A 72,089-nucleotide genomic window follows, 5' to 3' on the forward strand; every position below is an offset into this window, starting at 1 on the left:
TTGCTGCAACATCTCTGTGAGTTGAATCATAAGGTGTCCCCTTCTAAACTCCAATATTGTTGTCAAGAAGTAACCTATCTAGGTCACTTATTGTCAAAGGAGGGAAGGAGGTTGACCCCAGAGAGAATTGCAGCAATTGCGCGAATGGCTGTGCCAACAACCCAAAGAGATGTGCGTGCCTTTCTAGGTATCACGTCGTACTGCAGGCAATGGATTCCTAATTTTTCATTGCTAGCGAAACCATTGGTGGCTCTTACGTGCAAGGATGTTTCAACTCCTTTACCATGGACGGACGAATGTCAGAAAAGTTTTTCTGAACTGCGTGATTCATTGTGTTCGGCTCCTGTGTTAGGTACTCCTGACTACAGTAAGCCGTTTACATTATATGTTCACGAGAGGGAAGGTTGTGCTTTGAGTGTCTTAACGCAACCTTTTGGTGGTAAACAACGTCCATGTGCATATTTTTCCTCGACCTTGGACCCGGTAGCTAGAGCATTGCCGAGTTGTTTGAGAGCAACTGCGGCAGCTGCGGTCTCCATCCGACAATCAGCAGGATTGGTCATGGACAATATGCTTACGGTGATGGTTCCGCATGCAGTTGATACTCTTTTGAATCGAACGAAAACTCAGCACTTGACGAGTGCGAGGTTGTCTGGGTATGAGTTGACGCTCTTGGCAAGCCACATTCAGATAAAACGTTGTAACGTTCTGAACCCGGCAACTTTGTTACCAATTAGCACAGAGTCAGATGAAGTAGCAGAACATGACTGCTACTTGAGGACCGAAGAAGAAACAAAAGGTCGAGTGGACCTTAAAAACACCCCATTGGAAGATCCGGATGGTACCTTGTATGTGGATGGGTCATGTTTTAAGTTGCCGAATGGCGATGTGACTACTGCTTATGCTGTTGTAACGTTGAATACTGTTGTTGAGACTGCAAGGTTGAATCAGAATTCTGCCCAAGCTGCGGAGCTGATTGCTCTTACTAGAGCGTGTGTGTTAGCGAAAGGGAAACGTGTGAATGTGTTTACCGACAGCCAATACGCGTTTGGCGTCGCTCACAGCTTTGGACGATTGTGGAGAGAGAGAGGTTTCTTGACGTCGCACGGTACGAAGATTCAGCATGGCCAGCTTGTGAATGATCTTTTGGATGCATTGACTTTGTCTACGCAAGTTGCGATTGTTAAGTGTAGTGCGCATCGTAAGGTGACGGATGATGTTGGTCGTGGTAATGCGTTTGCGGATGAGACTGCTAAGGAGACTGCCCGGAACCTTAGCACTCGGATGTATGTGACGAGTTCGGTTAGGTGGCCTACAGAATCGAGTATGTGTGAGGACACTATCGAAAGTGTGAAAGCAATTCAGAATGAGGCTACCGACACTGAAAAGACGAAGTGGAAAGAAAGTACGGGAAAGTTGGATGCGAATGGTTGTTGGATTGATTTGTCGGATCAGAAAAGATGGTTGTTGCCTGATGCGTATGTGCTGGCCGTTGTGACAATGGCGCATGGGTTAGCACATATTAGCGCGAAAGGTATTTGCAAGTTGCTATCCCCTGTGTGGAAGAATGATGGCATTACAAAATGTGCTGAACGTCTGGTGAAGAATTGTATGGTGTGTATAATGTACAATCCTGGCAAAGGAACCCCAACTCCTCCTGGCAGTTTTGCTCCCCCTTCGTATCCCTTTGAGGTGATTCAATTGGACTTCATCCATATGGAGCGATGCAATAACCTGAAATACGTTTTAGTTGTGGTTTGCGCATTCTCCCGATGGATCGAGGCCTATCCTCTCAAAGACAATACTGCTTTGTCTACTGCGAAAATCCTACTGAAGGAATACTTTCCTTGGTATGGAATGCCTAGAGTCGTGTGGTCAGATAACGGAAGTGAGTTTGTTGGAAGTGTGATGAAGAGTGTGTGTAAGGGCCTTGGAATTAATCAGAAATTCCACAGCGCCAATCATCCTCAGTCAGCTGGATTGGTTGAAGGGTACAACGGCACCCTTAAACTAAAGTTAGCGAAGATTCAGGCTACGACTGGTCTTTTGTGGCCTGACGCTTTACCTTTAGCATTACTGTCAACTAGGGCGACTGTACACTCCCGAGTAGGGCTTAGTCCCTATGAAATAGTGTTCGGCCGTCCTGCGAATGTGTGGGGGGTTCCTAGGCCAGGAATGTTTTCTGAGCTTGAGTACCCAATGTTGATCGATTATCTACATGACTTGACTGCTAAACTGAGGTTAATTCACCAACAGGTTTACGACGCATTGCCGACGCAGACGGAGGGTCCAGGCCACCAGCTCCAGCCCGGAGACTGGGTGGTGACGAGAAACTTTTCACGCAAAAATAACCTGGACCCGAGGTTTACCGGACCCTATCAAGTGCTCCTGGCCACGAGGACTGCCGTTCGTCTCGAGGGACGTAAGAATTGGGTGCATGCCACGCACACCAAAAGAGTCCCCATCCCTTTGCCAGCAGACCCGTGGGTAAGGAGAGGCATTGCGTCATCTGAAACAGAAACATTGCCGGCGTTTGTGCCTTTTAGCGACGCACAGCTTGTTGGAGAACCCTCAGCGCAGCAGAAAGACACTGTTGAACAATTAGCATCGAAAGACTCAAGACCAGAACACTCAACTGATCAGCAGGACGCTGTCTCTTCAACGGATCCTTTGTTTGACGAGCAGACACGTCCTGGGAGAACCCGATACTTTTTGCGATCTCGCACTAAGGACAAATAAAAGATCCTGCTCTGTTGTATTGACAACTGCATTATCCCGTTTTCCATGATCAGTTTTGAACCTTCGTATTACTGTAATTATTTTTGTACATATATTGAGCTTCATTCCTTATACTTTTGCTTTTACAGCTGAGAGACTTTGTTTTTGCATACATACATATTGTGCATTAAAGGCCGTAGGGCCGCGCGCGTACTTCCTCCTGGATAGTAGGTCTTGACGCTAGGTTAAAGGCCGTCGGTTCCTGGGAACTCCTAGGGATTGACTATTACTGCACAGAACGAAGTGCGTCAAGAAACGTTGCGGACGGTCATAGGGAATGGCATTCTCGAAGCTGAATGATTTGGAGGGAGCTCAAGTCCACAGATTCAAGCTGCAGCAACTCAGTCGTACCAAATGTTTTATATTCCAACTGTTTGTATTGTTTTTGACTGCTTCTGCATTATTGACGGGTGGGGTGTATTACACGATGTCTTACTTCTTGCCTTTTGCTACACCTACTCCTACTCCTGACTCTAAACTTACCTCTACTGTTTCTCCCCATTCCTTTCATATGTTACCGGAACACGAGCAGGCTAGACGTGTAGAATTCCGCAACAATTCCTTTATTCAGCTCCTTCATCAGCATCAGTTAGTGGTTAACACTACTAATTGTTGGGTGTGTGGGTTGATGCCACATACTACGGATAAGGGAATTCCATATCTGGTGTTACCGTATAGTTCCCAAGGGTCTGCTCGAGCATTCCAAACAATGTTTCGAAGCGCACTGGGTTTCCACCCCATTCGAGAACCACGTTCCCCCTACTCTGGTCCTACCTCGTATCAAAAACCTTTGTCGATAGCAATAGAGGATTTAGATAGTGATATCTATGATCCCTCGCTTATTCCCGAAGAAGAGATACAGGCCTATAGGGTCCTAAGTAGAGGTGAATATAGTGCGTTCACTAGCGAAAAGCAGCTTAAAAGCTCGCCTCCGATATGGGTCGTACCCCACACTGGTAATTTTTGTCTCATGGGTCGTGGTCGAAGATCGCAAGCCCGACTTGGAGCAAGTGCTTGCACTGAAAATTACATTCTGCCGATGTTCTCGTCCCCTGTGTTTCTGGCTGCCAAGGGTACATACTTTATCTGCTACGATCGTGCATACACATGGTTGCCCGCTGACTTCATGGGCTCATGCTTCATTGCAAATTTGTTGCCTCCGACGTTCACTGTAGATGCCGATTATCATAAGACTAGAGTTGTGCGAGGCGTAATTAGCGAAGAGGATACTGCCGGTCAAGAGGCAGGAGACTTTTTCAAGGGTTTCCTCCCGTTTTGGGGACCTATGGTCAATAGTAGGAACCTGAGACAGCTGACTCGAGTGGTAGAATCGACAGCTAATATTACTGCCAGTGCCCTTGGTAATATCACCACGGAACTTCAGGCGGAGAGACTTATGACGTTACAAAACCGTATGGTTTTAGATGTCATCTTAGCAGATCGAGGTGGGGTATGTAAGGTGATCCATTCGAGCTGCTGCATTTTCATTCCAGATAATGCTCCTACTGTCTATCAAGCCATCTCGAGGTTGCATAAGATCTCCGAATCCATACACGTGGATGTAGGGGATTGGACGCTACTTGGATGGTTTTGGGGCCTGATGTCGACTTGGGGTTGGAAGATTCTGATGATCATCGGAGTCGTTGTAGTGTTCCTGTTCACGTGTTGCCTTTGTGTGCAGTGTGGTCCTGCCTTATGTGGCCTCTGTGCTACAACGTGTATGAGACAACCATCTGTTACCAAGGGGACTCGGTTGGACAGAGCTATGCTGCAGCAACATCTCGATGGTTTGATGAATATCGAATATGATTCCGACTAGTGCTTGCCTACATGAGGGCAAAAGGAGCGTCTGAGGTTCCGTGACAATCGTAAGTGGTGTTTTCGACTCGTACGAATATGGTCGAGTCTGGTATCTATGAACCGCAAAGGACGAGTTTAGTAAGTGTGCGCAGTTTCGCTGTGCTAACTTAAACCGTTCGTTTGTTATGTGGGTTTTTCATCTGTACCCACGGGTTCCATCTTAGATACGGCATCCATTTTGTCTCTTGCCCTCAAGTAGCCAGCGAACGGACGTTGTCCGCTTCGCGACCCTGGGACTCCCAAGATATTTGCGGAAGACACATGTTCTTTGTGAGTGTCTTTATGACGAGGGGGTTGCTACTGTAAGGCAGATGGCGCCGCTCGAGGCTCATCTTGCCGCACGGACTTATTGTCTCAGCCGTGCATCTCATTAGGCACGTCCCTTTGATGCCTGTATCTCGTGTTTCCCGATACCTCCCCTTTTACACCCTTTCCGATCTCCCCACTGTCTCCGTCTTCCTCTACACCTGTCCTTGTTCCTATTTCGATCTGTTTTACTGCTGATTGGAATTTGCTAATGGTGGGAAGATGGGTTTTTACAGTTGGGAACCGCCAAATGTTTTCCGCACTTATGTTCCGGACCTCATGTGTTTCAAAGTGACCAAAGCGACCCCTCTGGGGGATAATGATGGGAACCGGGTTGTAAACTTTTGTGTGCCATGTTATCCTATGGGTAAAAACTGTATAAAAGGAGCGATCCACAGAACCAATTTGAAGCAGTCTCCCCAAGTTGCACGTGGTGTACTTGTCGTGATCTCTGTGTTCCCTGCAGCAAATAAACCTTGAATCTTTGACGTCGAAGGAAGTGTCCCGTGTCTCTGTGATTCGTACGCCGGAGCAGGTTACCCACGAAGGTTTCAGGTGTTGTGCCCTGGCACCGCTGGGTCTTAAAGAACCCAGTCCTTCAGTATGTGGTCCCTACAATGGTGGGGAGCACACAGTGTTTTTTAAATACCCCTCACACACCAAAAGGACCCTTGGTGTTATGCTTCATCATCGGGGTCTTCGCAACACTCAACGAGATGCGGCGTGCTACTACCTACAACTACGTGGGAGCACTTGGTACACAGACTATGAGTGGTGTGTGTGAGGTTTTCAGTGGTAGTAAGTGAGTGGTGGGGTTCGAAGTGTTATTTAGTGATGGTTAAAAAATACCTGCTCATGTGGTGTACTCAAAAAATGTTTTAATGGGCCCCCTTGCTGGTATTGTTAAAAGGTGTGTTTTGAGGTTCTTATGTATTACAATGTACATCACCTTGTGTGTGCGTCAACATTTTTCGTAGTGGAACTCCTTCTACAGGACAGTGTGCACAAATCCCCACCTTACTGAAATCTTGTTATCGAAAAAAACTGTTTCTTACAGAAAAGTGAAATTTAATAAAGGTTATTATGTACCTAAATCAATCTTTATTGGATGTTTCTGCAATTTGCGAACCTAAGAAAAGAAATGGAAAGAGACAATATATTTCATTCATAATGCTCATAGTTGAATGTATTGCTCCAGGTTCCGTGACCTAAAAAAGTGTGGGCAGCGACTGCTAGACAGGTAATATAATTCTAACAGTGAAGGTGAGCCCTGTAAAAAAGGGTACAAGAACAAGACATACAGGAGTGGGTGTCCTGTCCTGTCATGTATTCACCCTTTGACATACATTGTCCCATCTACACGATTATAACAGTTCTGAATAGGTGACCCTTTACCTAGTAGTATTTCATCATAATCCCTGTACCTGACGTACATAAAAATGTCCTCATGCATTGTATAATTATTCTGCATAAGCGGCACCACTTTTTTCATCCTTGGGCAATAAGCCCGCTGTGCATGATCATATTGAAGAGAAAAACATTTATGATTGTTTTCACACCATTTATGATTGTTTTCAAAACATATTGATTCCAGAAGAAACCCTGGAGTGGCCACGCTAGTATATAAGACCCTTATTTTTCCACTGAAAATCAGAGGAGAATTCCTTTCACACTGACATGGGGTCCTGCATGATGAATCATCGACATGCAGCAGTCTGACATCCCTTGCGGGTGCATCCTCGAAGCAGAGATGGGGTCCTTCATTCTCTACTATCAAGTGAAGGGGTTGGTTCTTTCCTAAGGGATTATTGGCTATATACATATATATCTATTCACAATTACATGCTGCACCTACATATCTAGGCTAGGTATATTTAGGCAAATTATGTAGGGTGCACATAATCGGAGTATGCAAATGCTACTGTATCTTCTCAACTGTATATGTTCATCTTCTTAGCACTATGGTAGAAAAGTATCTACTGTTTACTATATTGGTACTTACAATTTCTTTTGTTGGCTACTGTCTCCTCATTGTCGCAACAAATAGGTGTTACACAAGACTAACCCTGGACCAATTAATACTTATTGGAACATCCTAACTGCCATCCTGTGTATTTTTCTGAGAATAAGCAAGCACGAGTGACTGAGCGAAAAGTATTGTACTGTTTTCCGCGATCCCTGAGGAATCAGGCTTATCATGTTAGTGGTTGTCAGAAACTGTCTACACCACTGAAAGATACAGGGGGGGGGGGTGGTAGTGGGACTGTAGAGCTCACTGGTCTAATGGCTGACATATCATGTGGGGGTGTGTGGAAGCGGTTTGGACACCAAGCCCTCAGTTTAGGTCATCCAAAATGTACAGGTCCATGGGATTCCCAGGAACTACACTACAGTAGATGGGGTCCATGGGGCCTTCTAGAGGCTCGGAGAGTGGCACTATATGTCCCCATCCCCAAAAAAGATTATTTTGTACCACCCCCTGACGGTAGCCAGAGGTCATTGTTCTGCAGATTTGTGGATACTCGGGGGACCATGATGGCCGCATGCCTGTGAGGCTCCAGCCCAGCTGAGCCAGAAACCATACATAAAGTCCATCCTGAATTCATTTAATATACTCTAACCCACACTGCATGGAGCCTACTTCCCTGCTGTTCCCAACGATACCTCATTAGTAAGTCTGACCTGACGGGCGGTGGAGGAAGAGCCCGCTGAAGTTGAGAGCGGGAGGTGCTGGGCTACTCCTGGTTCTGTGCTGCGGATCGCCCGGCAGGAAACGCCGAGGCTGTGTGGGCCTCTGAGCCGAGGGCACGAACAACTGGTGATGGAGGAGTGCTGTCTTCCAGGTATTCTGACGGCGGGCAGCGGACACCAACTACAGCACCTGTGGGGGGTTTCTTTGCTGCCGCAAAGCTGTGTACACTGCCACATCGACCCGAGGAAGTAAAAGGGCTACAACGCGGGAGAGCACAGGAACCTACCAGTATCCATTAGCGTGGCCGCCCAACTACCAGTGACATCAGGGGGCCGCATGCGATCACTATCCTGCATTGTGTGTGCTCCGGAGCGCTACCTGACACACCCCCAACCGGGTGCGCTCTCCAACCTGCACCGTGAGTAAATGCCTGAATTGTATTCTCGCCACTGAACAGAGCTGCCACCATCTTGATAGATCGCGAGGCAGCCTCGGGAGGAGTGAGGAGGTGTGTGGTGCTGCTGATTGTTCCATATGCTGGGAATTATGATACACGAGACTTTAATAGTATTACAGTAGGGTCATGGAACATATGAGGTCTTACCAACCCTAGGAAAAAACTACAGATTCGAGGTTACCTTGATAGGCATCACGTTACAGTGGCTATGCTACAGGAGACACACTTGAGTCCTGGCACCATTCACCAGTTCGCCTCCAGAGGGGCCTCACACCGCAGTTTCGCATCATACTCAACGTACTCCAGAGGAGTAGCTATATTGATCAAGAGGGGGGTGGCATTCGTACCCGGCGGATCAGAAACTGATACAGGGGGCAGGTTCTGTTTGCTTTGGGGTAGATTTCACTCTTATGATGTGACCTTTGGCAATTATTATGAGCCTAATACTGATGATTGGCAGGCTCTCCTTCGCTTACGGAGCAGAATTCAATGGATAGGCCCCACCTACGTCATCTAGAGTGGGGACTTTAATATAGTAATGCACCCCCACATTAACAGGTCCCGAGGCTCCTCAGCGCACCATACGATCACCCAGAGAGTGCTATGAGACATTATTGATGAAAACTACTTACTCGACTCCTGGAGATATAGACACCCACGCAGCGAGAAGGTACGCACTTTTCAGAATTCCACTCATCTTGGGCCAGACTTGACTACCTATTTGTGTCCACAGGTATGGCGCACTGGCTAGGATCGGTGACCCGTACTCAATCTGACCATTCCCCGGTCGTCACTGAGTTGCATGCACCCCTTCACCACTCCCCATACAATAGCTGGTGCCTTAACCCACTGCACCTCCAGGACACGGCATTCAAAGCTGAACTGGAGCAAGACATACAAGACTTCTTTGAACGCAACCTTGACTCTGTTCCCGGCATTACAACTGTTTGGGAGGTGTTCAAGGTCACAACCCGGTGCATATCTAGGGGCGGGGGCATACTCAAATCACTGCGCAATAGCTTATCCACATTGGAAAGGGAACTCAAACAATTGGAAAGCGGGCTGGGCTCGTGCCCCGATGGGAATGACACCAGAGCCACCATACGCAGCAGACGTACGGAATATAAAGATCTTGCTGAAAGGGAGTGCAAGTTTTGGGCGAAACTTCATATAGGGCAGGTTTATGGTGAAGGGGATCGCTCAGGGAAAGGTCTGGCAGCTGCGATTAGGCCACCCAGATTCTCCAATTATGTGATGGAGCTCCAAGATGCCCAAGGTAATATGCATAGGAACCTCCCTGATCAGTTGCACACACTTCAGGACTACTATAGTCATTTATACTCCTCCCAAAGAGGCACCCCTCTTAACTTGCCATACTATTTTGAGGATACGGCCCTCACCTGGTTGGGGGATACTCAACGGAAACTTGGATTTAGAACTGGATGAAATTACTGAGGCTATCATGCAGATAAATTCTGGGCAGGCCCCGGGTTCTGATGGGCTGCCAATAGAGTTTTATAAAACCTACGCCTCAATTCTGGCCCCAATCCTGAAGGAGGTATACTACACAGCACTGGAGGAAGGAAGTCTGCCTATGACTATGCGTGAGGCACTTATAACTTTCTTATTGAAACCAGTGACCCATGACCCTGCTTGCAGGTTAGGCCGCTCCCACACCGCACAGCTCCGCCTGTGTGTGCCTGCCTTTGAGCCAGCTGCTGCCGTCTCCTGAGTTTAGCCGCTCCCCCCTTCTGCTGGTAAACTGTACTGTGCCGTTTTTTCTTGTTCTGCTGTTTTTACTCTAAACTGTACTGTGCCATTTTATTTCTCCTGCCACTGTTAACTGGTTCTGTTGTTCTGCTCTGTTAACTGTATTGTGCCTCTGCCCCGTTCCCTTTTGCCTTCTATATCTCTCCATCCCTTCCTGCCACTGCCTCCCTGAGGCCCTGTCCCCCACTCTCCCATTCGCTGCCGCGCTCCCACCTCCCAGCTGCTCCTCCCTCCCACATGCCATTATATGGCGGCCGTTGCGCAGCCGCGCCGCTGGTGCACCGAAGGCAAGCCCGTCTGGGCCTGTCAGGACATGGGCAACGCCCAGCACCAGAAACCCTATACCCCAAAAAACACCACGACACCCGACTGCACTACGATGCCAGCACCCTCCACGCACTCAACCCCGGACCAGAAAACACCTGCTACCAGGCCACCCCAAAGCACACCCAAGGGCCCTTCATCTGCCGGAACTGCAGCTTCGCCAGTATCCGACCCGCTAAACCACCAATCAACGAACCCAACCACCTCAGGTGCATCCTCCTCAACACTTGCTCTGCCCGCAAACACACCGTCAAAATCTGGGACCTCCTTGACTCAACCTCCCCAGACATCGCCTTCCTGACGGAGACCTGGCTGAACCCCGCCTCAGCACCCGACATCGTCATAGCCATCCTAGAAGGCTACAAGATCGCCCGCAGAGACCGCACCAACGGAACAGGAGGTAGAATTGCCATCGTCCACAAGAACACCCTCAGCGTCTCAACCAGCACCGACGACACCCTCAGCACCTATGAATACCTGCACCTGACCGACCCCAACACCACCCTCAGAGGAACCCCTCGACCCAGACCACAGTTCATCAACTCCATTGCCGACCTCATCAGCATTCACGCCCTCGCCTCCACAGACTACATCCTCCTCGGGGACCTGAACTTCCACCTCGAGAACAACAACGACGTCAACTCCACCACCCTGATCGACAACCTCGGACTCAGCTTGTCCCATGCCGCCGGTCACAGGCTAGACCCCATCTTCTCCGCAAGCCCCCACGTCTCCTTCAACCACACCACCAAACCCCACTGGACTGACCACCGCTGCGTCCATTTCACCTTCTGGAAGCCCATCACACACCGCCGAACCCAACAGATGCCTCGTCGATGCTGGGGCAAAGTCACCGAAGAGCAGCTAGCTACCGCCCTCACCCAGAGCCCACCAGCCGACCCCACCGAACCCGACACCGCCGCCCTCAACCTCCGACAGTGGATCGACGACTGCACCAACACACTCTCACAATGCTCAAGACACCCTCCAACAGCCACACCAGCAAGAAATCCACCTGATTCACTGAAGACCTCCAGGCCTCCAAGCATACATGCCAGAAACTGGAGAAGAACTAGCTCCGCAAATGATCAGCAGACATCTACACGGCCCTCAAGAACGCCACCCGCAGACACCATCAACTCATCAGAAACGCCAAGAGGACTGCATTCAAGGACCGCCTGGATAACAATGCACACAACAGCAAAGAGCTCTTCAGTATCATGAAGGAACTATCCAACACCAGCTCCAACACCAATGACATCCCCCCTCGCAGGACCTGTGCGACTCACTGGCCACCTACTTCAACAGCAAGATCGCAGACATCCACAACAGCTTCAATGCCACAACCACCCCGCCAACCACCGAGACCCCCACCGGCGCGACAACCAGCCGCCTGATCGCATGGTCCAAGGTCAACGTCGATGACACCTTCAAAATCATGAACTCCGTTCACTCTAGATCCCCGTCTGACCCTTCCCCACACCACGTGTTCAACAAAGCCAGCACAATCATCGCCCCCCATCTCCGGTAAACTATCAACATCTCCTTCGAGACAGCAACCTTCCCAGAGAGCTGGAAGCACGCCGAGATCAACGCCTTACTCAAGAAGCCCAAGGCGGACCCCGAGGACCTCAAGAACTTCCGTCCTATCTCCCTGCTCCCGTTCTCGGCAAAGGTCACCGAGAAAATTGTCAACAAGCAACTGACCTGCTACCTCGAGGACAACAACATCCTGGACCTGGTTTCTGGAGCAACCATAGCACCAAAACCGCCCTCATCGCTGCCACCGACGACATCAGGACCCCGCTCGACAACGGAGAGACAGCAGCCCTCATACTCCTGGACCTTCAACACGGTCTGCCACCGCACACTACAAACACGCCTACACGATGCCGGGATCCAATAGAAGGCCCTGGACTGGACCACATGCTTTATCTCCAGCAGAACTCAGAGCGTTCGCCTCCCACCCCTCCGCTCCACCGCCACCAAGATCATCTGCGGCGCATCCCAGGGTTCCTCCCTCAGCCCAAAGCTGTTCAACATCTAGGGGTGGCAGAGTGGGCTAAAGAACGGTGATGGATTAAACCCAGATCTTTTGACTGGGTGTGAGTGTTTGATTGATTCAGATGCTCCGTCCATCACCACCCCCTTTTGTACCGCTTTTGGCCGCCATAAGTGTGGCAGGGTATGCTCAGACGTGAGTCCCTTGCTCACCTTGCCACTAGATTCAAGCAAGCCGGGCTGAAGACGGCTGGAATGCCAGAAACCGGTCCTCGGAAGCTTGTTTCCGGTCCAGGGAAGACATGGCTTGGCAGTTCGGGCTGGACTGTTCCCATGAGGCACAGGGTCAGACTGATTTGCATATAGCCATGTCCGAACTGGGGTGGCAGAGTGGGCTAAAGAACGGTGATGGATTAAACCCAGATCTTTTGACTGGGTGTGAGTGTTTGATTGATTCAGATGCTCCGACCATCACCACCCCCTTTTGTACCGCTTTTGGCCGCCAGAAGTGTGGCAGGGTATGCTCAGACATGGGTCCCTTGCTCACTTTGCCACTGGATTCAAGCAAGCCGGGCTGAAGACGGCTGGAATGCCAGTAACCGGTCCTCGGAAGCTTGTTTCCGGTCCAGGGAAGACATGGCTTGGCAGTTTGGGCTGGACTGTTCCCATGAGGCACAGGGTCAGACTGATTTGCATATAGCCATGTCTGAACTGGGGTGGCAGAGTGGGCTAAAGAACGGTGATGGATTAAACCCAGATCTTTTGACTGGGTGTGAGTGTTTGATTGATTCAGATGCTCTGTCCATCACCACCCCCTTTTGTACTGCGTTCAAAATCTACATGGCACCCCTCGCCTGCGTCGCCCAACAGCACAACCTCAACATCATCTCCTACGCCGAAGACACTCAGCTGATCATCTCCCTTACCAAAGACCCTCACACCACCAAAACCAACCTCCACGAAGGAATTAAGGCCGTCGCCAAATGGATGAGGAACAGCCGACTGAAGCTAAACGGAGGATCTCATTCTCTGCTTCACCCCTTCAGTCTGGGACGACTCCTGGTGGCTGACATCACTTGGAACAGCCCCAACACCCACCGACCACACACGCAACCTGGGGGTCATCCTCGACTCCACCCTCTCCATGACAGGTCAACGCCATCTCCTCATCCTGCTTCAACACCCTATGTATGCTCCGCAGGATCTTCAAGAAGTGGATCCCCACCGAAACGAGAAGAACAGTCACCCAGGCCCTCGTCTGCAGTAGGCTGGACTACGGAAGCGCCCTGTATGCAGGAACATCAAACAAGCTTCTGCCACGGCTGCAACGCATCCAGAACGCCTTGACACGACTGATCCTCGTCATCCCCCACTGCAGCCACATCACACCTCACCTGAGAGACCTACACTGGCTCTCTGTCAACAAGAGGATAACCTTCAAGCTTCTCATCCACGCACACAAGGCCCTCCACAACACCGGCCCAGCGTACCTCAACAGACGACTCAGCTTCTACGCCCCTATCCGCAAGCTCCCCTCCTCCAGCCTCGCCCTCGCCACAGTCCCGTGCATCCAAAGAACAACCGCCGGTGGCCGATCCTTCTCCCACCTCCCGCCAAGACCTGGAACACCCCCACCCCCCACCAACCTACGGCAGATTCAAGACCTCCTGGCCTTCAGAAGACTTCTCAAAACCTGGCTCTTCGATCAGTAGCAGCACCCCCTCCCCACCCCAGTGCCTTGAGACCCTCACTGGTATGTAGCATGCTTAACAAATGTCCTGATTGATTGAAACCAAGGAAGCCCTCGCAATACTATGACTCTTATCGGTCTCTTTCTCTCTTAAACTGCAATACTAAAATATTGGCAAAGGTCCCAACAACCCGGCTCAACCTATTGATGCAGCGCCTGGTCTTGCCTGACCAAGCAGGTGTTATCCCGAGTTGAGCAACATCGCATAATCTCCGAACCCTGGCCGCTGTATTACAAGATATTGACCCTAAATGCTCGGCGGTTGCTGTATTTCTGGACGCTACCAAAGCATTTGATTCCACCAGGGACTACTTACTAGGCACACAGGGATATATGGGAATGCCTTCTACCTTCCTCCAATGGATCCAATTGTTGTAAGATCGCCCGGTGGCCTCTGTGCTTCTAAATGGGACCAAATCTCTCCTTTTACTGTATCCAGTGGCACGCGGCAGGGTTACCCGCTGTCTCCCATCCTATTTGCCCTGGCCATTGAACGTCTGGCAGCTAAACTCCGGCAACACCATAATGACATTAATTTACCCGACTAGACAGCTACTCATCTCCCTATACGCAGATGATATGACGCTCTATGTTAAAAAACCTCACAATAATCTCAACCCCATACTTCGCGAGATAACCAAATTTGGGGCTATTTCTGGGGTGCAAATCAACTGGTCTAAATCTGCAGTCTTTCCCCTTACAGAAAACACCAACTGGACTACCCTCTGGTTTGGGAGGCGGACAAAGTAAATTATCTATGTATACGTGTCACTAGAGACAGAGATGCGCTCATGCGGCTCAATTATGGCACAACTGTATACAAAATCACTGACACCATTAGTAAGTGGATACGCCTTCCCCTCTCTATGGCGGGGAGAATCTCCTTAATTAAGATGGTCTTATTGCCCAAACTTTTGTACCTCTTCATTAACATACCTTATCATCCTGGGGCTTTTTTCTTCAAAACATTAAACTGTCAACTTACAAGGCTCATATGGGGCGGGAAACAGGCACGCCTCAACCTGTCCACTTGGATGCTGCCATACCACCAGGGCGGGTATGAGGTCCCTAATTTCGAGCAATATTACTACTGTACGCAGGCCCACTTTGCTATGTATTGGTTTCAATGCCCCACTTAGCGGTGGAGAATGGCTATATGGCCCGACACCCACGACATGCTATCTCTTCACGGAGGTGAAGGAACAGGACTGAGACCCGTCCTCCGTGGACTGTACAATACTGGCATGGAAACGCATAGCTCGGGTGCTGGGGCATCCAATGCTGTACTCTCCTAAGGTGTCCATAGCGTAAAACCCGTTATTGCGAGTCACTTACGAGGTGATAGGTCGATAGATGCTGGAGAAACTTAAGTATAGCACCTGAGGAGATCTCTATGTGGGGGGGTGGTTCCGCTCCGGGGAGCGGAACCACTTCGTCAGGTCGCAGGTCTCAATTTTGCAATTTCTTAAAAGCAATGTATGTAGCAAAAAAACTTAGCAAAATGCCCTTCTAGTTGGTGGTAAGTTGCGAATTCCTTGAAAAATGCACATTTTTGCATTTTTCAAAGTGCCATGTGACGCACATACATGCCCTTATGGCATGTATGTGCACCACATGCGCACCCATGCATATTTCAGGGTTGCAACAGGGTGTCCTTTGGACACCCCTGCACCCTTGAAATTGTTCTCAATTTGCGATTAGCAAATTGCGAATCGCAAATTGAGAATTACTGCCCATTAATTCCTATGGGCCTCCTGGCCCATAGAAATGAATGGGAAACTATTCCTCAATTGCGATTCGCAATTTGCTAATCGCAATTAAAGAATTCTAAGGAATCGCAAAAAAAATGCGATTTTGTACATACATATCCCTTTGCGATTCTCAAATAGAGATTTCTTAATAACCGCTATTTGAGAATCGCAAATGGGTATCTTGATACATATGGCCCTTAATCATTAACACCAGTGATTTTCATGAGCACCAGTTAAGGACCCAATCATTTATGGTAGGGGAAATTAAGTGATTTGCCCAAAATCACAGGATGTTGAGCCAACGCTGAGACTCAAACCTGGTTCCCCATTAGGCTGCATCCTCTACCCACCTTCATGAGTAGCAACTGGTTCTATAATAGTGCGTGCTAACAGGAGAAATGGGCTGGTGAAAGCTACCTCCTGATGAGAGCCCTAGCACTTATTTTTTTTTACAAATTATCCACCTGCTGAACATATTGAGGATAGCTTGTAAAGGAATTTGTAACAACAGACACAGAGACAAGAACCAAAAAGCTGGTATTATTCAGAGCGTACAAACTTCAAAGACTTGGTGCAGATAAATTCTGCAAACATAGAATAGCTAACAGCAAGGGGAAACAAGAGCGGTAACAGAATGCACCTTCATCAACAGTATCAAGGCACAGAAGTTCACAAAAGGTGCGCAGCTGGTTATAGAGTCCTGTGGGCTTGTAATGACAGAACCTTTGTGGCTCCTGATGGATCCGTAGAACTGTGACATAAGTGTTAGAGCGTAGTGAAATTAATGCAGGTTTAGAGTGATGAGTTTGTGGTTGCACGCAGAAGAATGAAGACGTGGTATGCAAAAATCTGTGTCTTGCATAGTCATTGGTGAGTAAGCGGGCTGGGGAGGACACAACAACTGTCAATGAGGTATGGGATAAGTAGCCTGAAGATCAGCAGTGCTCTCCCAGAGAGTTTGCCGTGGTCCAGCAAACTACTCATACAAAGTGAAGTGCATAATCGATGTTTAGTGTATGTGGCGTCAGAGCTCAGTCCTGTTACGTGTGAGGCATTTGAAGTTAAAGAAAGCTTCACTGAGATGACTACACATTGTTCGCTGAGAACCTGCTGGGAAGGCCTCAAAGAAAGGCACTGCGCTACTATGCCAGTCAAAGCCGTACAGTCATACGGAGTGATAACACTGCTACCAGAAGCGCTACAAGGCAGCTATCAACTAGATTTCAAGGAATACAAAGAAATGCTCACACACAACAAAATTCAAATACAAGCAATGGTCTTATGCTTACCAGACCTGAATAAAGATAGTCATTGTACTACAGTGTTGAGTGGAGTAGCCCCAGAGGAAGCACATGGGGTTGTGCTTATGGTGCTGGCCATACCTGAAGAGGCACACCATCAAAACATCAGGGTGGGGGCTTAGAACAACTCCAGAGGACTTCTAAAAGCATAGGGCTCCCGATGAGACCCATATGGTGGTCCAGGATGACCCAGAGGCCAGTGCAGTACAGGGCCTTGGAGATGGCATAGAGGAAGCAGGTCCTAGCAGACAGAAGACGGTGTCGGAAAGAACTCCACCTTCAGCGTCAGCTAACCTCATAAATGGTCAATCAAGTACCGTAGGAATCTTGCTGGTGAAGGTATAAAAGAATTCATAAAGAAAATGCCGGAAGCTGACAAAATTACATACAGTCAAAACAAAGCAGCCTTGAATCTCAAGTTCAATCCAATGCCACAGGTAGATTACAAAAGGCACCTCTTCACCCAAGAACGATAGAAAGCTGGTGAGACCATCAATGACTTTATTGAGAGACTGGATACTTTCATGACACACTGTAAGTTCAAGTAATTTAACGAGGTGGAAGCTAAACGTCTCAGAGTGATTGACGGATGCTTTTCAGATTTGTTCAGATGACGAATGCTGAGAGATACTCTTAGTTTGGAGTGAGTTCTCATTGCTTCCAAAGCTGAAGAGCCTTCTGATCGACAAGCTGCTGATATGGAACTGGAGGTGCCCAGACTGAGTCAGTCATGAATGTGAAAAGCAAGCCAAAGCATAATGCCAAGGAAAGCATAGTTAAAATTCTCCTCAGAAAAAGAAGTTGTGCTTCAGGTGTGGGTTTTCATTTCCACATGAAGGTAAATTTCCCAACACTGGGAAAATCGGCAAAGATTGTGCAACGGTGTACCATTTTGTAACAGTTTGCAAGGTGAGCATCAGATGAGGCAAATTGACACCAAACAAAGTCGATCTATGTCAAAAAGGTCTTCAGTCTCAATGTCAAGTGAAAGGGAGGATGATGGTTGTGTCATGTCGATGTTTACCTCAGAAAAGAGTGTGCATGTTGGACTGCCTACATGTGAGGAAAAACACTGGCCAAAGAAAAGGCGACATGACAAAGCACCAAAGTAATTCAAACATTGTCTGAAAATTAAGTCAATGGATGTTCATTACCCTTTAGTATCGATAGTGGTGTGCCAATATATATTATGCCTGAGGAGAAATACAATGAACTGTCACCATTGCCCTGAAGTATGCCATTGAAAACTAAAGTGCTTAGGTGGCCTGCATCAACACCACTAAAAAGTCAAAGTTAATTTGTAGCAACAGTGAACATAAGAAAACAAAAGTTCAAGCACCCGTTCATGTACTTCATGGTACGATGTCAATCTTTTACTTACTTAGCTTTAGCACAGCTTCTGATATGGAACTAGTATCTGTGAACTACAACATAAATGCACACCATGAAATAGGAAGTCAATTCCCTTTGTTGTCTCATGGGTTGGTAAAACTCAAGACTATGAAAGTGCAATTACACATTAATGAGGACATCCGTCCTATTGCGCAAAGACACACACAGATTGCCTTTCACTCACAGTAAGCTGTTGAAAAAGAACTTGAATACTTACTAAAACACAATATAATTGAGGAGTCCACTGATACAAATCCAGGGGTTTCTCTCATAGTGGTAGTAGCCAAACAAGACAGCAAAGGGGCTGTATGCATCTGCGTCAATATGTGTCAAGGGAGCAAGGTAAATGAAAGAGAATGACATCCAGGTCGACACATTGCTGACATGATAACTGAATCGAATAGTGTGAATGTATTCTCTCACCTTGATCTGAATAAAGGATATCATCAGTTGGAACTTGAGGAGCATTGCAGGTAATTTAAAACCTCTTCTGCACACGTTGGTCTGTTTTTTTACAAAAGACTACGTTTTGGTGTGTCATTAGCTGCAGAGCTATTTCAAAATGTCATTCGACGTATCACACAGCCTGTCATGAATGCTTTCAATTATAGTGATGACATTCATTTTCGGAGCTACCCAATAGGAGGACAACAAAGCTCTCATGCAAGTGTGTCAGTTCCTCACGGATGCCAGTTTATCTATGAATGCTGAGAAAAGTGAGTTCCAGAAGCCAAAGTTAAAATTCTTTGGCCATATCTTTTCTGATGGGAGCATGATGCCCGATCCAACTAAAGTTCAAGCGCTGTTAACTGCAAATCCCCCATAAGATATTGCTGTGTTATATTCATTCCTTGGCATGGCTAGCTCGTTCTCTAGATACATACAAGACTATTCCACCGTTAGTGTGCCTTTAAGAGCCTTGATGAAAAAAGAATGTTTCTTTTCCTTGACCAGGAATGTGAGCAAAACTTTCAGAAAATTAAACAAGATATTGGGAACGCTACTGAAATAGCATACTTTGATCCTAAGTTTCATACTAAGGTTGTTCTTGACAGTAGCCCGGCTTAGGTGCCATCCTTCCACAACCGGTACAAAAGGGGGTGGTAATGGACGGAGCATCTGAACCAATCAAACACTCAAACCCAGTCAACAGATCTGGGTTTAATCCATCACCGTTCTTTAGCCCACTATGCCACCCCAGTTTAGACATGGCCATATGCAAATCAGTCTGACCCTATGCTTCATGGGAACAGTCCAGCCTGAACTGCCAAGCCATGCATTCCCTGGACCGGAAACAAGCTTCCTAGGACCGGTTTCTGGCATTACAGCCGTCTTCAGCCAGGCTTGCTTGAATCCAGTGGCAAAGTAAGCAAGGGACTCATGTCTGAGCATACCCTGCCAACTTATGGCGAACAAAGCGGTACAAAAGGGGGTGGTGATGGACGGAGCATCTGTACCAATCAAACACTCACACCCAGTCAACAGATCTGGGTTTAATCCATCACCGTTCTTTAGCCCACTCTGCCACCCCAGTTCAGACATGGCCATTTGCAAATCAGTTTTACCCTGTGCCTCATGGGAACAGTCCAGCCCGAACTCCCAAACCATGCCTTCCCTTTCACAACCGGGCGGATACCCAAATGCTTTAAGAAGCAAGTCCGAGTTTGTCGCAAACTGAACGTGCTTATTCACAACCTGAGAAAGAAGTCTCAGCAGTGGTATGGATGTGTGAACGTTTCCAATTATTCTTGTATGGGAAGCCCTTCACGCTTGTGATAGATCATCAACCATTGTTAACTATCTTTGGAAATCCAAAGGCGGAAATGCCTTCTTGCATTGAACGTTGGGGCCTGCAATTCCAGGAATACAATTACACTATTGTGCATTGTCCAGTGAAAGATCAGAACCCTTCCAACTACTTCTCATGAGTGCCTCTACAATGCCCTGGTACCTATTCTAATACTGCTGAAGCTTATATAAAGTTCATGTTGAAATCAAGCACCCAAGCTGCCATTTTGTTGTACAAAATTGTCACTGGCACGAGCCAAGATAGTGACTTGCGAAAACTGGAAGATATTATTGCATAACAGTCTTGGTACCAGCACCCTCAATCTCTCATCAGTCACAGTGAATACCAAAAGTTTAAACATTTCATCATTATTCTATGAGGTTCAAGAATTGTTATTCTTGAGAGTCTATGACACCAGATAATTGAAGTGGACCATGAAGGGTGTAATTGAGTTGCTGCCACTAAACGATCTCTCCGAGACTGAGTCTGGTTTCCAAATCTAGAGAGTTGAAAGAGGATTGAAAGCCTGTCATCCTTGTAACTGCTTATCAACAATTATCACTGAACACACCTTAAATATGTCAAAGTTGCCAAGTCATGCACGGGCATTAATTACCATTGACTCCTTCGGTCTTCTTGACAATGAACATCACCTGATGGTGATTGTTGATGAATACTCCTGATTTTCCTTGATAGAGGATCTCTCGTCTATCACTCAAGAATGAGTCATTGACATGTTAGACTGATTCTTCATGACATGGGGTGTCCCTGTGATTTTAAGTCTGACAGCGACCCACCTTTTAACAGTCAAGACTTTCTCAGTCACCTTAATGTGAAGCATTAGAAGAGTACACCCCTTTGGGCACAGGCCAATGGACTTGTAGAATGTTTCATGAGTACTCTTAAGAAAGCTGCCCACATGCTGTACTAGAAAAGCTCAACCTTAGGACTGTCTTAAATTCAACTCTTTCAGCTTACTGTTCGACCCCTCACTCAAACACAGGTGAAAGCCCTGCAATCTTGATGTTTGGGAGAGCAATGACAACCAGGTTACCTCAGTGGACTAACAGAAGATCAAATATTAAGGAAGAGAACCACATGAAAGACTTGGATCATAAGAGGAAAATGAAGGTCTATGCAGACAAGCGTCGACATACAAGATACATTACATTCACCAAAGGAGGTTGTGTGCTGGTTCCTCTGCACAGAAAATGAAAGTCCAATGCTCCTTTCGATGATGAACCATTTCATGTTGTGACCACCAAAGAAAAAATGGTGACTGCTCAATGTCCTGGGAAGTCCATTACGCGAGATTCCTTGCATTTCCAACGTGTGGCACCTCACTCATCTGGCACTGATGTCACTGCAGAGACTGGATCTGAAAGAACCCTTGACTGCTGCTACTTCTACCTCACCATTTCTGCTCATGAAAACGTTTACTGCCACCACCCAGTTTCCGAAAACACTTGCGGGACATGTGATAGAAGCACCATGAATACTCACTGAAGAGATATGATTATGTTTATATTTGTAAAAAAATGTTTTTTATCTTAACCCCTTCGCTGCGGCGGCTATTCGGCCGCATCGCTAAGGGGGCGGGGCGGCCGCGTGGCGGGTCCATGCTGGTGACGGAACCGCTCCGTCACCAGCCGCGGTTGAGCTGTGCTCATGACGGAGCAGTTCCGTCACCGCCCCGCCCGCTCAATGGAACACTCAGCGCAGGCGCGGAATCTGCGCCGTGCAGGCGTGACGAGCGGGCCTTGACGGAACCGCTCCGTCATCAGCACAGCGCGACCGCGGCTGGTGACGGAGCGGTTCCGTCACCAGCAGGGGAGGGGTTACTTAGGGGGAGATGCAGTGTTGTGTGGGTTTGTAATGGCAGAACCTGATGAACTCTGAAGAACCGTGACATAAGCTTTAGAGAGTAGTAAAATTATTGCAGGTTTAGAATTTGGTTGCACGCAGAAGAATAAAGACATGTTATACTAAGTGTGTGGCATAGTCTTTAATGAGTAGCCAAGCTGGGGAGGATGCAACACTGATGACACTCATCTCAAAAGCATCAGCCTCAACAACACATCTGTACAGCAGTATTGAATGAAAGATTTTTATTGTTTCAGTTAATTAAAACCACAACAATACATTTTAAAGGAATCGACTAATGTGTTTAAAATTTCTTAACATATATGTACAATCTCTGTTAATATATTCTATAACACTCTCCGTCTAAAACCGAGTTTGTTATTTAAAATCGAATGAAGTGTAATAAAAATGCAGTCTGTCTAGCTTAGTTCTGAAGTTCTTGATTTTTTCCTCTTTTATGTTCCGGAGCGCTCTCTGCCCGAGCTACCACAGTTGTGTTATCCTTTTGTTGACAGGGTGCCGTGGTGTGTTTTAGCGCTTGGGAGTGGGCTGCAAGGAACTTTAGTAATAGGCAGTTCAATCGCGTGTCTGCTGGGTTCAAGGTTGCCATAATTGCAGATCTGCACGTTCTTATACCCCGCTCGTTCATAGACTTTTTTAACAGAGAGCTTCGAGCTTGAGCTAGATTCGGGCAGATGCAGACAAGATGAATAAAGTCCTCGTTGCTCCTCCCGCATAGTCTGCAGGTTTTTGGTCCATTATGCACCCAGGTTGGTTGGTCCATAATCGATGGGAATTTCCCCAAACGGAGTCCCATTAATTTCTGTTTTCTGTGAGCTGGAAATGTAATTGTTAAGTATGGGGCTGCCACAAGTGTTTTGTAGTTTGATATTACCATCCATGCGTGTTTTCTGTTGGTAAACGTGGCTTTATCAAGTAAGAGAGAGTGGAATTTTGTTGACTTGTTTATAGCCTGTTTGAACGCCGGGTAAGGCAGGTTTAGTTCCCAGAGTTTTCTTGTTCCAGTCTCAGTTATGGAGTTTTCAAGATACTGGTTGTATGGGGATTTAGTGTCAGATCTAATTTCTTCCCATAGTGCTTGGTGCAATTCCGAGGCTGACGTGTTCTGTTTCAGTGTATACCAGTACTTAATACTTGCATACTTTCTTCCCACTGTTTCATTTACTGTTCCAAATTCTAACCTTGTCTGAGCTGGTGAGGCTCCCTGTTGTATTTGGAAGGTAGATTTGAAGATGGCTGTCTGCATTTTGTTAAGCAGATCCGCATCTTTCCCATGCAATCCTACACTGCCGTATGAGAGGGTTGGTAGAACTTTTGCTTTTATTGTTGCCAGTAAAGGTTTATATGATGGCCCCGTGAGCTTTTTGGCCAAAGATCTAAAAGCAAATGAGAGTGAATTTGATCTCTGAGTGATGTACGACATTTGCTGCTGATGGCTTTGTCGATTATCAAAGTAGAAGCCCAAGTACTTGAAGTTGGACACGGCCTCTAGCTTTGTTCCCTCCAGGTAGATGTTTGTACTGGCTGTCCGCCGCCTGGTGATAAGCATTGTTTTTGTTTTTGTTGTGTTTATCTCCAGGTTGTTATTTGTTATAAATTCTGCCAGCCCTACTAGTAACCTTTGAATGCTAATCTTCGTTAGATTCAACAATACCACGTCGTCTGCATAGGATAGATGTGTTAGAGGAAGAGAGCCAAGTTTAGGTGGATGAGATGGGATCTTATTTAGACTTGATGTTAGGTCTGCCATAAAAAGGTTAAAAAGATGGGGGGCTAGGACACAGCCCTGCTTGAGGCCTTTACTGGTGTTGATTTTTCTTGAGAGCCGTGTTCCACTCCCCAATTTAACTTCCATCCAAGTATTGGAGTAAAGGAGTAAGATTCCTCTCAGGATTTTATCCGGAATGTTCCAGCTGCACAATTTCCTCCATAAGATGTTCCGATCCACACTATCGAATGCTGCCTTTAAGTCAATAAAACATAGATGAAGAGGCTGTTTTCTCCGAAGATATTTGTCGGCTAGCACTGAGAGAGACATAATGTTAGTTAGTGTCCCAGTTCCTTTCCTGAAGCCTGTTTGGTTCAGTGGTATTCTCTTTGTGACGTCGGACCAATTTATTAGATCTTCCAGGACGAGGGAAGGAAAGTACTTTGCCTCCACATCTAGGAGGGCAATCAGTCTGTAATTAGCTGGGGATACAGCAGTACGACATAGACAAGGCCAGTGACCTGAAACTGCTAGAATGCTTCAACCTCATAGAATGTACACCTGTGCGATATCTACGGAAGTAGGTAGAGCACAAAGAAACAGGAGGTTGAGGTTACTGAAAGGGAATTAATTCATGAACAGATTCAGAATCCATTCATGACTGCAAACTGCTTTGTAAGGCCCGATCACACCATAGCAGAACATGCTACATGCCATTAACAAAGAGATAAAACCCATGTGGGCATTGTAATATAATGTCACTGGGTGCCTAGAGAGACCTTTATTACAAGTGGCCCAATAATTTTGACTGGGCCAATAATGCTCAATACTTATCCCATCAGAATTATGCGATTAGTGAGAACATAGCATGTATATTTCTTCAGAATGCTGGTGAGGTCTTACTTTGAAATACCAGGTAAACGGAACAGTAGTCAACATGGAAAGTGTAATTTCCACGTAGTATTCCCCAAAAAGTTATATTACCATTTAACACCCCTTGAATTACAAGGAGCCTTGGTATCAGTAATTCTGGGACAGTCGACAAGGCAAACATGTCACCCTCAAGAAGCTTTAAAGATGCCAGTTTGTTTACTCAGACTGCAAAGGATTCACTACTCAACATTTAATTGCTATGTGATGTTCATTTTTGTACACTGCATATTCTTAAGCAGAGGTGTCCAACAAAGGTCCTTGAGACAGCCAAATCCATAGCAGATTTTCAAGAAATACAAGATACATTTACTTGCAAATTATGTAAATGTAAATCACTTATGCAGTCAGTGCTTCTCTTGCCGAATTATCTGGACCATTAAAAACCTACATTGGACACCCTTGGAGGAAATGCTGCCTGGATTCAAAGCATGATCCTATCACACTGCATACCTGTTGACAAAGATCCACAGGCTAAGATGGAACAGGGCATATATATGACCAGGTTTACATTGCTCTTCTACCACACAAACTGGTGCATAAGCAACACAAACCCAAGTCAGATTTCTGAGGCCACGCAAAGCCACTTTGCGTATCTTGAGTGGTTCCAAAAATCCGTAGTATCGCAATGCAGTGCAAATCACTTTGCTGCGTTACTCTGCCATGGGTGGGCTTTCCATGGGAGTTCCATGGGAGGTCCCATACAACTCCCATGGTTTATGACGCATTCCCAGATGTACAAGACCTTATAAATCTGGGAATGTGCCAAGAAGATACACCTCACCAGGTACGGTGCAATGAGGAGAAATGATTTATCCTTGTAACTTTTGCTTTCTATGTGTGCTGCATTTTGCAGCACACACATAAAGACAAAAAAGCCTCTCAGAATTGTTTCTGTGCCTGAAGGTTCCCATTACTGCACAACACAATTCTGCCTACAACACAGGCAACCTTGCACCATGGTGCAAGGGTGCCTCCGTTTGCGCTAGGCTGCCAAAATGGTGTCACCGCAAGTGAAAACGACAGGAATGTGCTGTATTGGAAAAAATATGGCACATTCCTGCCCTTTACCTGTGCCACAAAATTCATAAAAATGCCCCTAGGCGTTTTACAAGGTGAGCTTGCCACACAAACAAGCACTATGTAGAGCATGCATACTATATACAAGACACTCCTGACTAGAAGCACTCCAATTGTGCAGAAAAGTCATTACAATATGCAGAAGAAAATTCCAAAATATGCTGTAATTTTTGCAAAAATCTGCAGGGAAAATAGGAAAATTGGTGAAATCCTCAACTTTATTGTGAGGAATTGTTGTGTATTCTGTGGTGTGGTGGTTTGACCTCAGTAAACCAACTTGAGTCCAGTCAGGCTTGTTTGTTAAACCATAGCTCAATCTATATATCTGTAGCTTCAAGCAGTCAGGCTTAAACAAAGGAACACGTGGAAAGCATTTAGAAGTACCAAAACAATGATATAAGAAAGTCAATAAACATGAAAGAAACCCAGCACCAATTTGTAAAATTAGATTGTATGTTTATGCTTTTTAGGTACTAAAATTAGCAGAATTTACCAGAAGATTCGGAGATATGGATATTCAAAGACATCATAACTCCGAGATTTGTTACTCAAAAATGTGAACAAGAATTAGTAACTATAAATGTGTTCAGCTACTCCAACCCACTTAGGGCGATCAATTCTGACAGAAGGAAGGTCATGGGGGCTACTGAAGAGTAGTTGAACAGTTACCTTGCCACCATAGCAGTCTAAAGTCCAGTTCTAGGTTCCATGGGCGAACCGCAATGACCTATAATGGAGTGGTCCTGATTCAAGGGATACAGGATGCTGAAGATGCTTTAAGATGCTGAAGGGGATCTTCCTTGGGCTACCCTATGGTCCATGTGGGCCAACTTGGTCCACAGGGCTCGATGTTCCAGAAAGTCCTCTTTGGTCCAGGAAATGTCCAGTTGTCACTGGACTACTGGTCACAGGGAAACCAGTGGTTCTATTTGGTGAAGTCTAGTGTCCATCTTGGGTGACCAAACAGCCTCCTGACTATTCACCCTGGTCCAGATGACTTGGGTGCAACTTTTGAGCATTGGGATTCAGTCGTCGTCAGCAGTGGTCAAAGTATTTTGGCTACTGACTGGTCAGGATGGGCTACTTCAGCTTTTGCTGTCCTGCTGCTGTACCAGGAAGGCAGCCAACTGGTTCTTGGAGTTCATCTCTTCTGTCTGGGACTCAGGAGTGACTTCTTCATGAGCCAAACACCACATGCACAGTCCTCTCTTTGCTAGCCAAGGATCAGAAGGTGCAGTCCAGTGGTTGGTGCAGCCTCTCTTACCAGGTCCAGGGAGCAGCAGGGCAGTCTTTCCTGTCTTTTCACCTGTCCATATGTGATCTGAGGTCTGGGGTGCCAGGGGTACCATATTTATGCCCAGAAAGCGCACTCAGGCAATGCAATAACTTCAGCTGCGTTGTCTCCCACCATATCTACGAGGCCATGAAATGCAATGCAGGGTGACTTTATTGGCCTCATGGATATGGGTAAGCCTAGTGCACTGCCATAACATCATAAAAATGTACGTTCTGGCGGAGCACTGGGGATGTAAATGAGCCTCTCAGTGTAAGTGACCACCTGTAAGTAAACTAATAGTTGGAGATTGAGGGACTTATTTACAAGCCCAGTATGCAGCAGGAACGTCACTTTTTAGGATGTTCCGGTGACGCACTGGGCTTACCCATATGTGCTGGCCACCTAAAGCCACCCTGCTTGGGTTTTCATGGCCTCGTAGATATGACGTGAGGCAATGCATCACAAGCCGCTGCATGTCCCCGCACTGAGATGGGGAAGCTTCCCATGGGCATTATGGTGAGTGTTCCCACATAACACCCGTGGCATTTGACACAGTCCCAGATTAACAACATGCTGTAAACCTGGGAATGCATCAAAAGCCTACTCCTTCCCAGGGGTGGCATAAGGGTTATTTTTGTGACGGGAGGGTGTTTTCTGAAAAAACACCCTGATTTCAATGCAGATACCCTTGCACCATGGTGCAAGGGTGCCTGCGTTGACGCATAGCCCCAAATTGTGCACTAGCGCTGTGAAAGAGGACAGGAATGCACTGTATCTTATAGATACAGTGCATTTCTGCCCTTTCCTTTTGACGTAGGGCAGCACAGCAGGAAGGCTTGTTGTGCTGCGCTACGCCCAACGTTTTAAAATCAAGGCGCAAGGGTCCTCAGTATGCTGGCTGCCTCAGAGTTGTTGTTAGTAAGAGGGGAGATGCCACACCCTTCCTATGGAAAGATCACCTGTAAGAGGAACTAAAAAGGCCAAACACCTTGCCAGGCAGCTTTCTACTTAAATTGTTCCTGCAAAGCACCACAGTTCTGCTGTCATATGTTCCAGATTAAGTAGCATATTGACAAGCCCTGTGTGCTGCCGGAAAGGCACTTTTTGTGATATTCCTGTGGCGCACAGGGCTTAGCCCATATCTACAAGACCACGTAAAGCAACACTGCATGGCTTTTCATGGCCTTGTAGATATGGAGTGAGACAACACAGCGTAAATCACAGCCTTGCTTTACACTGCGTGAAAGGGGCATTGCATGGGAGTTGCTGTGGGTGTTCCGACACCCATGGAATGTGGCACCGCCCCAGATTTACAGCATCTTTAGGGCAGTGGCAAAACCTTGCACCTCTCTAGAACAGGCATAATGAGGAGAAATGTTTACATTTCTCCTAGTTTTTTTTACTCTTTCAGCGTGCTGTCTTCTGCAGCACACATAGAACAAGGAAAGCGGCTATTGCGATTATTTCGGTGCAGATAGCTGCTAGTTGTGCGCCAGCTAAAAGGACAAGAATGAACGGTATCTTGTAAATAAGGTGCCTTTCAGCCCTTTCAAATTAGTGTAGGGCAAAGCTGCGAGAAGCCTTGAGGCGCTTCCCTATGCCAATTTCTTATAAATTTGCCCTTAACACTTTTAAATAAAAAGGCGAGGAATTAATAAAGGAGCGCAGATTCCCCACTGTTCTTAATCTATGAAACAGCAATAAGCCTTTTATGAGTCCCTGTGCGATAATTAAAGTGTCACCTCTCATTATGCCATGAGAGGAGAGATTATTGAGATTGCAGGTGCATGGCGGATGTGCACGAGGACAAGGAGAGGAGTCTGAATCTCGTTGGAAGCATGGGCCAGTGTGGTTGAAGCAAGGTAGCAAGTTGACGGTCTTTCCCAGATAAGCAGAAAGGTAAGACAGAAGTTCGGAAAAGAAAATGTGAAAGAGAGAGAGAGAGAGAGAAGAGAAGAGAGATGAAGAAAAGCAGGCAGGAATGAGAGGGGCAAAAGGTGCAGTACAAAATAGCAAAGCACTGAAGCAACAGAGCAAGTGTGCCATGTCGTAGGCAGAGCAGGAGGACACCGTGACCACGATGTCCCGAACACACCCACACAAGAGATGAGAAGATAAATGCATGGGCAAAGATAAGCTCCCACAGACCGCAGAATTAGCCACTTTGGGGCAGATTTACAAGAACTGACGCAGCACTGCAGAGATGTGTCAGTTAATTTGGTCACGCAAAAAAACCCTTGCACCACCATGGATGCGGCGCATTTACAATGCGGCGCACCACGGCGCAAGGATTGACAGATGCGTGACGCATCTGTTGGCGTAAAGGCAACCATTGCTGGAGACATGCCGCAAGCACGACGCAACTCCAGCAATGCTCAGGGGCGGCCTATACTTATTGTGCGCGTCACTCCTTATGCCAGCTTCAAGCAGGCGTAAGGTTTTTGACGCAGTGGCGTAGTAAAAGTGACTCCGGTAAATTTTGTCGATTTCACTTGTCACTTTCATGAGGCCTTCTTGTGTGGGAACACCCACCCTGCATACATTATACCTGACACAGGTATAATGTAGTACAGGGCTTTACAATGTGATGCATCTCCCAAGATGCTTCACGTTGCAGCATGCGCAACATGGTGCATTGTTTTCGACACCGCTGCATCACAAAATGACGCAAAGGTGGCGTAAAAGTGTTGCAAGCGGCTTGTAAATCTGCCGCCTCGTGTATTAGATAGGACCCATATTGGCCCGCATGATCTGTGTACTACAGGAAGGAGACCCCCAAAAGTGGAAAGGTGTAAAGGGGATAAGGACAGCAAAAAAAGAGGGGGATAAAGAAAGCATTAGAGAAAGAAACAATGAGGCACTTTCGGAGACCAAGCCCACGGAAGTAGTCATGACATCACCTAGCTAAAGATTAAGAAATAGAAACCAGGAAACTTTTTTTGCAGATTCATGCAGCATATGATTAAAATCCATCCTCCAATTATTCAGATGCTTTTCCTCCAAGAGTTCAGGAAGCAGCCAAAGATTGATCTATTATCAGTAAAGATTTCCCAACTCCCCAAGTGGTAGGGTCATCAAGAACAAAGAAGAACCAGTCACTTAGAGGTCCACCCATTAAACTAGAATAAGTCCCTGACCCTCCCCTTCTCACCACAACACTGTACCTAGATGTGTTCCCAGCCCTATTACTAAACACTGTACTCCGTTCTTCCATAGCTAATTTTGCATGAAACGTACTAAGACTTAACTACATGGGTATTACACACGAAAAAGTAGTTGAGTAATAAAACTGAGGGACACTTCAATGGACCATATATAGAATTGAGAGCCTCATTTATGAGGCCCTACTGGCACTTTTGCGCCCCAAAACGTCATTTATTTTGACGTTCCGGTGGCACACTGGGTCACTAGCCTATTTATAAGGCCACGTAAATCTACGTTATGTGGCTTTTCATGGCCTTATAAATGTGTGCACCCTTCACTCTGAAAACTTTGTGAAAGGGGCGTTCCATGAGTGTTGTTAGGGGTGTTCCTAGCAACATCCATGGCTTTTTGACATTGCCCCAGATTTACAAGAGATCGTAAGTCCCAGGTAGTGCCAAAAACCTACTCCTCCGAGGGGTGGCTTAAGGGAAGCACAACGAGTGGAAATATCGTTATTTCTCCTTGTTTTTCCTCTTTTTATGTGTGCTGTATTCTGCAGCACACATAAAAAGAGGAAAACGCCGCTTGTAATTGTTTTTGTGCAGGAAGGATTCCTTTCCTGCACATAAATAATCAACCCCTGCAATGCAGGCACCCTTGCACAATGCTGCAAGGGTGCCTGAACTGCCGAACTGCAGCTCATTCTGCGCCGGTGCTGGGGAAAAGAATAGGAATGAGCTGTATCTAATAGATACGGCGTATTCCTGTCCTTTTCTTTTGCCACCGCGCGAAGCAGCAAGGCCTGTTGCGATGCCCTATGGCAACAAACCCATAAACGAGGTCCTGAATGCAGTAGAAAACTGAACCAGACCTGCAAAACAAATATAAGCTTTGCTGTCAAATTCAGATCAGCTGCCAAACGAGTTCAGGATTGCTCAAAGAAAGGTCAATACCTCAATCTAGATGAGGATTCAAAATGTCAGACTGTAGCTAGCCAATGACCACCTGATGTGTGGCAAGGGTGATCCTGTCATGGAACATTACAAGAAAAAACACACTGAGTGGTGGTGGCAAGGAGATGTGTCAAAAGTGAACCCCAGGTTTTTCATGACGTGGCTGTATAGTGGCATGCTCCTGTGACTTGTAATCTACAAGGGGGGACCCAGTGTCACCATTTTCTGTAAGATATTGTTTTGTCTGTCTTTAATTTAACTTGATGGCTGATTATTAGGTTATTGAAGCGTCCCCCACCCCATCATCTGCCTTAGTTTGAACATTTGTCTATGGAAACTTGATCCATGTGAAAGCTTAAAGATGTTGTTGGTTCACATGTAAAATTGGAGATCATGCATCAAGATGAGCCAGACTTGTTATGAATATCAGACATGTTGACAGGTATGAACTAAGTGACAGGTCTCAAATATTTACATCTATTTTTTCAGAATTGGATTTGACCAAGTTATACAACTCCAATTAATGTGAATACTCAGCTGGGGACCACCTACACAGCTAATTAATAATAGCGAAAGCTCCCTATTTAATCATCTTACTTTTAAATGGAGATATTAAACATTCCACTTTCATGCCAAAGTACAGATAGCGGTTGTATGACGGAACCACACATGGAAATATATCACATACCGTAACAATGTGGGCTTTACTACGACCGTGTCTTTACCACTTATGCCTTTCCAATGAATTTTGTTGTAAAGGCATGATTGGTAAAGGCATATGTCTTGTGAAGATCATACCCAAGCCCTCCCCACCCTAAGCCCAAAACCTGGCCCCAGCCCTGCAAACCACCCTGCCCCAGCAATCCTTCATGTACTGATCCGGTTCCTCCTTTAAATCTCCCCGCCAATCCGCCTTGACTGTAGAGTGCTGACTGCCATTACCATGCATATGAGTGATAAAGGCATATGCATGGTAAAGGCAACCGTGATAATGCTTGCAGGGTAATGGAACGTGTTGTTCCACCAGCGTTCTAAATGCCATTTCGCACAGATAAGCAGGTTCAGCGTTTAAATTTAAGGGGGGCAGCTTTGTATATTTTTACTGCAGCCAGTCCACAATATTCTAAAGACTATTGGCCAACCCACCTTCTATTATGGCAAGCTCATCTTTCACACAAAAAGTAGCTGTTAATTGCTCTGCCACAAAAGGATTTCAGATACAGGTAAGCAAGTTTACCCAACTAGCAGGGAGAATGCAATCAAATTGAATAGCTGAGTGATCACATTGTTCTATGCATATTATTACTGTCAAAAATATTGCAGTACACAAACATTGCAGCAAAAATGTTGTGATACTCAATATGAAGTTTCAATAATTATAATGTAAACTACAAAATATTGTGGCACCATATATTGAAATTATAAAGGTACGTATATATATTTTAAAGTTTTTTTTGTGTGCATTACAAACTGTTAACGCTTTCAGGTATAGATAGCCTTTGTCATTACAGAGTGGCAGTTGCCACTCTGTAGCTGCATTTATTTTTTTAATTTTTGAAATATTTTTATTTGTTTTCACAGTCATAGATCACATACATATATAAACTTTAGTTTGGCATATTCCAAGTTACATAGAAGTCTTCAGGTAAAACAGTCAAGGTGTATTCAGGTGTTTTTAGTATGTTGCATCTCCATTTCAATTGTTGGGGAAATGCATATGTCACCTTGGTAGGCGTTCCATTTGCCCCACTTTTTGTCCCATTTCTTCGGGCACCCTGACCCATGCCCTGAGTGAAGGTCTATCCGCAGCCCTCACCTCCTTGCTATCTCATATTTAACTAGGGTGTAGTCAGTGTTGTAAATTGTTGTTTGTATATCAGTTAGGTCAGTCTGTTCCCAAACATTTAGAAGCCCTAGCCTGGGTGTAAGGGTAGGTTCCTTCCTGAGGGCTTCTCAAATCTGACCCATGGCTCCCTACTACAGAGGTCTCACCCATGGGCAGTCCCACATCATGTGATAAAAAGTTGCCTCCTGCTGGCAGCCCCAAAGGCAGAGTGGACTCGCCCTGGAGCCTATCTACGCTAAGGTAGTTCCAGTCAAATAAGATCTGTGTAGAATTTTGAGTTGAATAATTCGGTAACAAAGAGTTATGGCTGCCTCCCCGGGGGACATCAGACCCCTTGTCGTCAATGGGCCCTGGATCTACCTGCCACCTCTCTCGAAGTTTATGAAAAGTATCGGGTAGATTATTGCATAATTTCTTGTATGTAAGCGATATAGCCTTGGTAAGCAAAGGTCCGTCTAGAAGCCTGTCATCCAGGGGGGAGGAATCTGGAATGTCCGTCATGTCAGGAAGGGCAGTGCTAACGGCGGGTCTGATCTGGAGGTATCTAAACACCTCCCCAGGGGCAAAGTCATATGTCTTTTGTAAGTCCCCGAATTTAAGGAGAGTGCCCTTCTTCACCAAGTCCCCGATAGTAGAGATTCCGATTATATCCCATTTATCAAACCCGGGATGGTGTCCCAGAAGTCCCAGTTGTTGGGTAAACAACACAGTGGCGTAGCTATTGTGAGGGTCTTTGCCCAGCCGAGACGAGAGTTTGCCAGGTGCCATATTGCCACTGTGTGGGCTGTGGGACCGCAATTCTGCCCTTTCTGAGTGTTAGAGTACAAAGCCCCTAGGTATCCCGCTCTTCCATTTGATACCTATCCAACATGTAAGCTGGATTCATCGGGGATCGGTAAACCTAGTGATTCACCACCATAGGTTGCGATGCCCAATAATAAAGTTGAATATCTGGGAGGGAGATGCCACCATCATACCACCCCTTGGTCAGCTTGTTCAGGGCTATTTGAGGGGATTCACCATCCCAGAGTAACGTCCGGATTTCATTCTCCACCCCTGAAAAACACGTGTCTGGAACCCTGTGTTGGCAGTTTTGTAGGATATACAGAAATCGAGGAAGGACCAGCATCTTAAAAAAGGGACGCTCGGACCACCAGTGATAGGGGCAGGTATTGCCAGTGTTTAACGAGAGACACCTATATCCACGCATTCATTTCAACATGGTACTATTACATCATGGTTTTCACTTCGCAAATCATTACACCGACTTGCACTGGAGGGCGCTGTAGACTAAGGAATAGTGTGAATTACTGTTTCCAACACCTTCCCTACTGTATGAAGACTGGAGTTGGAATAGTAAGTACATTATTTCCAAGTCCAGCGCCCCTCCAGCGCAAGTCGATGTAACGACTTGCGTTGTGAAAACCGCGATCTATCAGACCGCGTTGAAATGGCCCTCATTGTATCATCATACAATCGTGTTTAACATCAGCACGTAGCCGAGCCAGGGGGGGCAGCAAGATTGCAATCATAGAAACATTGGAGGTCCGGGGTTATAAAGATACCCAGGTAGCGAAAGCCTTCTGTGGTGACTTCCACCACACAGCCTGTGGGGAGCCGGGGAACCTGACCCTTGAGGACAAACAGTATCGATGTGCTCCAATTTATGGCATAGCCAGAGTATTCAACAACCACACCGATTAGAGAGGGTCCAAGGGATATTTAATTTAAAGACCCCTACCTGATTATTATCCCCAGCTACTTACATATGTATCACACACTCCCCAGTGAACTCACATATTATGAGCGCCAGCCGCGTGCCACATTGAGTCTCAGCCCCTGGCTGCTGAAGAGCACTGATACCAAAGAGGAACTACTTGAGCAAACTGACAACTACTTTAAAGAAAATGTGGGTACTGTAGATTTGGTGCAGACAGTGTGGGAAGCCTTTAAAGTGGTGGTGAATGGTCAAGCCCTGGCCCTTAAGGTAGGATACGACGGAAAAAGGCAGCAACAATTGGTCTGCATGAAGGATGAATTCCAACAATTAGAAGACGAAAATACTCATTCACCCTCAGAAGGAGCCAGACACCGTCTGAAGCTTAAGCAGGAAGAATATAAGATCCTGGTCAGGGAACGAATGAAGGCCGAACTTCTCAACACTACACCTAGACTTTATGAATTAGGGGATAGAGCAGGTAAACTATTAGCATGGTTGGAAAAAAGGGAATAAAGTGAGCGGTGGGTGCCCCAGTTGACTCTTCGGGAGGGGTCGCATATCACACACCCAAAAGAAATTGCAGACAAATTTGTGGACCATCTGGAACAAGTTTACACCTCATCTACCCCATACACGGCGGAGGACTCCCGCCAACTTATTGCAGATAGTAACCTAACGACCCTCTCTGATAGTGATAGGGAAGCATTAGATGAGGACCTGACAGAACTCGAAATCCACCAGGCCATGAGTAAGATTCAATCGGGGAAAGCAATGGGGCTCAATGGGATCCCCATAGCATTTCTAAAAACAGTAGCTCCTCAGGTGGCGCCTCACCTGCGGGCTATGTTCAACGAGAGCTATGAGAAGGGGAGTGATCTGAGATGCCTCTCAGTAGGGCGTGGGGGTTATGAAAATGTCCAAGGGACTCCGAATGTCTTTGAAAATAATCGATGTGGAAGGAACTCCTGTGGGCATTAGAGTAGTAGGTATACTGAACTCTGTCAGGCTGTAGTGTACTCCACACATCAGCAAAACCCATGGCAATAGCGAACTCTGCCATACATGTATGAGGTCAGGACCCTGTCTGAGGTAGATTCCTATCCCTGTGATCGTCCATGGTCATATTGAAGTCCGATCCCATTATCAGTGTACCCATGGGGAGGTCAGTCAGTGTCCTTCCCAAGTCTACCAGTGCTTCTTTACCCAGCACCGGAGGGAGGTACACCGAGACCAGATTCAGTGCCCTGCCTTCCCACTGTGCCTCTACTACTACAAACCGGCCTCATGGTCCTGCCCAATTGGGCGTCATTGTGAGTGCCACTTTCTTTTTTACCAGGATACAACTCCCACTGGAGCCTGAAGTGTATTCTGCGTGTATTAATAATTTATATCCCCGTCGTGTAAGGGCTTTGCGTTTATTACCCACCATGTGCGTCTCTTGCAATAGCACCAAATCAGGGACTTGTCGTTTTAGGTATTGTTGTACTATACCCCTCTTGATTTTGTCCCCCAAACCATTCACATTCCACATTAACCCTGAAAGTGACGTTTCCATTTTAACCCCAGTCATCAGATGTCAGTTTGCTTGTGCCTAGGTAGCCCAAGGCCTTCCTGGGTATGATGCCCATAGCTTGTATGCATTGCGTCCCACTCATATTTTTGCCAAAACAGATGTGTATACCTTTAGCAACCCAGGTTACAACTCTCCTCCCTTCAAGTTTACTGTCCATAGTAGATAGGAAATAAATCATCAATTGACCTGTGACTTGTAAACATAAACAATCAAAACTCACACAACCTCCCACCCCACACTGTCCCTCTTCCCCCCTCCCTGCCCCCTGCCAGTGGATTTAAAATGACCCACTCCACAACTAGGGAGAGTGCCTTCCCACCCCCAGAGTACTTAAGGGTGTCGGCTGGCCGCTCTCAGTCCCTAGCCATAAATGGGACCCATACTTCTGCCTCACCTCGGTCCCTCCTAGACTATTTTACGTATTGGCACCCCAAAGGAGACAGTTTAAGTCATCTGGCCCGTGTAAGCCCATCCATTAGGAGAAGGGCCCAAGGTCCCCTAGTCTCCCCAGCCCAAATTAGTCACTTATCTGCAAACAGTATACTTTTGTTCTCAGTCTAGGGAACAATCTGCTTCACTGCGTGTCGTCTCTCCTATTTCAGTCCGGGTTGGGCCTTCTGCCAGTTCCGTCCCTTGGGTGGAGCTGTTTGGTCAGGGCCCGCCATTCTGCCCCCTCAGCGGAGCCCCACTCTACGCAAACCATCCATCCAGTCCCAAGCGTCCTCCGGTGTTGAGAAGAACCACATCTTCCCTTCAGCTTCCAGCCGCAGCTTTGCCGGGAACATCATGGCTTGCTTCACTTCACGGTCGCAGAGTTCCTTTTTCACCGCCAAAAAACTGCGCCGTTGAGCTTGAACTTTCGCTGTGTAGTTTGGGAAAAATGTGACCACACTGTTGTCTATTTTGAGCGGATCACTAGCTCTAGCTGTTTGCAAGATTATGTCCCGGTCTCTGTAGTTGAAGACACGGGCACAATGAGCCTATAGGCTTACGAACCTTTTTTCAAATTCCTCAAACAGCGGCAGAAAGAGCTCTGCATTGACTGGATCTTAAACGCTGCCTTAAATTCTACCTTGACAGGACAAAGACGTTCCGCAAATTCAACCAACTCTTTGTAGCTTACAGTCTACCTAGGAAAGGTTTTCCACTTACTAAACAAAGTATTTCTCGGTGGATGTCTGGAGCTATTACTTTCTATCACCAGCAAGCGGGCCAACCCTTGCGCTCCACGGTTCATGCCCATTCCACTAGGGCGGTTTCTACCTCCATGTCACTCTTTGCAGGTGTGCCTATCACAGTCATTTGCAGAACGGTCGACATGGAAGACGCCACATACATTTGCCAAGCATTACTGCTTGGATACGGAACTCATGAAGGATGCTGCAGTGGGACAGGCGGTGTTAAGTCATCTATTTCAATAGAGGTGAGTCTTCTTTTCATCCCCCCATCCTTTCTTGTTATACGCACATTTCTCCATTGTGTTCTCTGTTTTTTCTTTGATTGCACTTTTCTACTTTCTATTTTCACATTGATATGTTATTATCTGGTAAACTTGTGCATTCTGTGCTCTCTGAAATGTGCTTATCATTGCTTACTACTAAGCATGGGCGAATTTTGCGAATCTGGCATTCGCGAATTTTGCGAATTTGCGAACTCGCAATCCGCAAAATCCGTGAATTTGCGGATTTTTTTTTGTGTTCGCAAGGATTTCTGCCAGTTCGCAAGGATTTCTGACAGTTCGCGAGGGTTTTGTAACAGTTCGCAATCGCGAACTTACATGTCGGCTCGCAACGGTCACGATTATGTTGCTCCTACGTCTGGTTCATCATCATAGGTTCCCAGCACCCTCTGTTTCACCCCTGCCACCCTCTGTTTTAGCCATGCCACCCTCCGGTACATCAATGCCTTATGCCACCCTCTGGTTCATCATCACTGTAGATTATGGGGGAAAAAGCAAGCACACCTGCCTGCTTCAACTGACATGAAATCATTTGGGGTTGATTTATTAATGTGTCACTGTTTTAAAATTCCAGTCTGGCACCTGCATCCTTATCTGTAATTTGCTTTCTATTGCAGTGCAATTTTTTTTCCAGGACCTTTGTGGCCTACTTGTAGCTATTCTATGAGCCTGCTGTGAGGGTCAGAGCAGGGTCATACAATTGTTGCAACTAGCAACTGAACTCTGGAGGGGCCCTTGTCAGGAAGCACTACAGGGAACGGTTACTAATGATGAGTTTGAACTTTTGAACCTGCTTTCACTTTTGCAAAACTCGTTTTTCTGCAGAGCAGCATTACAGCAACTTTAATGCCCCACCAAGCTTATATGAGAAAGTTGATTTCTAATCCAAAAGTTATCCAAAGAAAATTAAAAGGCCTCAAATCTAAAAAAGTGCAGGCAAATGTCAACCTGAGGAGTTATTCTGATAAAAATAATCATTTTCACAAGGTCTATGCTGCTTGCTAGTAGATTTCTTGTGCGGAATTACAATTTTTGTAATTTCACGAGTGCGAGATTGTTGCTGCCCGCCGCACGTACATGTTCGCAATTGCGAACTTACACAGCAAAGAAAAAAATCCGCTGCGTGCGAATTTGCGGATTTTGCGGGAAATTTGCGAATCTCGCGGATTGCGAATTTACCCAAAATCCGCAAAATCCGCGAGCGTAACGGATTTTCCGCCCATGCTTACTTACTACTCTGATTCAGGCATGTGAATCTATAAAAGATACCCTAATACTGGATAAGGAATGTGTTATTAACCTGTAACTGCAGTTATCCAGTATTGGTATTCTTCATAGATTAACATGCAACCCACCCACCTCCCCTGGAAGGGCTAACCTAGTTCTCTGTGATACATCTACTTAGCAATGTGCTTATGAAAATCTGAGGGACTAGAGCTAGGAAGGTTCCAGAGGGTGGTGATAGCTGATTGATTGTTCTCTAGAGTTTGGTCCTCATTACAAAGCCTTCTCTCCGGCAGCAGGACGTCTGTAGGGCCGGCACCTCCCCCAGTGCACCCCGTTCAGCTCTGGGTGTCCCTTCTCTCTTCTAGCGCAGTAGCAGCTCCGTAATAGTTCCGAGTGTGTCACCCGATATACGCCCACAATCCTGGTATGTCAGACCAGGGTGGGGGGGCGTTTATCTGGGGCCTCCTGGCAGTCACCCTTTACATGCAGGCGTTCTGAGTCCTCGCAAAGGGGAATTAAGAGTCCCACAGGCCCCACGCTCCCTTCCGGCGATCTCTCTGGCGCTGCCAGCTGCTGCTCACTCACTGCCTCTGTGCCACCCGGAGTTCCTGCTTCAGAGCTCAGGCCGCTTGTGCTTCCTTTAAGCTCCCATAAGCTCTGATCAGTTCGCAGAAGGTACCGGGAGCCCATCACAATCACAGGGGCTCGGGAGCTCGCCCTCGAGTCTACGCTGGTGCCACCATCTTGCGCCTCCAGTGCGCCTCGGCCACAACCCTTTCCTCGCAATTTGTTCACTGTGAGCCTTCGCTGTGTGATTTCTGGGGTCTGACTGATGTGAGTACCTTCTTACTTCGTAGATCCTTGATCCACAGACGGTTTAGTACAGGATTAGTTCAGGATATGTGGCTAGGGCTGCGGAGCCTCGCTAGAGAGCCACCATTCGCCTTGGCTGCTAGCTACGCCCCACTGTAGCTATAGTTAAGATTTTTGTCCATTAATAACTTTGCACTTGTGTTGTACTTTGCCCTTTTTGCAGGGTCATCCCTGAACTTTTTGCCTTCCTCCTGGTGTTGGTGGTTTTAGGACTCTGGGCACTTTATCACTGCTGTCCAGTGTACAGTGCATGTGCCCTCTATGGTAAACGTGGTAAGATTGGTCTACACCTGTTTGGCATCTGTAATTTACTTATCAGTCCCTTGTAAAGTGGTATCTCAGATACCCAGGGCCAGTAAAATAAATGCTACTGGTGGGCTTGCAGCATTTCAAACCTGTCTCCGGCCTCTGCCATTGCAGGGCCTACGTGCACAGTTTACTGCCACTGTGACGTGGCACATAAAGTGGTTGCCATGTCCGGGACTCCCCTTTACTACATATCAGTCACCCCGAAGGTAGGCCCTAGGTAGCCCTATGGGCAGGGTGCATTATAGGTAAAAGGTAGGGCATGCACCTTAACTGTGTGGCATGTGCTGATAGTGACAAACAACCATTTTGGTTTCTCACTACTGTGAGGCTGCCCTCTCATACGAATGCATTGGGGATTCCCTGATAAGTGTGTCAGTGGTAATTCCTGATATGAGAGGATTAGCGTGATCAAGTTTGGTATGTTTGGAATAGTGGTAATAAATGCTGTGTAATGGTGTACTCAGATTTATTATCACTATTTTAGAAAATGCCACTTTTAGAAGTGGGCTTTTCTGTGTGCTATGTGTCTTTGTGCCTGCATGTCTGCCTCTGGAGTGACAGGGGCTGGGGAGGTGCAGTGGCTCCAGAGGGGCTGGGTGAGTCAGCGCTAGGATGAATAGGCAGATCTGCATTTGGAGTAGTGGGAGGAGTAGCCTGCAATGCTGAATAGGTCCGTGCCTGCCTTGTACAATGCTAGTTCCACCCCCCTGTGGTGTGTCCAGGGTCCGAGCCTAGCCTAACAATGAGGGTGTGTGAGCACTGTAAAGAAATGCTTGGGTAACCCAACTAGGTCCAGTGCTCTGTGTAAGGGCAGAACAAAGACTATAACGTGGTATAAATATTGGGGCTTGTACCCAATGTGTGTGCTGTTGGGTGCTTACATGGGGCCAGCAGTCTGCCGGTCTGCCAACAGGAACTGCCACCAGGTGACTGCACTATTGCCCTGCTTAGCAGCTGGAAAATCTGCTGTCTGCCCAAGAGACCCAGTGCGCCTGCCTGTCTGTGCACTTCTGGAAAAGAAGTGCTGCCAGTTCCCTGCTGGTGTCAGCAGGTGTGAGTGCCTTGTGAGCCCTATTCTGTGCCTCCCTTCCCGGATCGAGGTGTGGTGGCCACTTTGGCCCAACCCAGGAACAACAGGTGCTGCATTTCTGTACCTCTGCCAGAAGGGTGTCCTCCTCACTGCAGCGCATGTCAGGCACTTTGGTTCCAAGCCTCTAAGAGGCTCTACTGTGGTGAGAAAAGGAGTCGGAGTCCAGCGGGTTCCCACTCGCAAAACCGGAAGTCAGGCGAGAAGAGCCTGATGGTGGGCATGACCTTGCACCCCCGATAAAGGAAGTTAGACCATAGCAGGAATCCAGGTGATGGATGCCTATTTGTGGGCGGGGCTCCCGTTGTATCGAGGGAAGCCTCGTGTGCAGTCTGAAGCCTGCTGGTTAAGGATAGCCCAGTGTGCTAAGGAGGTGACCAAGGCTTTCAGTCGATAGAGACTTTGTTCCATATTTGAGGAAGCAGGCGGAAGTCGGGTGGAGCCTGACTATAGGTGGGTCCGGCTGGAGGGAGCGCGGGCGGAGCAGAAGGCAGGCAACTCTGTGCCTGGTTAAATCGGGGTTCCCGTAGTGGTGAGCAGAGCCTCATGTGCTGCCTAGACCGAGGCGGAGCCTCGCGGTCTCCCCGCTGCTGCAACCGCCTATTACCCGATTTCCTGGATGAAGCCCCGGTGAGTGGGGCCTGTCTTGGGCACTGCTGGAGCCTATTTGGGGCATGAGTTGCACCAGGAGGAGTCCGGTAAAAGGGGCTCCCAAGGCACTGTTGGTGCCGGTGACCATTTTTTACAGCTGCACCGCAGGGTCACAGCAGCTGCAACAACGGGGGCATTTCCGTTCTTTTGGACATGAGAGAAACAAGGGTAAGTAGCACTCTTGCTCCCATTAGAGTATGGGTCGGTGATAGTCACATGCTCATAGAGCCCTGACTATTGTGAACAGAGGCCATTTGGGACAGCCCAAGACGGGCCCAGATGAGGCCAGTTGGCCTAGAGATCGCCTTGCGTTCTGGTGGGGCACATGGCCCTAAGGTACTGTGTACACCTTACTTGTGTTATGGTGGTGCACTACTGAATATGATAAACGCCTAATGTGGTCTGTGCCTTGTCGGGTTTATGTCTAAGGTGGTTTCATAATGTGATTTATGCCTAATGTGATTGATGCATAATGTGTTTATGCTAGGTGCCTTTACCAGTAGTTACTGGTTGTTTTGTTACTTACCTGTTCTAATGGTGATGACAGTGGCCCGATTGGCCCTGTAATGCATATAATCCCCTGTAAAATCATACCTAGTGCCAGGTGGCTCAGTGAACATATGTCATTATACTCTGATGTTTTTTATGGATAATACAAACGCTATTTTTATATAACCTTGTGTGGGGTTTTTTTTGTGGAATGTCTAGTGTATCGCTGCTGTGTGAGTGTGTTGTGCAAACATTTTACACATGGCCTCTTGGCTAAGGCTGACTGCTCATGCCAAGAAACCAAGGGAGTGTGCAGGGGTTAGCTTCAGCGTGTAACTCCCTTGCCCTGACTAGAGTGGTGGTTTCTGCCTGGCTTAGGTGCATGCCCTAGCCAATCAGAAATCCTGTTTCTAATAATCTGCTTGAAGAATCAGCATGAAACTTTAAAGGCCTGTTGAACCTATTACATTGTCAGAGGATTGAAAGTTTCAGGGTGTTTGCTCAAGGACGTGCAAAGAGAAAAGACGGGTCCCAAAAAATGCTTGAATTATAAAGCATTTTACATAGACTTTTGTATTTCAGATAGCAGTAAAACAGCTGTAATGTACATTAGACTATGTGGATCATTTTTTTTGCTATTGCAAGTAATTTTCTAAAGTAGTTAAAAGAACCAACAACTTAGTAATATCTTGTAGCACAATATTATGAAAAGTAGCAAGGAACCCATAAACTAGACTGCATATGTGAAGTTGCAGATTTACTACAAGCTAAAAGACCCATTTATTGGCACATTCTAATGGAAAACTATAAGCAAATACATAATGAATATAATACATCTTAACCTACATTAGTTTTCTTTGTATGCTCGCTGGCTAACAAAATGAAAATGGCCCAACAAGCCAAACAAAAAACATTCTTTCTTATGCACCTCTGTGCAAAGAAAATAATAATTGCGCTAGTAGTGAGCCACGCTAAATAATATGTAGAGGACATGATAATTGGTCACTAGGAAAACAATAATAATCTCAATTTATAAAACTATCATTGCCCTTCATTCACTTTGATATTTATGTGTAGCACAATCCTAATAAACGTACCAAGGAAGCCCCAAAAAACGAATAGAATAAGTCTTAATCTACATGTGTTTTTTTGCATGTTCTTTAGCTTACAAAATAAAACTGTGTCCAACAAGTCGGACAAAACCATCTTCCCTATGTACTGCTGTGTAACAAAATGGAAAAGTGACCTAGCAGTGAGCTACACAAACTACCATATGAAGGATATGAAATTTGGGCATTAGGCAAAAATAAACCTTAGGTGTATATTCTCAAGAACGTGTGATAATGACCTCAAAATTAGCTTAACACAACGCTTCATATCGCAGTCTATTGCGTGAAAATAACGCTGTGTTAACCAAGTATTCACAACACGGCGGTACCATGCGATAGGTCCACAACAACGTATCAAATGTCCGTGATAAAGCCAAAGTGACACCGCAAAAAAGTGAAACACAAACGCAAAAGAAGTTATGACGAGGCTAATCGTGATATTAAAAGCAGAGATAACCAGCAACAGGCCTGCAAATGCCATGCGTCATGCGGGAAAATGCACTATAAAAGCCACAAAAAGAACACACCAAAAACAATCCAAAGTGGGTAGCACCATGGATTCACCCGGACCGAGTGCAGAGGTCAACACGAACCCCACAAGCCACACAGACCACCAGCAAGAAACAACAGGTTCGGGGAAGGCCAAGGAGAAGAGGAAGATGAAGATGGGGTGCAGTCCGCAGGAAAACCAGATCAGCTTCATGGAGGTGACAGAACACTACCTTCAACTGACCCACAATTAGACTAACGTGGATGCAGTCGGAGTGTCAAGGAGGTCAATGGGGAAGGCCAAGAGGCACTGGCATGACATGAAATGCAAAACCAAGTACAAACCGCTGCCAACACGAAGGCAGCTATGGCGACAGGAGGTGGGAGTCCAGCGCCACAGGGGAGCTTGAGGAAATGGTGGCCGCAGCCATCAGTGTGGAGATGGTGCAAGGAGTTGGGAGTCCGGACACAGCTCAAGAGGACCTGACACAACTTGAAGAGGGTGAGTACCGAACAGGAACTGGCGAGACGGGGGAGATGGGTACAATGGCACACACGCACAATGATGTGTAGCACACTGCACACCCACAATGATCCTGGATCATGCCCTGAACTCCGTGGCACACTGCAGTACACACACATAGCAATTACAGCACATCCAGAATGACGACAATGTGGTACAATGTGCAACTCTGACACAGCAGAACAGAGGACACAACTGGCTCTGCTCATGCACAGGAATAGGCCAACTACATCTAACAGAGCAGGAACTGTGAGATGGAAATGTACGCGTCAAAATACAGCACCTCCCAAACAGTCGCAATCTACATTGTCATACAGTCTGCATGTAAACAAGAACAATGTGCCAACATACATGTCATCACAATGTCAACATGCATCTCCTCTTCTCATTGCAGAGAGACAAACAACACCTCCAGCAGAGCAGACCAGACAACTCGTCAGTGATGCTGGAGAGGACCCCCACACCTTCAACGACGATGCCCTAAAACAGCTCATGGACATCCCAGGCAACCCACCACCAGGACCAGGGCAGCCAAGCTACATAGAGGAGAACCCAGCCCCTGGACAGAACACACAGCAGGAAGCCACCGCTAGCACGGCCGGCTCCCAATACTTTACCTAGCCACACATGACATTCCAATGCCAGGTGTCAGAATGCCAAAAGGAGGTGGCTGAACAGGTGCGGGTGGGGTCTGAACCCATGGAAGCCGAACTAGATCACATACGCGAGTGTCTAATTCCCTCCAGGGACCACCTACACCCCAAAAAGGAGACCCAAACTGCGACAGAGACACATGCATTTGCACATTTCCAGTACTGAACCATGCCCAGAGGCACACAGTTATCATTCACACACCCACGTTGGACCTGTGTAATATGGCCCAGGCCACTCATCTTACGTATTGAGTGGGTGACGACAAAGCTACATGTCCAAGGTCTAACCCATTGCCTGTGGTGACATGTGTACCTCCCATGTACACAGCACAATGTAATGTTGTAGGGCCCGGGCCCTTATGCATACATTATGACCACACGGACACATGCAGATAGTTTGTGGAACTGGCTACGGGCACGTGCGCCCGGCCCCTTTATTGGCAGGGCCACATGCACTGTGTACCTGTGCTGGATGTGTTAGTGGTGAGTGTGAGCCAGCCCTCACGGAGTGATTGGTGCTGGCAACAACTTGAACAGTGAACACCATTAAAATAGAAACTGAAAACACCAGCATAACAGAGACAACTGTGGAGCATCATGGAGCTAGCCGGAGCAAGTACGGAGGTCACCCATTATACAAACAGAAGTGTACGTGAGTTGCATTGCACTGAGGTTGGGGCAATAGAGCTGAGTAGATTCATGTGAAGAAATTGTCTAGGATTGTGTCCCTTCGGGATATACCTGATGCAGCAGCAGTGGGGTGTGTTACACCTTCATCATGTTCCTCATCATCGTCCCAGGTCTCCCACACAGCCTAAGGTGACATTGCTGTGTAAACCTCTCCACAGCACAAAACTCAATCAGTAACTGTCCATGGTTGTGGTGCACCGAGTTAGTGGCACCTGGAGGGCTGAGCAGGGTATTAGGCAGATGGTGGCATCCACAACAGGTGCGAGCAACTCTGTCAGTTTGCCAGAACGACTGTTTTGACTCTGGCAGTTGGTGGTTGGAGGTGGTCCTGGAGGTGACGGCATGTGCCTCCTGTGGTGATGCGACGACTGGGCCGTTCAGGACTCAATTTGATGTATGAGCCCTGGTGGACCGCAGTTAAGGCCGGAGGCAGTGGACATCACAGTGCTACATACACATGGCGTCGATGACCCCAAGGCCATCATCTCAGAGACCATCCAATATCTCAGAAGACAGGGTCCATTACTTGAGCTGCACAGATTTAGTGGCCCAGGATGCACAGCGGCCGGCACAGGCACACTGCCAGGGGACGGTGACTTGCAGTGCACTGAGGTAGGGCCTCGTGGACTGAGCGGGTCCTCGTTGATGTCTAAGGGGAATGTGGTGGAGGACTGGGTGGGACAATGGAAGGTGTCCTCCAGGGCATGATGCAGAGGGCAGAAGCAACCCGGAAGCGGCAATTTGAGGAGTGGAATTAAACGGCCTTGTCATTACCAGCACGTCGGTATCAGCTACATGAGGATGAAGACAACAACCAGTACATAGACTCAGATGCCACCAAAGTTCAACCCGGGAGTGTCCAGGAATGTCGGGGAACAGACTTAGTGGCACCGGAGCTGAGAGGGGATGCAGTCTGTGATGATGCAGGTACAATGATATGAACTCGGCCATTGTTAAAACAAGACCCAGTCCCAAATATGTGGCCTACTCAACCGCAGTGTAGGCCAGTGACCCACAGCCATGTGTCTTTGGCTCGCAATGCACAGAGTTAGTGACACCAAGGTAGTTGTCGGTAGTGTTCGATCACCTCTGTAACGATGATCCTTTTTTCCTCCTGACTGAAATGTGTCATCCTCTTACACCTCTCCTTGCATGCAATGATATGTACTCTGCCATTGAAAAATCAAGACTCAGTTCCAAATGTGTGACCTACTCCAGCTTAGTGTGGCCCGAGAACCGTAGTCTGCGTGGGCTCACACACACGTGTGGTTGGAATGCTATACACAGACTTGGTTGCACCACATCGAAGGGAGTATAGTGACATAAAATCTGCCATAAATAATGTTCTCTGCCATAGTGTGATCAAGACTCAGTTCCAAATGTGTGACCTACTAGCCCGCTGTGTATGCCAGTGGAGCACGTCAACAAGAAAGCAGTGCTGCGGGCCTGTGTCTCAAAGGCGTGATGGTCTGAGCAGGCTGTCAGTATTTGGGCACTAGGTCTTGGAGCTTGCACCGGCATGTGGTGGGCCCTCTTCGGAACACGCAGGTGACCAGTGAGTCCTGGGTGCGCAGGGGCAGCCAAGACTGGTTCAGGACCCAGTGGCCCAGGGTGCAGCAGGCGCACAGGATCGCAGCCAACACCTCTCACGGCGACAGCATCAACCTCATTGTGGGCTTAGGGACGCAGCCCTGGCAAAGACGTTGGGCATTACGGGAGAGAACCACACCTAGAGCTACGGGCTTTTTATTCACACACCTACCCTGGCCTGGCATACGTCGGGCCAGCCCACTCCGCTCACGCCTAAAAGTGGGACATAACAAGCTACATTTCCGCGAGCTTCCCCACTGGCTGGGGTGACATGGTTGCATCCACTACACTCCAAGCACCAGTAGTGAATGTCGACATGGATATGTGTGTGGTCTGAATACTGCAGTCTGGACATCACATGCATGTCACACTTGGCATTGTGTGCTTTTTTATTCATGGGTCACTTGCCTCCTTCGCACATGCCTGGTTCTCACCTCTCCCCACAATCTGCGATTACCTGGCTGAGGTGCCATGCCATTTATAGCTTATGTGCATGGCTGGCCCAGATTCCCACAATAAGTTGTGCAGTCGGGTCTTGTAGGTGGGCATGTTGTTTGGCATGTTGCATGTGAATTTGTTCAAATGTTAACAAAAAGGGGAGGGAGAGAATAATCTTAAATGGATTCGTTCTCCCTAGGCTAGTTTTTTAAACAAAAAGAATCCATAAGGAAAAAGGGGGAAGAAAGTGTCCCTACAATGGTTGGGAACACCCTGGTTGTTTTTGATACCCCTCACACACCAACAGGGCCCTTGTTGTCATGCTTCATCATTGGGGTCCTCACACCCCTCTACGGGATGCGGCGTGCTGCGACCTACGGTTGCGTGGGAGCACTTATGGTGGCTATGTGTGGTGTGAGTGAGGGAATTTTTATGTGAGTGCAGTGGTGGGGTTCGATAGTGAGTAATGTTTAAAAAGTGCCTGGCTCGTGGGGTAACAAAAACTTTATTTGACCCCCGGGCTGGTACTAATAAAAAGGTGAGAGAGGATGTATTGGCGTAACCTATATGCGCCACCTCCTCTGTGTGTGTTAACATGTTTCGGTGTAAAAACACCTTCTTCAGGACTGGGGTACACAAATCCCCACCTTACTCACGTTTCTCTACTTTTTTCAGAATGTTTATACTAAAAAAGTGAAAATTACAAGTGCAGGTAATACAATGTACCTACTGGATAACCGCTATTTAGCTGACCTGTAAAGGAAAAGGCCAACATTTTTTTTCAGGTGGTCCGTTCCTTAAAAAACCATAGGTATACCGACCTGTGGATACAGTCATAAAAAGGTGCGGTTCGAATTCCTAGACACGTTGGTGTCATTCTACACATGAAAAACATGTCTGTAGTTAAAATTTATAAAAAGACACATACTAGACAAACACACATAGAACGAAAAACACACACTCTAATTTTAGGTGAATCATGGGTTGTAGATATCCCTTGTGGTTATAGTAGACTACATACATATTGTGGGAAAAAAATACTCTGTGAGGCTCACAGTTGGCATAACATACTGTTTTATCAGGAGTATACTACTCCTTGAGATCGTGTGAACGTAGGGGTCCCTCGCGCTTCCTTGCTGCCTGTGAGGAATAAATAGAAATACTGCTTTGCCCGGTACTTACATAATCTATGTGTGTTTGTCTAGTATGTGTCTAGTATGTGTCTTTTTATAAATTTTCACTACAGACACGTTTTTCATGTGTAGAATTACACCAACCTCATCCAACAGGACCGTTGTTTTTTATTAAAGGGGACAGTGGCCATGTTACTCCCCTTCCCTGAGCCTTGTTCAGTCGTGGGGACCACATATCCCACGGCTGTTTTATTAAAGTGGAGGGGGCCACGTGGCTCCCTCCTTGAGTTTTGTTAGGCCCTGTGGACCCCAATGCCCATGGCCTTTATGTAATAAGGGGAGGGGGGGTCTACATGCACCCCCTCCTCGAGCCTTATTGGGTCTTCGAGACCCATCCCACAGGGCCACCACTTAAAAAAAAGAGGGGGCCACGCAGACCCCCATCTCCCAGAGCTGTTGTTTTTTTATTAAAGGGGAGAGGGCTGTGTGGCTCCCCTCCCCAAGCCTTACTAGGTCCCTGGCACCACATCCCCCAGGGCTGTTATTATTTAAATAAAGTGGAGGGCAGCCATATGGTCCCCTCCCAAAGTCTTGTTAGGCCCTGAGGTCCCCATCCCCCATTGCCTTTATGTATTAAGGGGTGGGGGCCATGTGCACCCCCTCCCCAAACCTTATTATGCCTTGGGGACCATTTTACCCAGGGATGTTGTTTTTTATTTAATGGGGAGAGGGCCACATAACCCCCCAGTGCGTTGTTAGGCCCTAGGGACCCCATTCCACAAGGCCACTAATTTAAAAAAAGAGTAGGGTGTATGCCCAGCTCCCCTCCCTGAGCCAATATCGGCCCAGGGGACCCCATCCATCGGGCCCTCACACTAAAAGGTGAGTGCCCACCCAAGGCACCCACCATATACTCGTTGTGAACCACAGGGAGATCCTAGGGCCCTGTGGCCCCAGGCAGCTCCCTGCATACAGAAGGAGCTGGCATTGCTCCCACCTAGAGGGAGAAGCTACTAATGGTGCTTCCTCAGGAAGGGTATACAAAAGGGTGAGCAACCCAATATACCCTTGCAGGCTTGGGCAGGGTTTGTAGAAAAAATGGCCAGCAAGGGATTTTGTTTTTTAGGATCTTTACAGCACCTTTAGGACTTGTTATTTAATCACAGTACCTAAGCAAGAATTCAATCCGTGGCTGTTAAATTCAATTACAATAAGCATAGGATGTTACCACACTAACATCACGATAGAGCATGAATGCTCAATAAAACGAGGAACCAGGGTTTATTGTCTGAAAGTTGTTATTAAATTTCAAGGCAAAATATCTGTACAAAAACAATGAATAATCATAAAACACAGGGTGCATACATGGATATACAATAAGGATATTCAAGGCCTTGGTTACTTTTCCTTGGACATATCCAATATTGGATATGTCCAAGGAAAAGTAACCAAGGCCTTGAATATCCTTATTGTATATCCATGTATGCAATATTGGATATGTCCAAGGAAAAGTAACCAAGGCCTTGAATATCCTTATTGTATATCCATGTATGCACCCTGTGTTTTATGATTATTCATTGTTTTTGTACAGATATTTTGCCTTGAAATTTAATAACAACTTTCAGACAATAAACCCTGGTTCCTCGTTTTATTGAGCATTCATGCTCTATCGTGATGTTAGTGTGGTAACATCCTATGCTTATTGTAATTGAATTTAACAGCCACGGATTGAATTCTTGCTTAGGTACTGTGATTAAATAACAAGTCCTAAAGGTGCTGTAAAGATCCTAAAAAACAAAATCCCTTGCTGGCCATTTTTTCTACACATCCTCAGGAAGGGAGCAATATTTTGATCACAAGTCTGATGGGAGTTTTGAAAATGATCCAGGCAAGCAAGAGCAAACACAGGTTTCCCTGCCGGTGCCGGCAGGGAGAATGCTATGTCCCTGGGGTGCACTCCCCGGGACATAGATTGTGAGCTGGCCACAGAGGATGGGGTCATTAACGGCTTGGGTGCATGGTCCCCCTCCCTTTCAGTTGGTTTCAGGGCCCCCGGGGGATAGGGTACCCGGGGTCTTCAGAAGCCTTCGAGGCAGTGGACCCCATTCCCTTAAAATATATGCCAGGCCCCGGGAAGTGTGGCTCGTGTCCCCCACCCCTAAAAAACTCACTGGGCCCCAGGGCTATCGTTATATCCCAGGATGGGCTCCCTAGGACATAGCTTGTGAGCTGGCCCGAGGGGATGGGCTAATTAATGGCTCAGGGAGGGGGGCCACATGCCTTCTTCTCTTTCAGTTAGTTTCAGGGCCACTTGGAATGCCTAGAGCCTTCAGAGGCCTTCGAGGTAGTGGCCCACCTACCCTTAAAAAATATGTGACCCCCTCCCTCTAAAAAACCCCACAGCACCCCCTGGCCAAAATCAGCCTGGAGAGGGGAGCTGTGTGCCACCACACCCCTAAACAAGATGCTAACCCCTTGGAGATGGGGTCACCAAGGCCGAAAGTGACCCGGGGACATTTTCAGAGTCTATTATGGCCCCATTATTTCAGGATGGGCGCCCTGCCAGGGATCCGCCAGGCTGACATTGGCGACAGAGTGAGCCCCAGGTCTTCCACTGTCCCAGCCAGCTCTCTGCATGCTTGAGGACCTGCCCATAAGGAGCAGCTATTTAAGCAGCTTCCTCCGGGTGGAGCATTTTCTTGATCAGTCTCCTTGCCCACATCAGAGCAGACAGAAATACCGATCACAAGTCTGATCCCAGCTGGTGGGAGCATTTTTAAAGCTTCTGCCCTCTGGGAGCATACTTTGTGTTTGCTCCCGGTTGACAGGAGCTTAAAAAATGCTGCTGCCTTATGAGAGCATATTTACAACAAGGGGTGGTGAGGGACAGAGTCTCTGAATTAAGCAGAAAGCTCTCACCCAGTCAAGAGATCAGGGCTAGATCCAACACCGTTTTTTAGCTCACTGCACCATCCCAGTTTCAGAACCTGGCTGTATGCAAATTAGTCTGTTCCTGTCCCAGTGCATGATGGGAACAGGGCAAACCAAACTACAAAAGCCAATTCTTACACTGGGAAGGAAACAAGCTCCCGGGGACCGGTTTCTGGCATTACAGCCGTCTTCGGCCCGGTTTGCTTGAATCCTGATGGTGCAATGAGCAAGGGTCTCACATCTGAGAATACCCTTCCACGCTTAGGGTGGACAAAAATATTTACAACAAGGGGTGGTGAGGGACAGAGTCTCTGAATTAAGCAGAAAGCTCTCACCCAGTCAAGAGATCAGGGCTAGATCCAACACCGTTTTTTAGCTCACTGCACCATCCCAGTTTCAGAACCTGGCTGTATGCAAATTAGTCTGTTCCTGTCCCAGTGCATGATGGGAACAGGGCAAACCAAACTACAAAAGCCAATTCTTACACTGGGAAGGAAACAAGCTCCCGGGGACCGGTTTCTGGCATTACAGCCGTCTTCGGCCCGGTTTGCTTGAATCCTGATGGTGCAATGAGCAAGGGTCTCACATCTGAGAATACCCTTCCACGCTTAGGGTGGACAAAAATATTTACAACAAGGGGTGGTGAGGGACAGAGTCTCTGAATTAAGCAGAAAGCTCTCACCCAGTCAAGAGATCAGGGCTAGATCCAACACCGTTTTTTAGCTCACTGCACCATCCCAGTTTCAGAACCTGGCTGTATGCAAATTAGTCTGTTCCTGTCCCAGTGCATGATGGGAACAGGGCAAACCAAACTACAAAAGCCAATTCTTACACTGGGAAGGAAACAAGCTCCCGGGGACCGGTTTCTGGCATTACAGCCGTCTTCGGCCCGGTTTGCTTGAATCCTGATGGTGCAATGAGCAAGGGTCTCACATCTGAGAATACCCTTCCACGCTTAGGGTGGACAAAAATATTTACAACAAGGGGTGGTGAGGGACAGAGTCTCTGAATTAAGCAGAAAGCTCTCACCCAGTCAAGAGATCAGGGCTAGATCCAACACCGTTTTTTAGCTCACTGCACCATCCCAGTTTCAGAACCTGGCTGTATGCAAATTAGTCTGTTCCTGTCCCAGTGCATGATGGGAACAGGGCAAACCAAACTACAAAAGCCAATTCTTACACTGGGAAGGAAACAAGCTCCCGGGGACCGGTTTCTGGCATTACAGCCGTCTTCGGCCCGGTTTGCTTGAATCCTGATGGTGCAATGAGCAAGGGTCTCACATCTGAGAATACCCTTCCACGCTTAGGGTGGACAAAAATATTTACAACAAGGGGTGGTGAGGGACAGAGTCTCTGAATTAAGCAGAAAGCTCTCACCCAGTCAAGAGATCAGGGCTAGATCCAACACCGTTTTTTAGCTCACTGCACCATCCCAGTTTCAGAACCTGGCTGTATGCAAATTAGTCTGTTCCTGTCCCAGTGCATGATGGGAACAGGGCAAACCAAACTACAAAAGCCAATTCTTACACTGGGAAGGAAACAAGCTCCCGGGGACCGGTTTCTGGCATTACAGCCGTCTTCGGCCCGGTTTGCTTGAATCCTGATGGTGCAATGAGCAAGGGTCTCACATCTGAGAATACCCTTCCACGCTTAGGGTGGACAAAAATATTTACAACAAGGGGTGGTGAGGGACAGAGTCTCTGAATTAAGCAGAAAGCTCTCACCCAGTCAAGAGATCAGGGCTAGATCCAACACCGTTTTTTAGCTCACTGCACCATCCCAGTTTCAGAACCTGGCTGTATGCAAATTAGTCTGTTCCTGTCCCAGTGCATGATGGGAACAGGGCAAACCAAACTACAAAAGCCAATTCTTACACTGGGAAGGAAACAAGCTCCCGGGGACCGGTTTCTGGCATTACAGCCGTCTTCGGCCCGGTTTGCTTGAATCCTGATGGTGCAATGAGCAAGGGTCTCACATCTGAGAATACCCTTCCACGCTTAGGGTGGACAAAAATATTTACAACAAGGGGTGGTGAGGGACAGAGTCTCTGAATTAAGCAGAAAGCTCTCACCCAGTCAAGAGATCAGGGCTAGATCCAACACCGTTTTTTAGCTCACTGCACCATCCCAGTTTCAGAACCTGGCTGTATGCAAATTAGTCTGTTCCTGTCCCAGTGCATGATGGGAACAGGGCAAACCAAACTACAAAAGCCAATTCTTACACTGGGAAGGAAACAAGCTCCCGGGGACCGGTTTCTGGCATTACAGCCGTCTTCGGCCCGGTTTGCTTGAATCCTGATGGTGCAATGAGCAAGGGTCTCACATCTGAGAATACCCTTCCACGCTTAGGGTGGACAAAAATATTTACAACAAGGGGTGGTGAGGGACAGAGTCTCTGAATTAAGCAGAAAGCTCTCACCCAGTCAAGAGATCAGGGCTAGATCCAACACCGTTTTTTAGCTCACTGCACCATCCCAGTTTCAGAACCTGGCTGTATGCAAATTAGTCTGTTCCTGTCCCAGTGCATGATGGGAACAGGGCAAACCAAACTACAAAAGCCAATTCTTACACTGGGAAGGAAACAAGCTCCCGGGGACCGGTTTCTGGCATTACAGCCGTCTTCGGCCCGGTTTGCTTGAATCCTGATGGTGCAATGAGCAAGGGTCTCACATCTGAGAATACCCTTCCACGCTTAGGGTGGACAAAAATATTTACAACAAGGGGTGGTGAGGGACAGAGTCTCTGAATTAAGCAGAAAGCTCTCACCCAGTCAAGAGATCAGGGCTAGATCCAACACCGTTTTTTAGCTCACTGCACCATCCCAGTTTCAGAACCTGGCTGTATGCAAATTAGTCTGTTCCTGTCCCAGTGCATGATGGGAACAGGGCAAACCAAACTACAAAAGCCAATTCTTACACTGGGAAGGAAACAAGTTCCCGGGGACCGGTTTCTGGCATTACAGCCGTCTTCGGCCCGGTTTGCTTGAATCCTGATGGTGCAATGAGCAAGGGTCTCACATCTGAGAATACCCTTCCACGCTTAGGGTGGACAAAAATATTTACAACAAGGGGTGGTGAGGGACAGAGTCTCTGAATTAAGCAGAAAGCTCTCACCCAGTCAAGAGATCAGGGCTAGATCCAACACCGTTTTTTAGCTCACTGCACCATCCCAGTTACAGAACCTGGCTGTATGCAAATTAGTCTGTTCCTGTCCCAGTGCATGATGGGAACAGGGCAAACCAAACTACAAAAGCCAATTCTTACACTGGGAAGGAAACAAGCTCCCGGGGACCGGTTTCTGGCATTACAGCCGTCTTCGGCCCGGTTTGCTTGAATCCTGATGGTGCAATGAGCAAGGGTCTCACATCTGAGAATACCCTTCCACGCTTAGGGTGGACAAAAATATTTACAACAAGGGGTGGTGAGGGACAGAGTCTCTGAATTAAGCAGAAAGCTCTCACCCAGTCAAGAGATCAGGGCTAGATCCAACACCGTTTTTTAGCTCACTGCACCATCCCAGTTTCAGAACCTGGCTGTATGCAAATTAGTCTGTTCCTGTCCCAGTGCATGATGGGAACAGGGCAAACCAAACTACAAAAGCCAATTCTTACACTGGGAAGGAAACAAGCTCCCGGGGACCGGTTTCTGGCATTACAGCCGTCTTCGGCCCGGTTTGCTTGAATCCTGATGGTGCAATGAGCAAGGGTCTCACATCTGAGAATACCCTTCCACGCTTAGGGTGGACAAAAATATTTACAACAAGGGGTGGTGAGGGACAGAGTCTCTGAATTAAGCAGAAAGCTCTCACCCAGTCAAGAGATCAGGGCTAGATCCAACACCGTTTTTTAGCTCACTGCACCATCCCAGTTTCAGAACCTGGCTGTATGCAAATTAGTCTGTTCCTGTCCCAGTGCATGATGGGAACAGGGCAAACCAAACTACAAAAGCCAATTCTTACACTGGGAAGGAAACAAGCTCCCGGGGACCGGTTTCTGGCATTACAGCCGTCTTCGGCCCGGTTTGCTTGAATCCTGATGGTGCAATGAGCAAGGGTCTCACATCTGAGAATACCCTTCCACGCTTAGGGTGGACAAAAATATTTACAACAAGGGGTGGTGAGGGACAGAGTCTCTGAATTAAGCAGAAAGCTCTCACCCAGTCAAGAGATCAGGGCTAGATCCAACACCGTTTTTTAGCTCACTGCACCATCCCAGTTTCAGAACCTGGCTGTATGCAAATTAGTCTGTTCCTGTCCCAGTGCATGATGGGAACAGGGCAAACCAAACTACAAAAGCCAATTCTTACACTGGGAAGGAAACAAGCTCCCGGGGACCGGTTTCTGGCATTACAGCCGTCTTCGGCCCGGTTTGCTTGAATCCTGATGGTGCAATGAGCAAGGGTCTCACATCTGAGAATACCCTTCCACGCTTAGGGTGGACAAAAATATTTACAACAAGGGGTGGTGAGGGACAGAGTCTCTGAATTAAGCAGAAAGCTCTCACCCAGTCAAGAGATCAGGGCTAGATCCAACACCGTTTTTTAGCTCACTGCACCATCCCAGTTTCAGAACCTGGCTGTATGCAAATTAGTCTGTTCCTGTCCCAGTGCATGATGGGAACAGGGCAAACCAAACTACAAAAGCCAATTCTTACACTGGGAAGGAAACAAGCTCCTTTCTGGTGAAGAATTGGCTTGGTAGTTTAGTCTGCCCTGTTCCCATGATGCACTGGGCCAGGGACAGACTGATTTGCATATAGCCAGGTTCTGAGCTGGGATGGGGCAGTGAGATAAATAACGGTGATGGATCAAGCCCTGATCTTTTGACTGGGTAAGAGTGGTCTGTTTAACTCAGACACTCTGTTCATCACCACCCCCTTTTTGTAAATCGTTTTTGGCCACTATAGGTGTGGCAGGGTATACTCAGACATGAGTCCCTTTCTCACTGCTCCATCAGGATTCAAGCAAGCCGGGCCGAAGAAGGCTGAAATGCCAGAAACCGGTCCCCGGTAGCTTGTCTCCTTTCTGGTGAAGAATTGGCTTGGTAGTTTAGTCTGCCCTGTTCCCATGATGCACTGGGCCAGGGACAGACTGATTTGCATATAGCCAGGTTCTGAGCTGGGATGGGGCAGTGAGATAAATAACGGTGATGGATCAAGCCCTGATCTTTTGACTGGGTAAGAGTGGTCTGTTTAACTCAGACACTCTGTTCATCACCACCCCCTTTTTGTAAATCGTTTTTGGCCACTATAGGTGTGGCAGGGTATACTCAGACATGAGTCCCTTTCTCACTGCTCCATCAGGATTCAAGCAAGCCGGGCCGAAGAAGGCTGAAATGCCAGAAACCGGTCCCCGGTAGCTTGTCTCCTTTCTGGTGAAGAATTGGCTTGGTAGTTTAGTCTGCCCTGTTCCCATGATGCACTGGGCCAGGGACAGACTGATTTGCATATAGCCAGGTTCTGAGCTGGGATGGGGCAGTGAGATAAATAACGGTGATGGATCAAGCCCTGATCTTTTGACTGGGTAAGAGTGGTCTGTTTAACTCAGACACTCTGTTCATCACCACCCCCTTTTTGTAAATCGTTTTTGGCCACTATAGGTGTGGCAGGGTATACTCAGACATGAGTCCCTTTCTCACTGCTCCATCAGGATTCAAGCAAGCCGGGCCGAAGAAGGCTGAAATGCCAGAAACCGGTCCCCGGTAGCTTGTCTCCTTTCTGGTGAAGAATTGGCTTGGTAGTTTAGTCTGCCCTGTTCCCATGATGCACTGGGCCAGGGACAGACTGATTTGCATATAGCCAGGTTCTGAGCTGGGATGGGGCAGTGAGATAAATAACGGTGATGGATCAAGCCCTGATCTTTTGACTGGGTAAGAGTGGTCTGTTTAACTCAGACACTCTGTTCATCACCACCCCCTTTTTGTAAATCGTTTTTGGCCACTATAGGCGTGGCAGGGTATACTCAGACATGAGTCCCTTTCTCACTGCTCCATCAGGATTCAAGCAAGCCGGGCCGAAGAAGGCTGAAATGCCAGAAACCGGTCCCCGGTAGCTTGTCTCCTTTCTGGTGAAGAATTGGCTTGGTAGTTTAGTCTGCCCTGTTCCCATGATGCACTGGGCCAGGGACAGACTGATTTGCATATAGCCAGGTTCTGAGCTGGGATGGGGCAGTGAGATAAATAACGGTGATGGATCAAGCCCTGATCTTTTGACTGGGTAAGAGTGGTCTGTTTAACTCAGACACTCTGTTCATCACCACCCCCTTTTTGTAAATCGTTTTTGGCCACTATAGGTGTGGCAGGGTATACTCAGACATGAGTCCCTTTCTCACTGCTCCATCAGGATTCAAGCAAGCCGGGCCGAAGAAGGCTGAAATGCCAGAAACCGGTCCCCGGTAGCTTGTCTCCTTTCTGGTGAAGAATTGGCTTGGTAGTTTAGTCTGCCCTGTTCCCATGATGCACTGGGCCAGGGACAGACTGATTTGCATATAGCCAGGTTCTGAGCTGGGATGGGGCAGTGAGATAAATAACGGTGATGGATCAAGCCCTGATCTTTTGACTGGGTAAGAGTGGTCTGTTTAACTCAGACACTCTGTTCATCACCACCCCCTTTTTGTAAATCGTTTTTGGCCACTATAGGTGTGGCAGGGTATACTCAGACATGAGTCCCTTTCTCACTGCTCCATCAGGATTCAAGCAAGCCGGGCCGAAGAAGGCTGAAATGCCAGAAACCGGTCCCCGGTAGCTTGTCTCTTTTCTGGTGAAGAATTGGCTTGGTAGTTTAGTCTGCCCTGTTCCCATGATGCACTGGGCCAGGGACAGACTGATTTGCATATAGCCAGGTTCTGAGCTGGGATGGGGCAGTGAGATAAATAACGGTGATGGATCAAGCCCTGATCTTTTGACTGGGTAAGAGTGGTCTGTTTAACTCAGACACTCTGTTCATCACCACCCCCTTTTTGTAAATCGTTTTTGGCCACTATAGGTGTGGCAGGGTATACTCAGACATGAGTCCCTTTCTCACTGCTCCATCAGGATTCAAGCAAGCCGGGCCGAAGAAGGCTGAAATGCCAGAAACCGGTCCCCGGTAGCTTGTCTCCTTTCTGGTGAAGAATTGGCTTGGTAGTTTAGTCTGCCCTGTTCCCATGATGCACTGGGCCAGGGACAGACTGATTTGCATATAGCCAGGTTCTGAGCTGGGATGGGGCAGTGAGATAAATAACGGTGATGGATCAAGCCCTGATCTTTTGACTGGGTAAGAGTGGTCTGTTTAACTCAGACACTCTGTTCATCACCACCCCCTTTTTGTAAATCGTTTTTGGCCACTATAGGTGTGGCAGGGTATACTCAGACATGAGTCCCTTTCTCACTGCTCCATCAGGATTCAAGCAAGCCGGGCCGAAGAAGGCTGAAATGCCAGAAACCGGTCCCCGGTAGCTTGTCTCCTTTCTGGTGAAGAATTGGCTTGGTAGTTTAGTCTGCCCTGTTCCCATGATGCACTGGGCCAGGGACAGACTGATTTGCATATAGCCAGGTTCTGAGCTGGGATGGGGCAGTGAGATAAATAACGGTGATGGATCAAGCCCTGATCTTTTGACTGGGTAAGAGTGGTCTGTTTAACTCAGACACTCTGTTCATCACCACCCCCTTTTTGTAAATCGTTTTTGGCCACTATAGGTGTGGCAGGGTATACTCAGACATGAGTCCCTTTCTCACTGCTCCATCAGGATTCAAGCAAGCCGGGCCGAAGAAGGCTGAAATGCCAGAAACCGGTCCCCGGTAGGTTGTCTCCTTTCTGGTGAAGAATTGGCTTGGTAGTTTAGTCTGCCCTGTTCCCATGATGCACTGGGCCAGGGACAGACTGATTTGCATATAGCCAGGTTCTGAGCTGGGATGGGGCAGTGAGATAAATAACGGTGATGGATCAAGCCCTGATCTTTTGACTGGGTAAGAGTGGTCTGTTTAACTCAGACACTCTGTTCATCACCACCCCCTTTTTGTAAATCGTTTTTGGCCACTATAGGTGTGGCAGGGTATACTCAGACATGAGTCCCTTTCTCACTGCTCCATCAGGATTCAAGCAAGCCGGGCCGAAGAAGGCTGAAATGCCAGAAACCGGTCCCCGGTAGCTTGTCTCCTTTCTGGTGAAGAATTGGCTTGGTAGTTTAGTCTGCCCTGTTCCCATGATGCACTGGGCCAGGGACAGACTGATTTGCATATAGCCAGGTTCTGAGCTGGGATGGGGCAGTGAGATAAATAACGGTGATGGATCAAGCCCTGATCTTTTGACTGGGTAAGAGTGGTCTGTTTAACTCAGACACTCTGTTCATCACCACCCCCTTTTTGTAAATCGTTTTTGGCCACTATAGGTGTGGCAGGGTATACTCAGACATGAGTCCCTTTCTCACTGCTCCATCAGGATTCAAGCAAGCCGGGCCGAAGAAGGCTGAAATGCCAGAAACCGGTCCCCGGTAGCTTGTCTCCTTTCTGGTGAAGAATTGGCTTGGTAGTTTAGTCTGCCCTGTTCCCATGATGCACTGGGCCAGGGACAGACTGATTTGCATATAGCCAGGTTCTGAGCTGGGATGGGGCAGTGAGATAAATAACGGTGATGGATCAAGCCCTGATCTTTTGACTGGGTAAGAGTGGTCTGTTTAACTCAGACACTCTGTTCATCACCACCCCCTTTTTGTAAATCGTTTTTGGCCACTATAGGTGTGGCAGGGTATACTCAGACATGAGTCCCTTTCTCACTGCTCCATCAGGATTCAAGCAAGCCGGGCCGAAGAAGGCTGAAATGCCAGAAACCGGTCCCCGGTAGCTTGTCTCCTTTCTGGTGAAGAATTGGCTTGGTAGTTTAGTCTGCCCTGTTCCCATGATGCACTGGGCCAGGGACAGACTGATTTGCATATAGCCAGGTTCTGAGCTGGGATGGGGCAGTGAGATAAATAACGGTGATGGATCAAGCCCTGATCTTTTGACTGGGTAAGAGTGGTCTGTTTAACTCAGACACTCTGTTCATCACCACCCCCTTTTTGTAAATCGTTTTTGGCCACTATAGGTGTGGCAGGGTATACTCAGACATGAGTCCCTTTCTCACTGCTCCATCAGGATTCAAGCAAGCCGGGCCGAAGAAGGCTGAAATGCCAGAAACCGGTCCCCGGTAGCTTGTCTCCTTTCTGGTGAAGAATTGGCTTGGTAGTTTAGTCTGCCCTGTTCCCATGATGCACTGGGCCAGGGACAGACTGATTTGCATATAGCCAGGTTCTGAGCTGGGATGGGGCAGTGAGATAAATAACGGTGATGGATCAAGCCCTGATCTTTTGACTGGGTAAGAGTGGTCTGTTTAACTCAGACACTCTGTTCATCACCACCCCCTTTTTGTAAATCGTTTTTGGCCACTATAGGTGTGGCAGGGTATACTCAGACATGAGTCCCTTTCTCACTGCTCCATCAGGATTCAAGCAAGCCGGGCCGAAGAAGGCTGAAATGCCAGAAACCGGTCCCCGGTAGCTTGTCTCCTTTCTGGTGAAGAATTGGCTTGGTAGTTTAGTCTGCCCTGTTCCCATGATGCACTGGGCCAGGGACAGACTGATTTGCATATAGCCAGGTTCTGAGCTGGGATGGGGCAGTGAGATAAATAACGGTGATGGATCAAGCCCTGATCTTTTGACTGGGTAAGAGTGGTCTGTTTAACTCAGACACTCTGTTCATCACCACCCCCTTTTTGTAAATCGTTTTTGGCCACTATAGGTGTGGCAGGGTATACTCAGACATGAGTCCCTTTCTCACTGCTCCATCAGGATTCAAGCAAGCCGGGCCGAGGAAGGCTGAAATGCCAGAAACCGGTCCCCGGTAGCTTGTCTCCTTTCTGGTGAAGAATTGGCTTGGTAGTTTAGTCTGCCCTGTTCCCATGATGCACTGGGCCAGGGACAGACTGATTTGCATATAGCCAGGTTCTGAGCTGGGATGGGGCAGTGAGATAAATAACGGTGATGGATCAAGCCCTGATCTTTTGACTGGGTAAGAGTGGTCTGTTTAACTCAGACACTCTGTTCATCACCACCCCCTTTTTGTAAATCGTTTTTGGCCACTATAGGTGTGGCAGGGTATACTCAGACATGAGTCCCTTTCTCACTGCTCCATCAGGATTCAAGCAAGCCGGGCCGAAGAAGGCTGAAATGCCAGAAACCGGTCCCCGGTAGCTTGTCTCCTTTCTGGTGAAGAATTGGCTTGGTAGTTTAGTCTGCCCTGTTCCCATGATGCACTGGGCCAGGGACAGACTGATTTGCATATAGCCAGGTTCTGAGCTGGGATGGGGCAGTGAGATAAATAACGGTGATGGATCAAGCCCTGATCTTTTGACTGGGTAAGAGTGGTCTGTTTAACTCAGACACTCTGTTCATCACCACCCCCTTTTTGTAAATCGTTTTTGGCCACTATAGGTGTGGCAGGGTATACTCAGACATGAGTCCCTTTCTCACTGCTCCATCAGGATTCAAGCAAGCCGGGCCGAAGAAGGCTGAAATGCCAGAAACCGGTCCCCGGTAGCTTGTCTCCTTTCTGGTGAAGAATTGGCTTGGTAGTTTAGTCTGCCCTGTTCCCATGATGCACTGGGCCAGGGACAGACTGATTTGCATATAGCCAGGTTCTGAGCTGGGATGGGGCAGTGAGATAAATAACGGTGATGGATCAAGCCCTGATCTTTTGACTGGGTAAGAGTGGTCTGTTTAACTCAGACACTCTGTTCATCACCACCCCCCTTTTTGTAAATCGCCTTATGAGAGCAAACAGAAATTTCCATGCCACCTCCGGTGTGGGCAGAGAAACAAATGTGGCCTGGCATTTGGCACACGAGACACAGCAGGTAAGCAAGGCCCAGGGGACAGGGACACCAGGGCTATTAATGGCTCAGGAGGGGTGCGCGGAGCCCTCCATTTAAATTTTTTTATCATCCATCTGGGAAGGGGTTCCCTGGGGGCTTTTAAAGGTTTAGGGTTGATGCGCACCCCTCCCCTATTTTGCAAGTTTTGGCCCGAGGTGGGCTCCACTTGGCATTTAATACTCTCATCTTGACTATCAGTAATCCATACCACATTTTCTGATGCCCATGTCCCTGGTTGGAACACATTGAAGATAATTTCATGGCCTGCATATAAATCTTCAAGTCATATTCCTCTAGATTCAGAATAGAGGATGGACATAGATGTGGGGTTAAGAATAGTAAATCTATTCCTCCCTCTGTGCACTTTCTGTCCCAATATTTTGGTCTTCGACATTCTGGTTAGTACATTGTTTGACCTTTATATTCCCTCCTTAGTATTCTATACTACAATCTCAGTGCCAGGATCCCATACATGACCTATGTCCGAGGGTCAACTTATCTGTATGCAATACTTTCGCAGCCTCTTGTAATTCAGCTTGACCAATATTGCTTCTGCCAGTATCAATAGCAGATACATGCTCATTGATAGACTGTCCTTCCATGCCTAAATGATATATAGGAGAAAAACATGTATCTCTCAGTTACTACAATCATAAGGAACGGTAGAATAAAAACTATGCAGTTACTAGTTTCAAAGCCACATAAGACAATAGTGCTTAAAATAGCGTAAGGAAGGAAGGGCTCTGAAAAATGTGTACTTCTCATTTTTTTAAATCAAATCTGAACAGCATAAGCATAAAACTAAAATGGATCAGCTGGCATAGTTCTCTTCTCATAAAGACATACATAATGTGTATACATATGTGGCTATAAAAGGCGTGTGACTCACAAAAAAAAGTAAACTTCACTGAAGACAGGAGCAATTACAATTAGTGTGCAATTTACCTGTGAACATCAAGGTAGTAATATAAAGGGGTTTGGGGGGCAGCCGAGCCGCGAGGTCTGCCCCATGGGCAGATTTGGGAGGGGGAAGGGGGGCGAGAGCGGCCATTTCGCTGCTTTGGGCTGCCTGGGAGTAGCCCAAAGGCAGTCCAACTTCAGAATTCTAAGCCTAAGGGGTTTATAGGGAGTGCCCGCGTTTTCCGAGCCACCATTTTAGGTACTGGTGACCTGGTGGCTGGGAGCGGGGTAGTGAGGTGTTTTTTGGTCAGGTGTTCTTTGTCGTGGTTTGTGGGAGTGTGGTTTGCAGCGAGAGCTTACCTTATTGAATAAAGATGGCTTCCGTCGATGATATCCGAGTTTTGGAGGCCATCCGCCTGCTGAGTGAAGCAGGGCGGATGGACCTTCTGGTGGGCCCGCAGTTAAGCGGGTGGGGAAAGAGGCGGGCGAGTGGCTGAAGGAGGGGCGGGTGGGAGGCGGTTTCCCTCGGAGGCGAGAGTGGTGGATAGCCACCTAGGCGAGGTGGGGGCGGCAATTAGGGAACGTGGAGCCCGAGAGGGGAGGGGGGGGAAAGAGGGCTGCTCGACGGGGAGGCCGGTAGGGCTCTGGGCAGGGATCGAGGCAGGAGAGCCCCTCGCCCATCAGGCAGGGGTCTACTCTTGACAGGGGGAAGAGCAGGCGAGGGGGCAGGAGGGGGACCCCGGGGGGGATCGGAGTAGGGCGGGTATGGTGGTAGGGGGGAGGAGGAAGTGGGGTTGGGCACAGGTGTGTGACAGGAGGCAGGAAAGGGTGTAGGGGCCCGGGGGGGGGGGGGGGCGTCCAGAGGCAGGGGGGGAGCAGGAGCAAGCGGGGGGGGTTCCCCTTTGTTGTTGGAGTCAGGGGAGAGTGGGAAGGTGTGGGAGGTTCTGGACGTTTTCGAGTCTTGGGGAGGGGGTACGGGAGGTGCGGTATACGTCTTGGGGTGGGGTGGGGCGTGACGGGGAGGTGGCAAGGCCATCGGAGATGGGGGGTGAGGTGGGCGGTTGGGGTGGGATAAGGGGAGGGGACCGGATGATGGGGGGGATTCGTTGTATGGTGGGGGGACTGGGTCAGGGGGTTAATCTGGAGCGAGGATGAGGAGGCCGCTGGGGTGGTTGGGGGTCGGGGGATGGGGGGTTCGGGGGGAGGCACGCAGATGGAGGGACCCGGCACACCAGACCTACCTTTTCTTTTGCAGGGAGACAGCCGTCGGGGGCTGCCAACTTGGGAGGGCTGGGGACGGCCCAGCGATGCTAAGGAGAAGGGTGGGCTAAGCCTCCTGCGGCATGCCCAGAGTCAGCGAGGGATCACGGCGCGGCCGGCACACGAAGGCCCACAGTGGGCTCACCGACCCCTCCACCCACAGTGCTGCAGCGGCTTGGGGAGCACCAACCGACGTGGAGCAATGGCACGGATGGTTTTTGTGTGTTAAGCGGGGTGCAGGAAGGGGCCTTGGCCTCTGGCAGGGTTCAGTCGGTGCCGCCGGCCAGCCGGCGTTATGTGTTTGGTTCAGGGGCATGGTGCACATGGTCTCTGTGGGGGGAGCTGCTGCATCGGGAGGTTCGGGTGAAGTTACATTAGAGGGTAGTAAGTTACAGTTGCAAGAAGGCAAATAGGACTGTAGGTCTTGGGAGGCTTGGAGTTATAATGTATGTGATAAAATTGTGTATTATGTAATGTATTTGAAGTTATATATTGTATCTTGCAGGGGCGGGGATTTTTATCATGTGGGGATCATAGGGGTGGGGTGAGGAAAAGTAAAGGGGGTCAGGTAATTTGATGTTTAGAGAGGTTTTAGTTTTGTACGGCAGATTGCCAGTTTAATAAAGTGTGATGTGCACCTGTTTCAATAAAGCGGCCTTTTACACACACAAATGGTGGTCGGTGTGCTTGTCCTCCCCTTCCTCCCTCCCAATGTATAATTTGGCTTAACATAGCTGTAGAAGCGGCTGCCATTTTCTTGCTAAGGTTAACCATGGTACCAGACTTCCATTCCTGACAGGTGCAGCCTCACTCTCATTCCTTCCAGTGTAAGTGAGAAATGCTCAAGCTGCTGGCTCTGCTCTGACATTTTTGCTAATAAACATGTTCATGCTCTGTGTAGGGGTGCAGGCAGATTTCTTCGACAGCAACAACTGTTTAGATATCACAGAAAACCCCTGCCATATTTCTGAAGATTACTGCTGAATAACTGATAATTTGTAAGTCAAGGGCAAAAACACTCAAAGTGGCACCCAGAGGATCTGCATATCATACACACAAAAATAGTGAAGAAAAAACGTGTTGCCATTTTAAAACCAGGTAATATTTGGAAAGGTGTGGCCCTGTTGCTTCAATGGCATATAAAGACAAGAGTCAGATCAATTGAAAAGTAAACCTGTAGATGAGTTTGTCACTGCAGAAAATAACAGTAAGTGGAGGGGGACAATCTTCCAGGAACGTCAGTGGCCGAGGACAGCCAGCGATGCTCAGAAAAAAGAGAACACAGCTTTAGGAAGAAGCACTGCTAGTAGAGCAAGGATGCAGCAAGTTGAGAGACAGGCCCACCTGGATGGAAGATTATGCACCAAAGGCAAATACAAGCAAATCATGTTTGTATGGCAAGTAAAGCATCATTGGCCGGGATGCCAATGGACCTTGTATCCAGTAGCGTAGCCAGTGTGTCAAGCAAGGGAATGGCCCCTTGACTGCTGTTTGAATTATAAACTACAACAATGATCAGGATTTAGCTAACCTGGTACTATGGCACCTGCTGCACCAACCAAAGGCCCCTGCTTTTATCCAAAGTGAAGTTAAAAAGAGGTGGGTTCAGAGGAGAGGTGCAGAGCTTTCCTCGTTGTTAACTTTGCAACAGCGAAGGAAGAGAAAACAGGTAGAAAGATCGCAGGATCCCTGCATTCCAAAGCAAGAGAGAAATTCCTCTCACGGCACGTGCAGGAATCCAAATCATAAGATTTACCTCAATACATTACAGACTTTAGGGCAACTTGGGACCGTCCCAGGCATATTTCGAGAAACTGCCTCAAGTACTGTAAAGGGATGAACTATCAATAGTATGTTGCCAAGGCAGTGCATACATGGAGGGATATTTGGAGGGGAAGAGGCAACTTTCCAAGACAAAAATTTTATCTTTTTAGTACAGCACCTTCTCTAATACACCAGAATCAAATGGAAGTTAACAGAACTAAATCATAAAAAAAGCCCAAACTGGTGAATTTGGATCCTGCAGCCATTTCGGGCTGTGAAGGAGCCCCCTGAGCTCAACACAGCTTTCACACCACAGTCTAAACTTTGACCACGAAGGTGGGAAGGACACTGCCCACTTTCTTTTTAGGTCTTGTGCCTAACATTGCAGTGCGCAGCACTGCACGTGCAGCACGAGACTTCTTGTAAGGGGGTTTTGAAAGCTGACCACACGCTCGTGCGCGTGATCAGGCTTTCGCCAGGAGGCATTGGCTTTTTTTTAAAAAAAAAAGAAAAGGCACGCGATTGGGCAAAGGCGGGCGCATGTCCCGCCTTTGCAACTCCCATTCCCGTCCTTGTCTAGCACGAGCAGCAGCGTGCATTCGCCTCGCTGCCGCCCTTGCTCCGCCCACTTTTCTGCGGTGCGTGCGCACCAATACTTTCCATTCCCCGCCCTGCTCCTCTGTGGTGCTCGCGCACCACTGTGGATATTATGCGGCAGCATTCCCAACTCCCATTCCTGCGTGGCATTTCTCCACCCCCACACCCAAATCTTTGATGCATGCTCTATTTATAGCAGCTTGCGCTCTCCATTGCAGCCCTTTCCCCTTGTTTCTCTTGTAGGCGAGTCTCCCAAAACACCAGGATAGGGCTATCTCAGGAGAAGCGCTACAATCTAGTGGCTCGACAGCTGGTTTTAGATGCAGAACTGGGTACCTAATTCTGTCTTCCCCTGATGTCAGTTAAAAGTTGCCAGTCATACCAGCTGCTAAATCTGCCTTGTCCTTTCGTACCCCGAGTACTGCTAGAAATTAAACACTAAGCCCTACCGGAAAACCATTTATAGTGGCGCCTGAATGGATGCTGTCACATGAAAAACCAAATAAAAGTTCCCAGTCCTCATCCTACTGCGGGAATAAAGTAAGAAAGACTCTTGTGGAATGTTAAGGTAGTAAATAAAATGCATTTTTCCCCAATGTTCATGAAATACTATTTGCTGATGCTCTGTAGGATCCGGGCCGCTTCACTTGGGTTTTCGCTCGTTGTTCGCAAATGGACAACACCAGTGTGCATGACATGTCCCTCTGTCCTGGCAATCTTTGTGAAAAGAGCATAACGGGTTTATCAAGTGAACCGCGGCTGACTTGAAGTGACGTAACAGGTGGGAACATGGAGCAAGCAGTCTCAGAGTGAAGATGTCATTCAGCAGAAGACGGGGCTTCTTATTGGCTGTTTCATCTCCCTTACAAATGCAAATGGGTGTTTTTGTTCTTGCCTGTCCCATAGCCCCACTCAAACTGTAATGTATTCTGTGGCTTCCCCATACTGCGCTCTGTAAAAAAACACATGTGCTCCCGTGGAATTATTTGATCTCTCCTCCTCTACTCTTGCCAAAGTCCCCTTGCCGGTAACTGTGTCCGGTCTCTATGGGCCATGTGCCCTGCCCAAGCAGCTGGCTGGCAATCCCTTAAGTCTCCTGGGTGAATAACCTCAACTGACAGACATTTGAAAATATTGTGTCTTGAAGCCGCCTGTCAAGAGCCAATAGCGCACACAGATCTGTCAGGGGCGGGCCGTGTGTAATTAACACAGAGAGGTTGTAAACCATGCCTTTGCAGCCTAATTCCAGTCCTGTTCCTGTGTAAGCACATTTTTAGGTCGGGCGTCGAAGCGCAGCTGTCGTACTGCCTGATGTGATCAACAGAAACAAGCATTTGCAATGCAATAGGTCTCGCATTTGCACGAGTTTGAGGTATTGGCATTGTAAATGACAGTGCCTTTTATTTAGGTTTTGAAAACCTGCAAGCGGTGCCTAAAAACACACTTTGTACTTATACTAGTTGCTTACGAGAAGTAAGGCTGGCAGTAAAAGAGGCGTAGTTACTGCCAGCCTTGCTTGTCGTAAGCAACAACTATTAGTACAAAGTGCGTGTTTAGGCACCACTTGCAGGTTTTCAAAACATGAATAAAAGGAACTGTCATTTACAATGCCAATATCTCAAACTCTCTCAAATGCGAGACCAATTGCATTGCAAATGATTATTCTTGTAGGTATGATCTTCCTGGCTCCCGAAAGGTTTGGGCATCATATTGGAAGGGGGTGCCATAATCTATTTTATTGTTTTATGTGTTTGCTTTCTCATGTTTACTTTAGTTGGATTTGATTTCCCAGTATAATGCTGTAAAGGCCGAGCCAGATACAGTGTTAAGGAGTTGCTGAACCCTAGGTCCAATAATTATTTGTCCACTTGTTTCTTCCTGATCCTGCTTGGATCTCATTCAGTCTGGACCAGTGCCACGCCCTCTTGAGCCACGCCCCCTTACTATAGCAGGCTATGTAAATAACATGCAAGCTCATCCACATTGCTGGCGCGCCAAAAGCTAGCCCATCTGCGCTCATCTGTTCCGGGACCGCGTCCTGTGCCAGAAACCATGCCCGTTTGGCGTCATATTCATCTCCCAAAATAAAATACTCTAGAAATGAACTTTTGGCACTTAATACCACAGGTAAGAATACTAACTGCAATCTTTTTAAACCACAGTGTGGCCCATACAATGCACCTTTTGTAATGTATCCATTGCAAATGATCCCATTTCCTTGTGTTCAACTAGTCATCCTGAAGGATCCTTTCTATGAGACAGAGTTCAACATGTAACAATAGGATCCTTTTCCTCCGAACCTCATACCATACCATGTGGAGTACTGCATGGCTCGTCCCTGAGCCGCATCCTTTTTAATTTATATGTAACACCAATAAAATCCAGTGTTTCTCAGTCATTTCAAATCCCAACGATACCCAGTTATTTGTCCCAATTTCCAGCAATCCAAGTGAAATCAGCAGAGCGTTTTAATAGCTGCACGGATCAAATCAATCAATGGATGAAAGCCAATTGCTTACGGCTTAACTCTGTGAAGACAATGGTCCTTCTCCTGTGGAATGGCATCTCATTTTGGACACCCAACTGGTGGACAACTGATATGCCTCCCCCCATATCTGTGAAGAAAGTTAAGAACTTAGGGGTCATTTTTGATGATATATTGACGTTTACGGTCCACATTAATACCTTAACATCATCAGTATTTTTCATCCTAAAATTGATCAGGAAGATATGTCCTGTCATTCCCTTAGTTATTCACATGACAGTATTTACTGCACTGCCCCTGACCAGACTGGTCTATGGGAATGCCTTATTCCTTAATATAAAAAAAAACGAATAATGAAACTACATATACTTCAGAATGCGGCTGCAAGAATGCTCTTAGGCATTCCTAAATACAAATCATTCTCTCAATTGATTGAATTGCACTGGCTCCCAACTCACAATAGGATCCATTTCAAATCTCTATGAATAGATTTTAAAGTGCTGCATAACATTGGCCCAGATTTTCTAAAAAAGTTTTTCATTTGGTACCTCCCATCAAGACACTTAGGATCATCCAGTGCCAAACTTCTTATGGTCCCCAGGATAAAAAGAACTCAGCGAGGTGGACGTAGCGTCATTGTAGAAACAGCAAGACTTTGGAACTTCCTTCCCATGTACTTAGAGACAGCCCAAATCTCGTCTCCTTCGGGAAGTCACTAAAAACTTGGCTCTTTAACCCCTTCTGGGCTCGTCATGGTGTAGCCTCCTCGCACGCTGATGACGAGCCCAGCTCGTCATGTAACATGGGTTTTTTTAAATCTCAGCATACGGCCATAATTACAATAGCGCCCATGAGGTTAACAACTAGTCAATGTACAGGTAGAACCTCTCTGTACCGAAAGCATCGCCTAATCACCCCTGGGCATTCGAGGACTTTATCACATTTAAATCAAATCACCTCATTTTAATATCAGTCCATTGCCTCGAAGGGTGCATTTCATCATGGAATTGGGGAAGCGGTAGTAGGTAGGTCCGCTGAATGGTAAAGGCGACCGCTTCGCATTTATCAATATGAACATTTTGCTAATGTGGCAGATTCGAGAGCCTCCCTTGTTCTCTGCTCCACTTCAACCTCATGATTATTTTACTTTAAGTACCCTACTTTACATTTCAGTTAGTGGAAGAGTGAAGTACTGCTTGGATGAATTGGCTTTATGAAACGGCAACCCAGAGGGATTCGTTATTATGTTTTTCTTCCGAGAAAGTGAGGGGCCTGTATGCAGAGTCAGCAATGTAACTTGATATATTAGGAATGGTGCAAAACATAATCATTGTGCTGTCTTCCAAAGAACCCTCTTTCAGTTTTAAATATGTAATTATGTGTCGGATGTTGAAAGAATCCCAGCTGTGCCTCGTTGAATATAATAGTAAAACTGTTAATTAAAAATCAGTTAGGTGAGTTAAGATTTACTACCTTTTCAAGCTAAAAAGTAGAGATTTCTGCAGTTAGCATTCGGTAAAACATTACCAACACTGCGGCCTTCAATTAAGGGTAACTGTCTTGCCAGAGAAACGGGAGGACTGGACACGTGTTTAAGACAGGCCCTTCCTATAATCATATTAGAGAGTGGGTACAGCAAGTAAGGAGGGGAGAAGAGTTTCCTTAAAATGAAAGAACCCGGAACGCCTCATTTCAGCCTGGAGGGAAAACAATCTTAATAAAGCATTTTACTAATATGCATTTCTATCTATGCTTACTGCTGTATAAAAATGAAGGCAGATGTACTGGGATGAGGTCTGCTCGGTCTTGGGATTGTCTGTGAATTCATAGTGGTAATCGGTTTGCCTCATCTTGGGGCATATTATCAAGGGGGTTTATCCCCGCTTTTTTGGCTTTAAAAGCCAAGAAAGCGGAGATAAAATTATCTCCCTATTACCTAGCTGTCGCTAACACCAGTTAGCGACAGCTAGTAGGAGATAGCGACCATCTTGGGCCCCACTTTGCATGTCAGAGAAATGTATCACTAATGATATGCAAAGTGGGCGTGCCAAGATGTTAGCGACTGGAAACAGTCGCTAACATCGCTATCTCCTATTACCAACTTTTGGAGATATTCGCGTTAAGCGCGAATATCTCCAAAAGCTAACACCTGCCCTGAGCAGTTCTTAGCCATGTTATCCAATGGGAGGTGGATAACATGGCTAAGAGCATTAGCTCGGTAATGCATGAATATTGCGGACTTTTCAGCAATATTCATGCATTGCGGCCGA

This window comes from Lissotriton vulgaris, chromosome 2_2, assembly GCF_964263255.1.
Source record: "Lissotriton vulgaris chromosome 2_2, aLisVul1.2, whole genome shotgun sequence".
Classification (NCBI taxonomy): Eukaryota; Metazoa; Chordata; class Amphibia; order Caudata; family Salamandridae; genus Lissotriton; species Lissotriton vulgaris.